At 49.2% G+C, this 71073-nt stretch overlaps 1 protein-coding gene across 6 annotated transcripts; it reads right to left on the reverse strand.

The window, feature by feature from the left end:
- Window positions 1–1551: 1551 nt before the first annotated feature.
- On the reverse strand, window positions 1552–60580 carry TSC22D3 (TSC22 domain family member 3). Of its 6 annotated transcripts, none has more exons than XM_058536474.1 (4): window positions 60521–60580; window positions 59119–59544; window positions 4227–4278; window positions 1552–3072 (listed from the first exon to the last, which is right to left on the reverse strand). In XM_058536474.1, the coding sequence occupies exons 2-4, from the start codon at window positions 59436–59438 to the stop codon at window positions 2842–2844; spliced, it is 603 nt and encodes a 200-aa protein (XP_058392457.1). In that variant the 5' UTR covers window positions 59439–59544; window positions 60521–60580; the 3' UTR covers window positions 1552–2841. The 6 variants fall into 6 exon arrangements, with proteins under 6 accessions (XP_058392457.1, XP_058392456.1, XP_058392458.1 ...); XM_058536473.1 differs by lacking the exon at window positions 60521–60580 and adding an exon at window positions 60152–60172; XM_058536475.1 differs by lacking the exon at window positions 60521–60580 and adding an exon at window positions 59788–59873.
- Window positions 60581–71073: the final 10493 nt, after the last annotated feature.

The raw sequence follows: 71073 nt of genomic DNA on the forward strand, positions 1-71073 counted from the left end.
CAGTGCGTCAGTGCGCACCCGGGATCCGAACCCGGGCCGCCAGTAGCGGAGTGCGCACACTCAACCGCTAAGCCACGGGGCCGGCCCCAAGAAGAGTTTTGATGATTAGAAAAGAACGGGCTGGGCCCGACCCCGTGACTTAGTGGTTAAGTGCGCGGGCTCTGCCACTGGCGGCCTGGCTTTGCATCCCGGGTGTGCACCGACGCACCAGTTTATCAGGCCATGCTGAGGCAGCGTCCCACATACAGCAACTAGAAGGATGTGCAACTATGACACACAACTATCTACTGGGGCTTTGGGGAGAAAAAGGGAAAAGAAGGAGGTGGATTGGCAATAGATGTTAGCTCAGGGCCGGTCTTGCTCAGCAAAAAGAGGAGGATTGGCATGGATGTTAGCTCAGGGCTGATCTTCCTCACAAAAAAAAAAAAAAGAAAGAAAGAAAAGAACGGGCCAACATGTATGACCTTTATAATGAAGGAAGCATGACATTTTGAATATATTTGGGCAGTGATTGGAGCAAGGGTGGGGGGCAAGACTTCTCGGTCCTTGAGGTTTGTGGTTCAGGAAAATCAAGCAGTTCTGTTAAATTTCAAATGCCACAGGGATAGGTATATATCTATAGGAAGCTGAGATTGTATGGAGTCACTCACATAGGGGTGATAACCTCCCCTGGGAGCTCGGGGGGCTGGGAACACAGTTCAGGGTCCAGGTTAGGGTGTAGTGGAGGAGACACTGAATGCTCATTGACAGAGAATCAGAAAAAAGGGCAGGACTTCAGATGCCAGCGACATGGGGCCAGGGACGGAGTGGTGGGTGAGGATGAACCGCAAAGACAGGTGAAGGGAAGTGGAGTCAGGATCCTTGGACTTGGCCCTGCTCACACGGCTGGTGGGTTTGGTGAGAGAATGTTCGACAGTGACAAGTGGAAGAGCAGGGAGTGAGGGCATCTTTCCTCGGGGGAGAGGGATGGGGCTTTGGCCACCACATGCATTCTGTGTCCTTTTCTCACTAAGGCCCTCTTAGCTACTTTGCTAAGGGCAAGGGTCTCACGTGGATTTGTATTAAGGAGAATACACTAAGTGATTGGGATGATGTTTTCAGAAGACGGAAGAGGCCCACTCGTGTTTATTTGGTTCCTCTTTTCTTGCTCCCTCACATGTATACCTGCCCTTTTCTTTTGGGCCTTCTTGGGGTATCCTTCCTCCCAAATCACCCCCTCCAGCTGAGCTTGTATGTTAGTAGTCACCTCACCACTCGCTCTACAGCTGTCATATGAAAGGAGGAGCAGGACAGAGAGGGATGGATGTAGGGTTGAGTCCCAATTCTCCCTAATAGCCATGCGACTTCGGGTAAGTCACTTAAACTGGCTGAGTCTCAACTTCCTCACCCGTACAATGGGGGTATTGTGATCGTTACACAAGATCATGGATGTAGCAGAGGCCTGCCACTTAGAGGGTGCTCATGCACGCTCAGTGAGTCAGAAATACAGTGCCCCCAACCACGCAAGGGGTCCCTACCACTCACTCGATTTACGCTCAGACACCAGGTTTATTTAAAAAAAAAAGAGCCAAGTTTATTGAAATTTCAAGCTACATTTGAAAAATCAAAATCCAAATCCTGGAAACATACATCAGGATCAGGTGTCAGAAAGTGGAAAGTGTTCACTGCCACAGAACCCCCTAGACACAAGCTCCCTGAGCACATCACCCAGGCACCGTCAGGTTAAAGCCATTCCCTCGTCCATCCCTTGTCCACAAGAGGACACCAGCAAGCCAATCATTCTGTTCACTTGAAAGTTTTCCACAAACATAAAAAAAAAGTTTTTGAATGGCAACGTGAAGTCCCAGCTGATCTTCTCTCAACCCCATTCTATGTAGTCAGCACCAGTGAATGGTGGGTTTGGCATTCAAAAGAGGACCTCACAGGCTTCAGGGGACAGATGAGGCAAGGGTTGCAGCAGCAAGGCATCCATGGCCACATTCAGAGGCTGGCCCCCTCCCTGCCTTTACTCTTTAGTCTAACTTAGCCTAAAGGACAAACTGGATCAACTTGGTAAATGAACACAGTCAAAGAATTTGCCTTAAGAGATAAGGGACCAGTCAATACTCCCAAAGCTGGTTAGGCTCTCCGACACGTAGGTGTATGTGTATATGTATACATCGCTACACTAAGATATAGATCTAGCCCTATGGGTATATATACGCACGTATGGCTATATAGAAAAACTATGCCAACACTAACCAAACAGAACTTTGTAAGCGGTCATCCCAAAGCCGTGATCCCACACTGGGCTGTGCACAAAGCCATGCATTATACCATATTAACCAACAGAAGGCTGACTTGGCTCAATCTCTCCCATCTGTGACCCTGTCTTGGCGAGGCAAGGGAAAAGAGAGAGGTTGCCTCTGCTTAAAACACAAGTGGCTTCTTCATAGAACTGTCATTGTCAGGTGAAGCTGTTGAAGATGTCCATGGAAATGAAAAACAGACCCTTATACTTTCTGGAACTAACTGGCGTCACCTCTCAAACTACCTTTCTCCTTTGCCAGTCGCAGCTAAGTTGCCCAGGCTCTGGGAGCCCCTAGAGCGCGGTGGCATTAGAGGCTCACTGGCTTGGGGTGACGAGACCCCATGCAACTCAGCCTCCAGGGACTTGCTCTATGTCAGGGGTCTGTCACTGGAGTGGACCCAGGTGGCCATGTCCTTGGGACATCTCTTGGCACCAGCTATGCTAGGTGTAAAGTTCTCCACGTGAGATGACGCTTGGGGAGCCAAAAACAAACTGGAAAGAACTAGGTAGAACAAGTTTAGTGGCTCTGCCCACCCTGAGGACAGAGCCACTTACACCGCAGAGCCACCAGGGGCTTCGGGCGCTTGTGGGGTTTCAGGAGCTGGCTCTTCAGGGCTCAGACGGGACTGGAACTTCTCCAGCTGCTCCGGGCTCGCCAGGGTCTTCAAGAGGGTGTTCTCACGCTCCAGCTGGGAGTTCTTCTCCACCAGCTCTCGGATCTGCTCCTTCAGGATCTCTACCTCCTCTCTTACGGCATACATCAGATGATTCTTCACCAGATCCTGTCACAGAGGAAATCACAATGAAGCCATTCATTAGCCACCATGGCCCCTCCGCAGCGCGTTCACCTTGCCATTGAGGTGCTGGCGCTGTCTCTCATGCCACCGACTTTCAGCCTTCCCTCAGCAGCCCATCAGCACGCTGGCCTGCAGCCCTATTCCTCCTGCGCCTTTCTCTCAAGCACCTAAGCCCTCTCTCAGGAGAGCTGCGTGATCGGCCACACCTGCGCCTGTGCTGGGAGCCCAGCTTTGAACTACAGAGGATCCCCCTGCAAGTTTCTAATGACTTTCAAAGCTGGCCACTTAGGACCTTTTGGGAGAGGCTTCTGCTGGTTGCCGGTGGTTCGCTATATCCCCGTTTCCACAGAAGGTCCTGCGGCTGGCCCAGATCCCACGGAGCACCTGCAATGCACCCCACACTGTCTGTCTGCTTTAAACATCTTCCCCAAGTGAATAAAATTGGCCATTTTGGAGTCCCCTCCTTTCAACACGACCCAGCACACTGAACTGCAGCTGTCCTGCAGCCTGGCCCGGCAGGACACTGGCCCTGGGGGAAGGTACTGGGATTGCTGCATCCTCTCTGAATTCGATGACTGCACCTGGGGCAGCGAACTGTGTCATTAGGCTCCAGGGCACAAGTAAGTGGTTGCTAACTGCTGGGTGCCCTAACCCCATGCAGCCATTTTGGCTGCTGGTGGAGTATGACCTCTACCTGGTGAGCAGAGGGAGAAGGGGTGGGGTGCTTTGCTTCCTGTTTCCTCCCAACTCCTGACCCCAGCCCAGGCTCTGCAGAGGCACTGCAGTGCAGTTGCATCCAATGAGCTCTGGCCCCTGCCAAAGGCGAGATGCAGACAAATGGAAGTGTCTGAGCTCCCTGCCTGCAACGGGCCCAGGAGGGAGCCAGAGGCTGCTGCAAAGCCCTGGGATGGGAGAGGGAGGAGGAAAGAAGCGGGCCCAGCAACGGTAGACTGGAGATGCCCTAAAAGGTGCCACTCTGATGGGACTCTACTTAAGGCCTCCAAGGAGATAGGAAGCAGGCTGTCGGCTTCCTCAGGCTCTCGGCTAACGGCTTTTGCACCCACCCCCGCAGTCCTGCCCCGAGTTACATAAGCAGCAGCTCGCTCTGGGGATGGGAATGACGCAGTGATGCCACTCACCATGGCCTGCTCGATCTTGTTGTCTATGGCCACCACGCTGGCTCCGGAGGCACTGCCAAAACAAAAAGCAAAGCCACCGCGTTACCTACTTGGTTTCACTCTGAGGACCCGGCAGCTGTGCCCCAAGTCCTCCATCTGCCCCAGATCTTCCTCTCTCCCGCCTCCTTGGACCGGAGCTCCGGGGACTTTGTCCCCAGGTCCCTCCCTGGCCCCTGCAGGAAGCTGCACCTCCCCACCCAGGCTGGCTCCCCACCGCCGCCACCCAGAGCCCCGTGTGGAGCACCGCGCGGGTCCCGGACGCACCGGCCAGCGTGGCCTGCTCGGCCCGCCCAGGCGACCTGCAAACAATAGGGGCGCGCGACCCAGGGAGTCCCCCGCCACCGGCCCAGAAGGTCCCGGCCAAACCTACCGGGCTCCGAACCTATCTAGGAATTCCTTCCTGGCTCGGAAGCTTCCGGCCTGCTCCCCAGTGGCGCACGGCGCGCGGCCAGCCCTGCCCAGCCCGGCCCCGCCGCCCCTCTGCCTTCAACTGCCTCTGCCTCGGGCTGCAGCAGCTCGTTCTCACGGCGTAGCGGCCGTAGGGACGCTCCGACGGCGGATCCCAGCGCGGCGGTGATCCCCCCCTTCCTGCGTCCCCTACCCCCTCCCCTTCCCAGGATGCTGCACCGCGGAGAAAGGGGACCGGCGGTGCGCCGCTCGCTCGGAGATTCCCGCTCGCAGCCCAGCCCCCGCGGGCGCCCCGGCTCTGGAGCTGGGGCCAGTGGTTACCTGTTATCCAGCTTAACGGAAACCACATCCCCTCCAAGCAGGGAAGAGAAGAAGGAGATGTTGAAATTGTGCAGCTGATAGACCGCCACCTCCATGGGGGTCTGATACATTTCGGTGTTCATGGCTGGGCTGCCGGGGAGCTCTGGCCGGGCTTCGGGCCGGGCCGGGCTGGGCGGGCTGGGCGGGTTGGGCGGCCGCCGGCTGCTGGCGCGCTGCACGGGGCTGGGCTCTGCGCGTCCGGCCCTGGGGCTAGGAGGGGGGCGAAGGCTGCCGAGCGGACCCAAAGCCAGGCAGGCACTCCAGAGTTGAAGGGAAGTGACTCGAGGGGTGTCACCTAATGTGTCACAAACTCCACAACCGCCAGTCCAACCCAGACTCGGAGATATTTCGGCTCCTGCTTCTTTATATAGGAGGAGCCGACTGCGTCACATGGCGTCAGGGGCCATGCAAATAAGTCCTGTACCGCTTTGTGGCTCAGTTAAACCACATCCCCTCCCTGAACCTTAGGCTGGGACTGTAAACAGTTCAGCACTTTCTTGTGCCAACTGGCATCTCCAAAGAGGGCTCTGGAGATTGGTAAAAACCAAACTGGAGCTGATTTCTTAGAGAAATAAGTACAAATGCCATAACAGGAGGTAGAAAGCGTTCAGTAGAGGGCGGAGCTGGGTTTTAAAGCTCTTCTTCGGGTGTCAGCCAGCATACCCCTATGGCTTTGCAATGCTGTCGCATACCACACTCCCTGGACACTCACCCTCCCCATCAGGAGCCTCACCTTCTTCCTGCCGCCTGCTTTCTCATCCTCTCTGCTGCACACACCTGCACATCCCCTCGCTTAGACAGCTGGCCCGCTGGCCTGCCCCCCACCCCAGCACCCATCCACTCACCTCCTCCTTTGGATGTATCTGTCTGTGTACTGACACATGCACAGATCTGTAACATGCACAGGGTGCATGCACAGGTCTGAGTTAAACTGCATGCCAATGTGCATGTATGGAGGAGAGGGGTCCAGGAACTCAGATGAGTAGGGGAACATGTACAAGGGAGCAGCTGGGGGCCAAATGGGTGACAGAGGAGGTGGGGAGGAGACAGTAGGGGAGTGGGCACTGCAGTGACCACAACAAGGCAGCCCTTTTCTCTTTGGTCTCCACATCCCACTCTGCAAAGAAAATACGGTCAACATTATCCAGGATCTCATGTCCCTATTTTTTTTTTATTCTTTTTTTGGTGAGGAAGATTGCCCCTGAGCTAACATCTGTGCCAATATTCCTCTGTTTTGTATGTGGGACGCTGCAACAGCATGGCTTGATGAGCAGTGTGTACGTCCATGCCCAGGATCCGAACCTGTGAACCCCGGGCCGCTGAAGTGGAGCACATGAACCTAACCACCACACCACCAGGCCGGCCCCTCATGTCCCTATTTTTAAAAACAAGATTTTGTTACTTTCCTAGAAACAGCAAATGGCAACAAAACTACCAACGGAGGCTATATGTAAACCATCCAGGAAAACACCTGCCCGTGATGGGTCCAGCCATACATAGGGTTTCAGGAACAAAAAGATTCCACGTTACAAGGAAAATGAGGTGATTGTTGCCTACTAGGAGTTACATATGCTTCCATCAAAATATATTTTCATTTTTTTCAGCCTCAAGCTTAAAAAAAGAAAAGGCATCAGAGGCTTGAGGGTCCTTTTCTCTTGCTGTTTCTTAAGCGAGGCCACCTGGTGGACAGGAGCAGAATTGCAGCCAGAAGGAGCAGTCTAGACAGAACAAGGGACAGGTGATGCAACTCGGAGTATTATTTACACCAACTCAGGGCCATAAGGAGAACATTGGGTTCCACCACATAACAATAGTTTGGATGAAGCTGGGGCCAGTACCCATGAATCAGTCTGTGATTCAGGCTGTGGTCCAAAGAAATACCCTAATGCAATCATGCTGTTGGAAAAGTACTAGGACCTCTTATCAGCAAAGAAGGTAATTATTATTTGCTTCAGGATATATCTCCTAACCAGGTGCCTGGCACTAACACCCTGGCCAAGGCCCCAGTTAAGCCCAGTCTGAAGGCCTTGATTTTCTCCAGGCTGCCAGTTCAGTTATGCCACTGAACAGCCAACATTTTTCACTATGATGTGGGGCTCCCATGGGATCCCACCAGTGGTAATAGGTGCATAAAGGCCATTCTATTTGCAAAGGGCTGACAAATCCAAGCAAATTTACTGCACTAGCCCAGGATGGTGTTTTTCTTCATCCCAGTTTAGGTGGGAGGCAATCCCAATCTCAAGATATTATGTTACCTTTAGGTTACAAGCTCTCTCAACACAGTGTTGGTGTTTGCACTAAGCCGTATGTAGCAGACAGAGCAAAGTACAGACTGTATTTGTAGGTCATCAAGGATATTAGCCGAGAAAAAAAAAAAAACAGACCTTCTTAAATCAGGAGCATAATCAATATTGGAATTCCCTGCTATATTAACCTACGCTCTGTGCCACATGGAGCGTTCTTGGTCCAGGAAGAGTCTCTGAGTTGATCTTTCATTGGCTTGTAAATTTTTCCTAAACTAACTATTGCTACCCACCCCAAGATTCTAAGGGAGATGATGAAGAAAAAAAGGGAGAGATAAATAAGCTGAGTTAGCAGGGAAAAAACACCACCAAGAAAACAGGCCTGGGACAGAAGAAAAAATGGCTCCTCCAATAGAAATTCCCTTATATGGAGACAGTGACAGAGAAATCCAGGTAGTTTGGGGAGGGAAAGGCAAAGAGGTTGAGTTTGCCAGCAAGTCTGCATTTGAATTGTACATTAATTATACTTCAATTAAAAATAAGCTGAGTTTGAGACCCACTGACAATAACAGCTACCATTAACTGAGCATCAGCTATGGGCCAGACACTGTGCTGGCTGTGCCACTAACCCTGTGGTACAGGCACTGTCACCATCATTTTACAGATGAAGAAACTGAGGATCTGAGAGGCTACCTTGCCCAAGGTGGCACAGCTAATAAATTGGAGAGCTGGGACTCCAGCCCAGGTCTTCCTGACCTGGAGACCAGGTTTATTCCTACTACACTTACTAGTGGGGCAGGGAGTAGGTTGGTTGAATGAGTGAGTCAAGGCAGTTGGGGGTTGGGTTGGAGGTGCCAGAAGGGTGCTGAGGAGGAAAAAAGGGTAAGGGGCAGGAGACGTGCTCCCAGGACTCCAGCAGCGCTACTACTGGAGAGTGTCCAGAAGCCGACTTTGAGTTCTGTGAGCGCAGCCAGCTCTTCTGACACTCACGGCAGGGGAGAGCAGCGTCGGGGGACCGGAAGAATATCCAGAGTGTCCCAGTGAGCTTTATAAGAGGGCTGTGCTCACCCACATCATTTCAAAAGGCAGCCACGCAGTCCTCAAAGAAAGCTCTCTCTGTCTAGGAAATAGAAATATTAATCCAATCGGGCGGCTCCCAGAATGGAATATGTAGTCCTGGGGTATACAATATCCCATATAAGGTATGGAGTCTTCGAATAATAATCAGAGTCAGTCCAGTCAAACCTCCAGTTCCTAAGGCCCCACTAACTGGCATCCTTAATTAACTCTTTTTTTCCCCCTATTCCTGATGTGCTCAGCTTTTAGGATAATGAAGCCAACAACAAGAAAACAAGCTCATATCAGGGATTTAGTTTAAAAAAACAACTTGGAAAGGATGTCCCAGGTTCAGCCCACACTCAGCCAATCTCTCTTCTCCTCTACACCTCTAGTTCGCCAGCTGCAGCTGCCAGCCAAGTGTGAAATGATCACCCTACAGCCTTGTGATCCTCCTGGAGCAAACAATGGCTGGATCTCTGGGCTCACTAAGGAAAGACAGTGAATGTAAATGTCCCTGTAGAAAGATTTTCAAACAAGGGCAGGTAGGAGGAGGAGAGGGGAGAAGTAGGAGGAACCCAAAAGATTTTCTGCCTAACCCTCGGCACAGCAGAAAATTTCTCAGCCCAGAATAGCTGCGGTGAACCTTGCAGCGAGTGAAGCTTGTGCCTTACAAGATATATATGACCCGATCTAACTGTTCTGAGTCAAGTGCTGATCCATGAGGCTCTGAGTCCTCGTGTTCTGTGGAGGTGGGCCCCAGGCAGGAAACAGTGACCTAGGGATTCAGCAGCCCAGAAACCCCAACATGTGTAAATGTTTCCAGACTCCCTTTCTCCCATCCTACGATGCAGCTGGACCCAGAATCAGCGCGGCCACAGGACCAGCTGATGAGCCAGGTCCTCTGCCGGCGCTCAGCCCTAGCCTACAGCCATGGGATTCTGCAATTAAACAGACACAGCTGACCCTCCCTCTCTCAGGGGCAACCTTCTAGATGGAGGATGGCATAATGAGGATGAGGCCAACTCCCTCCATTTCAGGAGGCCCTGGAAGCCAACTTGTTCCCTTTGAGCTGGGAGAAGCGTCTCAGCATTCCCACCAGTCTGTTCCACTTCAAAAGCCAGACTCTCTAGGACAAGAGCCCTTCCTACTTCCAGTTCCCACGAGGCAGTCTGGGCCGGAGAACCCCACCCAGGGCAGGATCTCAGCACGCTGATGAGGGTTGGGGAGCAGACTCAGGGTGGGTGCAGTAGGTTGGGGGTGGTGATGAGGGGGAACATCTCACTTCCCTTTTTGTCACACTTGAAGCACTGTGTACCACGCAGCCCAAAGGAAACTATTTATAGGCAGGTCTTCCTTATTTTCTACAAGGAATGTTCCACCCAAGGATTCGGCAATGTTGCCAGCAAAACACAGGGTCGTGTGTCAGAAGAAGTGGAAAAAGACACGATGCGAGAGGTGCAGGACAAGCCACAAAGCAAACACTGGGTTAGGAGCTAGAAAAGGAAATCCAAAAGGATATTGAGCACTAAAGCATTAGCACAGTTAACAGGATGGCTGAAAAGCAGCCCTCCCCACTTACTCCTCCACCTCGGCCCCCCTCTGGCCGAAGCTCTGTCTACTTCTAATTACTTACTTGTCCCTTTTGCTGATGAGGCTGGGGGAATAAGGAGGCTGAAATGCCATCGCTTAATTTGTCCTTGCTTCTCTCTTATCTTCTCTCTTCCCCCTCTGGTTCCACTCCAGTGTGGAAAACTATAGACAGGAAGGCCACTGCCACTTACATCGTTCCTTTGGCTTCATGGAAAATCCCCAAAGTCCAGAAAGAGGAAAGCAAGAGGGAAAGAGAGTGACATAGAAAGTGTCTTGTCCTCTGTGGGTCATGTGAACTGCCCTGCGTGGCCAAGGCCCAGAACCTCAACTTCAAGGAGCAGGAAAATGGGGAGCAGGATGCGGACGCAGATGCAGAGGGCGATGGTGGGAGGGAACTCAAGGAGAATGCTGGCCGAGATGGACACTTTCTTGGAAAAGCAGCTCTAGCAACTGATTTGGGCCAAACTCTGGCACCAAATGATGACATGAACAATGAATTGTGCCTTTTAGCTCCCTCCCGGACAGGGTCCCATGTGAGCTTCACAAATAGTCTCTGAGTGACACTAGGGACGACAGGCAGTATCAAACCCCATTTTGACAAGGCATTACACCCTACTCACCCTCATTCATGGAAGTCAAAAAGTGCTCTTGTCAAATCACCTTCATCACCCTGACTTTGGTGGCTAACTATGGGGGATGGCAGTTTGTCCTGGCATCTCAGCATGACTGGAGGTATTGGCAACATTATCCAGGAATGCAGTTTAGCTCAGTGGATCTTAAATTTCACGAACCTTGTGTCAATATTTATGCCTGTCTCCCTTCCCCTCATGCCTTGCAGCTGGGAAAATTTACCTCCATAATTTTTTCAAGCCCTCTTCTCATTTTCCACCCTCCTCATCACCCATCTACAAGTTTGAAATAGATATTCCTGAAAAAGAGACTGTAAAATTAACCTTGGTAAATGGAATCACCTCCTCCTCCCCCCTCCCCACACTAATTGCCATTATCATTCAATTCATTTCAACTCGTCTCAATTCAACTCAAAGTTGACTGAATGCCTATTCAAAGCACAAGGCACATTTCAGAGAAATTTTAAAACAAACAAACCGGTAGTACAAGTCAAAAATTGTGCTTACTTCCTTCCTGGGCCTATGGCAAATTCAGAAGTCTCCCTACTGGTTAGATCTCAGTGAAATGTTTGCTTCAGGAAAAAGTCTAGGGCTTGGGGTGCTCAGGAGGGTAGCCTGGGGTCTGGGAGGGCCACACCACTGCCATCTGTAGGCATCACTTCATTCCTCAGAATTGAGCGTCCTTTTTTTCCCCACCCTGCCCTTTGGCCAGTGCCCATCTAAGTGGGGAAAACACAGCAGCCATGAAGCTTGGAGTTTCTGTGGGACCTAAGGCTCCTCTCACATCCTGGCTGACAGTGCCAAGGTCCCTCACTCCGATTCCCTTCCTTAACCCCTGGGGTTTGTAAACCAAGGGAATAAGGCACAGGTCTTTACTCTCTGGGTTGCCAGTCCTTTCCTTCTGAGAAGGGTTCTATGTTTAGCACAGGGGTCACTTCTGCCTGCCAATCTCTTGGCCCTCCTTCTTTGGCCAGCTCCTTTTGGTCTCATCCTTTTTACATCTTGCCCTCCCAGACCATCGAGCATCTTCAGGCAGGCAAACAGCCCCCCTCGTCATGGCCCACCTTCTGGGAATCCTGGCTCACTGCAGCCTTCCCAAGGGCTGGGAAAGAAAGCAGCAAGAACATGGCCACTCTCCATGTTTATCTGCACCAGCCCTCCACCAGCCTATCCGAGCCAGGGAGACACTGGCAGGGACGCTTCCCCATCCCTTCTGCTCTGTGGAGCAGACCCAAGAGCTGAAATTCCAAGCCATTTTTTCTGGCAGTTGCCAGGGTTACCTTGAGTGGTATGTGAAGGACTTGGGGCTATTGGCAAGGCTTGGAAGATGAGAACCAGGATCTTGTTGGGGATGCAGAGCCAGCAGACAACGGGCCTGTGAAGAGGCCAGGGGCTCTGAGGTGGAGCACCTGGCTCTACTGTGGGCCCCACTATAGAATGGGTGACCTTGAAGTGCTACAGGTTCCCTGAGGAACAAAACAACGGTAATAATGCTGGCCTCTTCAGGCGCTTGGGCTCCTGGACCGTGATCGGTAAGGATTATGAGCCTACCGGGGCCCTCACATTGTACACTCAAGACCCTCGCTTACCTCACAGCAGAGCTATTCACCATAGGCTCACGTGAGGTAGCTCCTTGATCCTCTTGTGGGACTCTGTGACTTGTGAAGAGGAGCTCTGCAAATTGTAAAGGGCCTCCGGCTCTCCAGCCACCCCCCCCAACTCAGGCTTCCTGGATGGAAAGAAAGCAGCCCAGCTGGGATAGGGGCAGTGGTGGGAGGGGGCAGCAGACACACTACTCCCAGAACAGAAAGAAAGGAGAGAAACAAGGCAAGTTCCTCCCTGGGCAGGGCCCCCAGCCATGGGAACAGCGCCAGGGAATTCAAAGGAGGGCTGGGAGGGGTTAAGGCCCAGCCCGATTTGAGAATTGCTGACAAGGAATACACACACCTTATCAGGAAGAAAGAGAAGCATAGAAGCACACACACATTTATGCAAATACTCTCTCAGCCTTTCATGAAGTCTAATTCAGAGATAGGCAGGCAGAAGGGCATCATTCTCTTTCTCTAGGCTGTTGCCAGCTTCCCCATGACCCCAAAGGGTAGTAAGGCAACAGGACATGGAAAGATGGCAAGGCGAGACTCTCTAGACCAGGCCAGAGTGTCAAAAGCCATGGCCTCTGCTCTCTCTGACGTCCAGAGCTGGCTGTGTGCTGTGCAGGGGTCATAGGTGACAGGATCTTAGGGGAAGCCGGGAGTGGCTACAGGGTGAAGCAGCTTGCAGCCTCACACTGTACACGAGGTCCACAGTTTTCAAAGATGTCAACCACACATGAAAATGAAAGAGAAATAAAAACGAGCACTATTTGCGTACAATCAATCATCTGAACGCCTAAGAAATGATTCCCGCAGGCTCCTCATGAGGACAGTTCTAACTCAAGCCTGTCTTGGCATAGATGCTATATGTGACTGGCTACCTGAAGGGCACTGAGAAAAAAGTTCCTCAGTCCAAGCTGTTTGCCCGACCTGACTATTGCAGTGCCTACAAACGTCACCATCTGAGTCATACCGCTGGGTTCCTATGATCACTCCTGGGGTTCTTTACACTTTGAGGAATTAGGAAAGTTTTTTTTCCAATGCAAAATGTCCTGGGAAAGTGCCACATTCTGCCACTATCAAGTACAAGTTACAAGTACTTAAGTGTGAACTAAATTTTCGTATTACTTGCAACAGAGTAGTCAGTGGCTGACCAACATTGGAAGGCGACTGGATACGCAGCAGGTAAACCTTGACGGTGGGCTGTGGAGGGACAAAAATGGGTCCAGATGAGGTTCTTTTTTTTTCTTGATGAGGAAGATTGGCCCTGAGCTAACATCTGTTGCCAATCTTCCTCTTTTTTGCTGAGGAAGATTATCGCTGAGCTAACATCCGTGCCCATCTTCCTCTATTTTGTATGTGGGACACCACCACAGCATGGCTTGATGAGCGGTGTGTAGGGCCATGCCTGGGATCCCAACCTGCGAACCCTGGGCCGCTGAAGCGGAATGCGCAAACTTAACCACTACGCCACCAGGCCAGCACCCAGATGAGGTTCGTAACATCAGGATCGCCTAGGGGAGCTCATGGAGCATATAGATGACCTGGGCTCCAGCCCTAGAGAATCTAGTGGAATAGGTCTGTGGCTCGGTAAGGGTCTTTTCAGATGATTGGATGCAGCTCTACTGGCCCTAGCTCCTGGAACTTCTTTTGGGAACTCCTGGCCTAAAGGTAAGACCCAATACAGGGTCTACCTGAAGAGCCCCCATAGTGCCAGGGTCACCAAGACCCACTCTACGTGACATACTCTCATGGGGGTCAGCATATTCCGGCCTGCTGACTGTTCAGCCACCTCTTTTCCTCTCACTCCTGAAAGCTTGGTCAGAATGTGAATGAGAGCTGCTATTAGAAGGATAACCCGAACCTGCTCTGATTTATAAATCAATCTGTGGCAAAGTTTGCCTCTCTGTTATGAGGAACAGATTGCTTCTAAGACATGTCACAGCTGTCAGTGGGAACTCTTGGCCTGGGAGGTTGGGGCCTTGGGAGGGAGGGCGGGCATCACAGGGTGGGAAGGGAGGAGAACCTGGGAGAGGGCGAGAACAGGGAGGAGCTGTTTTTTCTCCATCAGCACGGTTTGGTCAATTAACCAGTCCTACCTCCCTTCTACAGAAGCCAGCTCTCCTCTAGCCCTGTGGCGGTCACTGCCCGGTCAAACGTGGGTCCATTTCGAGGTTGGCTGGAGGAGTGTGACTCATTCCCCTCTCAGGAGCCTGCTGGGGCTGACTACAAAGACTTGCCAGGATCTCTGCAAACATGCCCATCCCCACCCTGACCCAAGCCTCGCGCTCCCCTGCCCCTACCATTCTCACCGTGTCCCATCGCTTGTCAGCCCCTCCCGGGCAAGGAGGCTGCCCCCGAGGCTGACCTGCTGACCGACTCCCCTCTCCCAAGGGAGAGCAGAAGGGGAATTCACTGCTCTCTGTGGTACACATCCGGCCTATGTTTTCGTATTTTATTTTATTTTTATGTTTAATTTACACTGCCTGCTAGGTTTGGGGCTTAAATAAACAAAGGCTATGTTTCCCCCAAGGCCTGGACTTCCTGGTTGCCTGTCAGCAACAGAGTGACCCGTTTAACCTCTTCTCTTGCTCCTTGAGACAGGCAGCGTTGGAGGTGGGGTGGGAAGAGAAAGATATTTCGGGTCAAAAGCCTGGAAACTCTTAGTGCCAGCCTAAAATACCACCCCAGACCCTTCTTGACAACATGAATGTTAAGTTCCAAAGCCACCTTACCAAGTACAGATTTCTTTTAAAGGCCACAGCAAGACTGTAAGCGTAAAGCAAAAAAATGGAAAATTCAAAGTATTTGCATTGATTTTTTGAAAAACCTACTTACAGACAAGACAGAGGGGCCAGGTCTTTGTGGACGGAGCCACCTTAAGGCCTATAGACTGAGCAGAGCGCAGTGGGCCTGCCTGGGAAAGGCTTCCTGCCAGAGCTCATACACTTTAAAAAATAAGAGGAACACTGGCCCCTATGTCCTGGGATAGAGCTCTGACAGCAAAGTAACGAATCCTGGTCAACAATTCTGACATCCTGTTATTTGCTAAAACTAATAATACCGTGGAGCTTGTTGACAGAGTTGCAGAAGAGCTAAAGTAAATATGGAAACTGAGGAATGGCCAAGTATAGATAGTTGCTAGCTCAGCACTTGAGAAGAAGGGAGTTTCACAGATACTCCTTGGACATCTTAGGGCACCAGGGCCTGAGCATGGTTGGGAGATAATCCAGAAGCATCTGTCACATCACTGGGCAATTTCTCTCCAACAATAAGCTGCTGCAACAATGAGCTTGGCCTACAGAGCTGGTCTTGAGCTCTCAGACATAGAGTAACGGTAAGAAGAATAGAGAGGGACTCCCCTAGTGCACATACCAGGGCAGGTGATCCCTGAGAAATGCAGCTCTTGCACCCATTCCATTGGTCAAGTGGGAAGAAAGTATGTCAGAAGGCCAGAGTTCTTTTTCCACTTTGGCCACTAGTAAGCTGGGGGACTGCTTAAAAGGCTTCTAAATCCCCTATGCTGCCAGCTCCTCATTCATGAAATGGGACTGATGCTTCCCTCCCCAACATACACACCACACAAGTATATATGTTTAAGGACACCCTACAGTCTGGAAACAGAGACATCAGTGTATTTTTTTTTGCAGACTGATGATGTCCTTGACAACAATGTATACATTGGCCTATGTTTCTAGACTTGGTGGACATCCTGTAGGCAGCATAGCCGAGTTCTTTGGAGAGTAAGAAGGGCCACATGAATGTGATATGCTCTATGACGAATAAGGCCCTGGTCCCCAAACACTGCTGGAAAAATGGCTCGCCAAATGAACAGCCCTTTCAATGATGTTTTAAAGTCTAGAGTTTCTAACTTTCTGTCCAGTTCCAATTTTTGTTTCCATGGTTTCAAAAGTTATTGATACTGCTTATGGGGAGGGGATAGTTTGAGGGATCGATGTTAAAGTGGACTCTGCATTTAAATTTAGTCTCTTGAAAGTCTTAGCAATCCTTCCCTGTACATAAGACTTGTAACTTACATAACATTTTGGCCTCAAGAGCCTCTCCAATGGCAGAAGCAGTGAGTAATCAGCAGGACCTCTAGTCTTTTAAGCAGGACCGAAGGCACAGCCAGATAAGACCATGACCAGAAGTGGGGAGTGCACAAGGTTTCAAGTGAACATCGATTGGCTTCCTAGACTAGAATGCAAGCTATGCAAGGGCAGGGGCTGATCTGATTCACGACTGAACCCCCAGGGTCTGGACCAGTGCCTGGCACACAGTCTTGAGGTGGTAAATATGTGCTCAGCAAGTAAATACAAGGTTCGGGTAAGTGTTCAACTTGGCTAAGAGTGCCAGTGGGGAAAAACTACAGGCAAATTCATGAATTTGCCTTCCATTAAGACTTTAATTTGGGGACAATCATTGTCTGAGAGCAACTCGGCAGTTAAAAACACGACAAACTGGTGAAAATCAAACATACTTGGGAAACCCAACCCAAACACAATTTAATTAAGTGGCCACTAATGACCTGGAACCAAGGACCGACCTCTTCAATAAAAGGGATAATTCACCCATGTGTGTGCTCCTGGTTCTCCAGTAACGCTGGGATTTTGGGCAGTTGCCATCTTTAGCTGGAGGGGCTAGGTCAGTTGGGAACAGGGCACCCACAGGGAGCAGAGGAGGGTGATGAAGCCCGGGAGTAGGGCAGCCAAGTCTCAGCTGGCAGCAACATCAAAGATGGATTTCGGGCTAGTAGGCCTGATTCTGTGCAAGTGACAGCCATATAACTGGAACGATGTGGGGGTGGGGGGCAAAAAAACCGTCCTGACTAAAAATACCCTTATGCCTGCCAAAATAAAGGAAATTCTCACCATTAATGTCACCCTTGGGCTTGAAGTCTTGAGGATCCTTGTTAAAATGAAGAGTCTTTCTCGGAAGGGAAACTTTAGTTTTTCTCAGGGAAGGAACATGATGACCTGCTCAGCATGGTCCAAATAGTGGGGGGCTTCTGGGAGAAGTGACCAAGGCTGACTAAGTAAAGACTGGTAGGGTGCTGCCTAGGATGGGACCTCACTATGGATCCTAGCTAACTGGCAGCCTTGGGCTTTCAGGGGACAGGCAAATGTGCCCGAAATTCCTGGACTCACTGTCAAGAAACCAAACTGCCTGAGTGGGTAGCTCAAAGAGTAGTAGAGTTTATGACCAAGGAGATTGTTTTCTCCTGCTCTTCTTGGTAAATACAAGCAAACTGTTCTGAAGACCCTATGAGGAGCAGCAAACTGTCCAAGCCTTATTGGAGACATTTATCTTCAGTGCTCCCTGTCCAGGGGGATCTTGTTTGCTTGCTCATGAAAGCGTCTTCCCTGGACATGTCCTCCTCAAGTTCTACTTACTCATTTATAAGTTGGCAGAGGTGAGAAATTGACCCCCTGGAAGGCTCTGTGACTGATAAGGGGTTGATGAGTTCTCCTTTCCCGGCGTAATTTCTTTTTACCAAGAGCCTCCTGCTAACCCAAAGGAATGAGTCTAGTGGGGGAAATGCCAGGCAGAAGGGCAGGTTGCTGGGAGAGCTTTCTTTGGCCATTTTCCACCACTCTCTGTTGGCAGTTGCCTTCTCTGCCTGTGCACCAGGAGGCCCTGGCATCAGACACAATACTCACACCAGAGCTGGCCAGGGCAGCCCTTGCCCCTCGGCACTCCTCCTTCTTGCCCTTGTAAAACTCTGGCAAAACCTCGTCCCTGGAGCCCCACTCTAGCTTGACCAGGTGAAAGCCAACTGCCTGACACCAGGCAGAGCTGGGCCAACGGAGGCAGGCAGGGGAGTAGGGCTGGGCAGCCCCCTAGCACCCCCGTGGCCCTGTTGTGAGGCGCTAACAGCTGGGAGAGGACCTGAAACCAGTTAGCCTGGGGCTCCCAGCCAGCAGCGTATTTTCATCTTGTTTTGACTGGGACTGTCCTCCCCTGTGTAAACACGTCCGTGTCAGGGGGAAAAAAATGTAGAACAGCTTAAAATAGGTGGGTGGAATGCATCCCATCCATGAATCACCAGCGCAGGGAATGCCTTGCAGGTGGGCCTTGCTTCAAGCAAACCTGACATATGAAAATCTCAATTCAACAAGAGGGCAGGGATGGACAGCTGTCAGGTCTTCACCTATCACTGGGAGAACTCAAATCCACATCTGGTCCAAATAATAACATCAGCAGCTCCCACGTACTGATTGCTTAGTGGGCACTGTGCTAAGAGCATTATATACATTAGCCTTTTGAACTATGTCAACAGTTGGATAGTTGAAAGTAGTAGTTGGGTATCATATTATCATTAGGACCATTTTGCAGATGAGGAAACTGAGGCACAGATGTTAAGTGACTTGCCTACGGTCACCCAGCTAGTAAGTGGCAGAGGCCAGATGTGAATCCCTGGTGTGTAATTCTAAAGCTCCAGGCTGTCTCTAGCTGGACATTTCACTTTGTTTTGAGGGGATTTCCGTGCAAGGCTGCATTCTAGGCACAAATGTCCCTTCCCACTGAACCCCCTTTATCACAGCTGCGGGGGAATTGGAAACAGGCCCTTATCAGGGTTAGGGTTGGGAAGCCCTCCGGTGGGGGCTGGTTCTTTCCATTGACTAAAGGATTCCTATTCCAATTCCCTGGAAGAGGGGAGCCCTCTGCATGCCAGGATTAGACGGATCAGCATTTCAATTCAGGGACTGGCAGATTGATGAAGGACAACTGCTTGACCAGGCTCAGGGAAGGTCCCTCAGTAATCACAAATAACTACAAACGACTCAGACGGCAGGCTGGGGAAGGGACAAAAGACTTAGTATAATCCAGTATAAGGAAAGACCGAATGTAAACATGTATTTTGAAACAAAATGTCACCGATTACAGTGCTGGTGCAGGGTTGGCCTCAGGCTAAACTGTGAAGTAGGAGTCTGTCTTCAGAACCTTCCTGCTTCCTTTTCAGGTGCCTTCCTCTCGCCTGTCCCCTCAGGCGACCTGTGCCCTCCTGCTGCCTGGCGTTTCATGGAGCCCTTCACTACCGAAAGGGGGGGTACCCTGCCCTCCCTAGCAATGCCCCCTTTACGGGAGACGCCCAGTCTCCCTCCCCCAAATCAAAGGCACCTAGCCTTTGGGCCAATCCCAAAGGACAAATCGGAGATGTGTTTGTGTAAACAGCAGGTAATTGCCTAAAAGGTTTTCCTCAGGCAGATCACAGGGTCTTTAACCCACAGATGTCAGTCAGTGGTATAATTTTAGGCATGGGTGAGGGGAGGGGGTGGGGAGAGAACAAGCTGGGGGGGGCAAAAGTGGGAGGGGGGAGATTGCTTATCAGTGATCTTAAAATCTTGTCAAGTAGGCCACGTGCTGTGCTGCCTATACTATAGGTTAAGTCTGGCACTGCGTGGAGGGATAAATACTACACCCTCACACTCGTGCTATGTTCATGGCTGCAAGTCCACTGGAATAGTAGTCAGGAGATCTAGGTTCTGGACTGATTTTGCCCTTGGCTTCCAGAACAACCTTGGGAAAGTCCCGTAACCAATCTGGGCCCCAGTTTCCCCTAAATGTAAAATGAAAGGATTGAGGCTGCAAATTTATATTTATTTGGGTGCTTATTTGATGAATGATACTTCTATGTAGCATAGGAGCTCCATGAAGGCATATACCAAGGGCCTATAACAGTGTCTGGAACACAGTAAGTGCTTAATAAATGGAACAATTGAATGAATGAATGAATGGCAAAAGTGACTTCTAACATTGCTGCCAGTTCTAATAGCCCCAAGTCTTGATCTCCTGCAATGCAGCTATGTGCCTCTGAGTGGAGAGGCCCAGGCCAAGGGCTGGGTGAGGCTTCAGGCCCTTGCCCTCAGGACCCTCGGTTGCAAGGGCAGCCTGCACTGCTGAGGGGCAGCCTCTAGGACCAAAGGCGGCAGGCAAGAGCTTCCAGGAGGCCCAGGAGACTTGCAGGATGCTGGAGGGGGGGTGGCGAGGGTTGTAGGAAGGGCAGGGCCGGTCAGGAGAGTAACTTTTACACAGTTTTCTGTAAAACGGGAAGCCAAGATAACAGACCTGATGGATGTCTGGGCTGAGGTAGGAAAAGTGCCGGAGTTGCATGGTGACTCAAGGTCAGGAGCTGGAATGAGGCCCAGAGCTCTCAAGCCTCAGTTCACCCCCTTGGGACTGGCCCTTGGCTCCAGGCCAGCTCCCTGAATAGCTCTCCCACCCCCACACGCCCCTCCACAATTCCAGCTTCTTAGGCCAACCTGCTTCCTTGTCCAGTCGCGGCCCCCCTGACACCCCCCACGGCTACATGGAAGTCCACCCCCACCTCCCTCCAAGGACTCTGGTGCAGTCACCCATTAGAGCTCTCTGAGGCCCGCTTCTGGACAGACTTGCCCCCCTCTCCATGTAGCCCACCCGCATTATGCAAAAGGAAGAAGCTTGCCAGTGCTGCCTCCCCTCCCCTCCCCCACCTCACTCCATGGCCAGGGCCCTCTCCTAGGAACACTCTCAGGCATTATATATACTGATGTGCTGAGATAGTCTCCCGTGCCCCCATTCTTTCCTCCAGCAACCATTCACGTTTTAACAGGGGCGACAGTTTCAATCCAAAAGAATGGATCTTTAAGAGCGAAATTTCAGGTATTAGTGAGCAAATAGAGAGAGATTTGTGTGACAGGGGTGCTTCTCAGAATTCCTGAGGTAACACTATGGAGGTGGTTGCCTCCATACTCTGGACGTTCATTAGGCCAGTTCTGACCTTTGCTGCCCTGGGAGTCAGGAGACCAAAGTTCTGGTCACATCTTTGCCATTAAAACTGCCTGTGTGACTTTGGGCAAGTCACTTAATCTCTCTGAGTCTCAGTTTCTTCATCTGTCAAATGGGAGTAATTACGCCACGTGCACCTTGGCAGGGCTGTTATGAAAATTAAAGGAGACCACGTGTGTGTGTGTGTGTGTGTGTGTGTGTGTGTGTGTGTGAGAGACAGACAGACAGACAGACAGAAAGTGTTTTCTAAATGGCAAGGTCCTAGACAAATATCAGAGATTATTGTGTCTCCCACCTGCTGTGCTTGAAGGGCTCATTCAGGTTACACGGTAGAGCCCTCTTTATAAAAAATGCCAGTGTGCCTTGGGCCTGCCCCTTTCCTCTCTCCCATCCTCTGTCTCTCCTCCAGGGCTTGGCCCTCAGCCAGATTTGGTCTCCTGTGCACCTCCACTCAGCTTTAAGAACATCTCCTGTCCCCCATCTCGTCCCCCACCGCCATCTTGTTGCCCTCAGGCCGTCCTTCACCATCCAAGGGCCTTTTGCCATGCTCTCTCCCTCTCCAGCTGCCCAGGGCCATCGGTGTGCCAAATGACTCCATTCTCCCAGCCATGATTTCAGCCCGTCCCTGTCAGAGCTTTTAAGAGGAAGGACTAAGGGGGTGGGTAGTAATGATGGAACTTCACAATTTGCTACAGAGGCTGAACACAATACAGAATACCCAACATGTGCTCAAGAAACACACCATTGTTTGGTTACATATGCTGGGGGAGATTTGGGGGTGGAGTCTGCTTTGGGCCCCCTGAAATCATGCCAGATAGGCAATTGCCTGCTCTACTTGTAGATTTGCCAGGCCCTGTCTGCCTGCTCTTCCCACCCATCTTCCCCTTCACCTCTCAACCCAGAGAATGGGCCGGGCTCTTTCATCTCCAGGATCTGCACGCTAGAATGTTATGTCAGGCCTCCCTGGCCTAGTGCCACCAAGTTTCTCTGGTGACCCAACCTTTCTCCCAGGGACATGAGGCTGGGAGAAGTTTGGGGCGCCCTCTGAATTTCCCAGCATAAGCAATCAGCTCCCTCTGAAGGGCCACACCCTCGAGTCTTTTCATCTGAGGAAACTTGGGTTTCCCTTCCCAGAATTAGGGGCCCCTGAGCTTTTCCTAGGGGCTAGACATCTACCACAGTTCAGTTCGGATCTAATAGCTCTGCTCCTATACTAGGTGATGGCAGTCTCCTCGGTTGGAATGTCTCTTGGTCTGGCAAATATTGGAGAGAGAGTTTCTCCCAAATTGTGGGGGCAAAGCCCTTGATTTAATCTGAACGCTACCTCAGGGCCTTCATTTCAACCCTCCTCTCCCCAAAGGAGGAAATTAGAAGCAAAAGGTGACCTTTCTAAGCCTTGCCAAGGAACTGGTGACAGGGTAGCAACTCATCGCCTCATTTTGTTGGCCCCTGCCACCTGTCTCCCTCCCTCTGCCTGCTGCTGGGGCCCCATGTTGGCAGGCAGGTCAGGAGGAGGTGGGACTCTCTGGAGAGGCCACCTGGGAAAGCTGGTCCTGTAATGGAGGTGACAAAGGTGGTTTCAGAGGCCCAAGGCTCAGTAGCTGAATTGGTCGCAAGATTCTGTACCAGGCACTGTGCCACGTGCTTTTTGTGTGTTATTTCATGTATTCCTCACGACAATCCTATGTAAAGAAAAAAAAATTTTTTTGCGGGCGACAGATGAGGAAACAGAAGCTCAGGGAGGTTGTGACCAGCCCAAGGTCACACAGTGAGAGTTGGGATCTGAAGACCTAGTTGACTCTGGAACCCACTCTTCACCTCTCCCCAGCCTTCACTGCCCCTGCTTCAAGCATGGGCCCTGCAACCGAAGGGTCCACCAGGCACCCTCCAGCATGGTTCAGCCTCCCAAGGTCCTGAGAGTCTCAATTACCTGGAATTGATTTTTTTCACTCCATTTTTTATCTCTAAGAGGCCAACAATTCCAATCAGGGATTTGTTTAAGAGCATCCAACAGATGGGGCAGGGGTCACAGAAGAGTACTGGGTTCTGAATCAGGAGAGAGACCAGCTTTTGCTCCTGGCCCTGCCATGAAATTGTCATGTGACCCCAAGCAAGTTGAATCCCCTCTCGGGGCCTCAGTTTCCACATCTGCCCAGACTATCTCTGTTCCTGTGCAGGTATTAGTGATGTATATAATCCAAAAGAATCAAATACTTAGTGATGGGCCCCTGACCACCTTCTCCTCCGTGGAAAAAGGCCTGCCAATTTGAAAGTGTTCCAGCTCCCCATCCTCCACTCGGGGCTTACTTTTTGGTGAGTCTGCTGTAGTATTTACCACCACCCTCAAAATCTGGTCCGGGACCCACTCGAGACCTCCATGCCAGGAGGTGTCTCCTTACCAGCATGCCCTCCAACCAAGCCCTCTCTCACCAAACATGCATCGATGTCCCTTCCAATCACTCCTTTGAGAGCACCTCGCCTTGCCTTTTCCTTCCCCTTCTCCTTCCTCTCCTCTCCCTTCAGCCCACTATGGCTCTGGGAACGCCATCTTTCTTTTCTCCTGGCAAACGTGTCTGACCCACACTGCCTGGCTTCCTCCTTGAACACACAATTCTCCCCTTTGGCCTACTTGGCATCTTCTGGCCTCTTTTTGTTGTGTTTTGTTTTCCCATATATTCTGAGACATAGAAGGAACCTTGAGGATCAACTAGTTCAATTCTCTCCTTTTATGGATGAGGAAACTGAAATTTGGATAGAGCAAATGAGTTGTCCAGGGTCACACAGCCAAGCAGGGGCAGTGCCAATATTCCATCCAGGTCTGTCTGATTCTGGGGCTGCTGCTCATTTACTTTGCTCCCTTGCCCTTTAGGTAAGGCCTTTAGGTAGCCCACCAGCCACCATCACCCTCTCCTTCTCCAAATGCCACCTATTGTCCATGTCACACCACTGAGCATTGATTCTATTCCCTAATTGTTTCCCATGTGTATATCTAGGTTTCCCAACAAGAAAGTAGTCCAGGGGGCAGGGAGCTAACTCATTCTTCCCGTATGAATGAAGTACAAAGAGAGAAGTGACCTGCCTAAGGTCATATAGCTCATTAGTGGTAGAATTGGGAACAGGATCTAGGCCTTGGGGTCGCCATTTCTGGGGCCACTTCCACTATATCACAATGCAGCACACCTCTCCTTCTCTCCCATTTTTCCCCTTCTGTACTGTACTGGACTGTTTCATTCTTTCTCCTCCTCCTCTTATTTATGTTCTTCTCCCCCTTCCTAACTTCTGCATTTTTGGCAAACCTGATGGATTTTAGAGCTGGAAGGGACCTCAGGGATCATTTAGTTCTACCTATCTCTTAACAGATGAGAAAACTGAGACTAGGAAAGGGAAGTCATTTGCTTGAAATCAGGCAGCTAATTAGTGGCCCAGTTGGGACGTAAGCCCAAGTCACCAACTCCTAGTTCAGTGCTCTTTCAACCACCCTCTTCCTGTCTGAGATTTATGCCTAGAGTCCTTCTTGCTTGAAAATGCCCCCTTCCCTGACCTCCAGGTCCAGCAAGGTCTGAGAGTGCTTGGGCCCAGCGTCACAGCGTCCCTGGGGAAAGGTGGAAGGAGCAGAGAGGCCTGTAACCACCCCCACCCTCCCACATCCTACCCCGGGAGGCCCCAGCCTGGCCTTGCCTAGAGTGGTAACTATCAAGCATGTGTTGAGATAAAGCCATAGCCTCTTGGATTCTCGGTTCATGGCCTAGACAGTGGCGTCAAAGCCCCAGCCGGCTGCAAAAGGAGGTCAGTTCTCTGTCCTCCCAATGGAAAAATCTTGTAAAATCAATAGCACTTATAACGTCAACAGACCCGGAGACCTTTCCTCTGTTTGTTTTTTCCTCCTGGGCTGCTCTTTCTCACCCACCCTGCTGTGAAGGCATAGACAACACGGGAATCTGGCAAGAGAAGCTGCAAAGGCCAGACCAGAGCTCCCAGAGAAGGAACCAAAGTGGGAGAGGGGGCACGTTGAGGTATGAGTGACTTGTGAAGAGCCTGGCCAAGGCCCTCCAGGCTCCCTCAGGCAATGCTAATGAGATCCAAGGTCCTCCCTAGCAACTAGCACCTAGCTGGGAATAACTAGAAGCTGCCCAGAGCTCCAGCAGAGATTCTGGAAGCTCAGCCCTACCCCAGCTTGCCACACTGGGCCTTCACTAAGGAAGAGAACTAGAAAGCCAATTTGACAACACCATGGAGCTTTCCTGCACTGAAAAGTGTCTGAGGCCCACAGACTGGAGTAGATGTTGGCCCTTTTCCAAGACAACCTTCTCCCACCCACAGTGGGTGTAACCTACCTTCCCTCCATGCACACAGAGGGTGGCTGCCCCCATGCTGTTATTTGCTCCGTCACAAACAAGCTTCTTCCTCCTTTCCTCAAACTGCTCCTACCGCAGAGCCTGAAATTTCTAGCCTTAAATGCAGTCCTTTATATGAAAATATTGTGAATTTATTCCAGCCTGGATTCATTTGACAAATGTTTGTTGAGTACCTACTTTGTGTCAGTCACTGATAGCTTCTATCAATTGTGTTTTGTGCCATGGAAGACTTCTGCACCTCGTGAGTCCTCGCTGAACATGTAGGGCCAGATGAAACAGCAGATTTGCTGCTACCAGGCAGCAAATATCTCATCTCTGAGCTTCCTAAATATGAAGGTAGGTTTGGAGGATAAGGGTGTGTCATGGTGTGGGTCTATTGGGGATATTGAGGCATGGGTACCCAGGGTGGTGAGCTGGGGGGCGCCTCTTCCATACAAACTCCTAGGACCAGAGACAAACATCACATCCTAGACAAGTGGTTCTGGGTGGCCGCAAGAGGCGCAAGTGAGGACAATCCCAGAACCTTCCACAGCTAAGGGACAACTGTGCCCTCTGCCCTCAGTCTTCACAGCAGGGATCCTTGCCTGTTAGCCTCTGAAGCAAGGCAAAAAAGGACATGACATTCTGGAAGAAGCAGTTCTCTGTTTCCTGATATGTCCCCTGGGCACCTGAGTTTGGGTCCTTTGCTGGTCAAGGTGTATCTAAGGCATTTGAAGGCACTAAGTTAGCTCTCCAGTGGAAAGATTCTCTGGTTCAACACCCCACCCCCATCTCCTGAATGCGTGAACTAGATTTTGCAGCTCATCTTCTCCTAGGCAAGGTCTTGGCCCTGTACCTGCTCCCCCAACCCTGCCCTCTGGGTAATCTTGCTCAAGGACGCCAAGGGAGCTGGTGGCAGGGGCTGGGAGCAGAGCCCAGGTTTCCTGGATCCTGGCCTGGCACTCTTGCCACCAGACCCTGCTGCCTCTCCCTCTCCTCTCTTGCCCTTTGTGCCCTGTCTGCACCCTCTGGAGGCGTGTGCCCCGCACCCCACTAGCTTTCACTGGGCGAGATGTTTCTGTCCAACACCAGTCAGTGCTTCAGCCATATGGGGCATAGGGAGTCTGGCTGTCTGCTGCCCATGAGGCCAGGCCCGGATCAAGGAGAAGAAGGGCAGACCACTTTGCTTGTCTGAGACCTGAAGAGCTGGCTCCCTAAGGATGTCTATTTTTTTTTTACCAGGGGCCCTAAATGTGGCCCCTAAGCTTGGCATCCCAGAGCTAGGGCCAGGTCATCGTGGGGCCCCTACTCCCAGGCTTGTTGCTATGACACATGGTTCTACAAGTGCTGAGCGGCATTGTCAGGGCCGGATGCAAACAGCACGCAGCAGGGTCTAGCTGTGAGCCAGTTGGCCAGCTGACATTTCAGGGTCCAAAGAGCTTGTGTGTACTGGACAAGCTGTTTATTGTGGTCTTGGCACTGCCCGGCCCTTCAGACAGCAACAAATGCTCCCAAACTGGGAGAGGAGAGGAAATAAGGAATCAGCCGTAGCCAAAGAAGACCTGGAGTCTCTTCCCTCACACCATTTGCTCCCTGCAGCTGACGTGCTGCTGGTGCCAACCATCGGAAGTGCCCCTGTGAGGGAAGTGGAGGGGGCAAGCCCCACAAACCTCTATTCGTGAAGACCTAGATCACAAGTCGTGTACATGCCCACATCAGCATCCTCCTGACTGTCCAGCTCTCAGAGGCCGCTGCTGATGGAAGGTCAAGCAGTCAGTATTTGGCTTAGAAATGAGAAATCTTGATGTCACAAGGTTTAAATATGTAGAGGAACTGGTACCCCAAGGCTGCAGGCTCTAGACACAGATACACAGAGACACACACACACACACACATCCTTAGGGAGATGGTGATCAATAGGCCATGATAGAAATGGTCCTTTCGAGTCCTGGCCTGGTCCTTTCAGATACACTCAGGGTTGACAACATGCTGGAGAAAACGTGGCAAGGGCATGTGTATTAGAGCATAGAGTAGGGTGGCCAGGACGAAGAAGACCCCAAACGAGGGAAGCCAGGAAGCCAGAGTCCGGAGAAGTTGTGGGGAAGGTGGAGCTTCCCAGAAGACATTTGGCCCCATACATGCCCAGGAGCCAGTCTAGTCTGGCCTGTGGCATGAGGGGAAGCCCTGCTTGGGAGGGACAGAATCAGGGATAAGAGGTTGAACTCTGCCTCAGGCTCTTGACTTCCACACCTTCCTCCACTCAGGACTGTGGCTGCCAGGGCTGGACAAATGGAACTGCCAAAGTGCCTTCTGAGTGTCCTGGTCAGGGCCTCCAGATTGTCTACGGTTTAGCATGTAATCAGTCCTATCAGCCTAGCTGTGTGTGAAAGACACTCTCAATCCACACACACATGCACGCGCACACACACACAGCAACAGTAATGAACACCAGCAGTTAACATTCGTTGAGTGGCTACTTTGCACCAAACATAGTTCAAAGCACTTCATATACAGCATATATATATTATCTCAATGAACCCTCCTACAGGGTCGATATTATTTGTACCATTCTCAGTTTACAGCGGGGGAATCTGAGGCTCAGAGAGGTGAAATAACTTACTCAAAGTCCCACCGGGTATAGCGAGTGGCTGAACAGGGATTCAAATCGACATCTGTCTGGCTCCAAAGCCTGTGCTCATTACACTACAGAGTCCTTGTGACTAAGCGTATGAATGTACCCATTTGCACAAAAAGCCTCAGGCAAGGAAGGAAGAGAGGAGTAAGGGGGAAGATCTAAGAGCTTAGCCTTGGAAGAAGAACCACAGTGATGGGAGAGACAGTGGGCAATGGTGTGAAAGAGGGAGGATGGGCAGCAGAATGCCCACCAGATGCCAGAAGCTAAGATTATCTAAGTTTGTCGCCTCACGTCTCTTGGTAACTCCCATAGCCTCCAGCGTGGTGTCTGCCATCACACTGGTGCTCACTCAGTAAAACTGCTAAAGAACAAATAAGTCCAACATGGCAACCTTGGTGAATACACACAGACCAAGTTGCTGCCTCCTACTTGGTGAGACCCAAGCTTTAAAGTGATTTCCCCAGAGGCCAGGTCACCAGACATTACTTAAACTCCCAGCACGTGGCAGGCATTGGGGGTATAGAGACAAACCCAACAGGGACCCTGCCCTTGAGATGTGGCCAGGCTGGCAGGGGAGATGTTAGATTTGCCTTGAGCCATCCCCAGGGGTCAACTGGGGTGAGAGGTGCAGGCTGTGCACAGTCAGGGAACAGAACGAAGCCCCTAAGCCTCCCCAGGAACAGGGCTGCTGCCTTAAGCTCCACTCACAGAGCTAGGCAGCCCCACTGACATCGTTCTCTATTGGGTTGCTTCTACAAAACAGCTCGGAGCAGCCTTTCAGGGCTGTGCTGGCCACTTTAGCTGGCAAACCAGGAGCCTGAAATGGGTGAAGGCTGGGAGAAGGGGTGAAGCCACAGGAAGCCTTGCTCTCTCTCTCCTTAGAGTCTGCCAGTGGGCACCCCCCCGCCCCACCCCCCCACCCAGGAAGGGGAGAACATCCTTCTTCAGAGATCTCTCCCACCCGCACATCATCTCCTCCCTTCCTGGGAAGCCCAAGGCTTAGAGAAATGATTCCAAGTAATTAACTAATTAATGAATATGGATGGCAAAGTTGCTGAGGTTGCTGGAAAATACCCTGTTGCCGCCAACACACACAGCCCAGCCAAGCACCCGCCTCCCACCGTGAGCGAAAAGGAGGCTACTGAGAGAGTACTCGACTGTATCTCCCCAAGGCTCCAGCTGCAGCAGAAGCGCCTGCCACCCAGCAGCCCATTGCCTGATGCCCAGAGACCTGCTTCTGGGCAGCACATCCCTGTACAGGGACAGTCTCCCCCACTCCAGCTGGGGCTTCGATCTGCTCAGTGACTCAGCGTCCAGGGTACTCTCTGAGGTCCAAGGAAGTCCGTCTGCGAGCTCGCCCAATGCAAAGTGGAGGCTGCAGGAGATGAATGGATGAAGATAGGAGAAGGGGAGAGAAAGGGAGAAGGAGAGACCGAGAGGCACACACAGCTGGCAGGAGCCCATCTCCAGCTGTTGGGCGGGCTGTTTCCTTTGATAAAGCACTTGGCAGTACTCCCAGTTCTGTAGTTTCTGGCCTACAAAAGCACACCCGGAGCACGAGCCTGCCTGTGGGAGGACTTCAGCCTTGCTTTGTTTTCTTTCTTTCTTTCTTTTTTTATGATTTAGAAAATGCCCCTCCCCTTCCAAGGACCCTCCTCCCTCCCCCACACCTGGGCAAAGTGAAGTTATACTAACAAGTGATGTGGGCTAGGCCACCAGGGCGTCTTCACAGAAAGTCAGAGCCACAGAGCTACACTTGAGGGCCTGGAAAGAGTGTGCAGTGAGGCCTCAGCATACGTGTGTGTGCGTGTGTGTGCGACAAAGAGAGAGAGAGAGAGAGAAAGAGAGAGACTGTGTGTTTGTGTTTGTCTGCGAGGCTGTGCTTGTTTGTTGTGGTTGACGCTGCCTTCTGTGTGGCACAGCATCACTGTTCTCCCCGCCTAGGCTCCTTCCAGCTCACCAATGTTTCCCTGGAAAGGGCTGAGAAACAGGGGGAGTCCCAGGGTCACGTGATCACAGAGAAAAACAAGCCCTCCCTCCAACCCCTGTCCCTCCATGGCTCCGTGGAGGCCTGTTTCCTCCCTCCCTCGTAAACTGAGGAGTCAGGCTTGAAGGCCTCCAAGGTCCCTTGGAGGAAGCAGAGCGTGTAGCATCACAGAGGCCCCTGCCTCCTCTTTCCCCCAGGCTCATTACAGCCTAATGGCAAAACGTCCTCAGGCCCGCAGTTTGACCAGCCCCCACAGGGCCTCCATCATCCCGAGTTTCCTAGATTCCTGAGGGGAACTTGATCTGACCCAGGGACCTGCACAGCTCTTCACATCGTCCCCGGAAGTCCCCGCTCCTTGGGAGCCCCGAGCACAGTGCCCACTCCCACCTTCAGCAGCCCCCGCGGCGCCCAGCAGCTGAGGTCTCCGAGGAGGCCTTTTGGGGTCAGTTCCCAAGGCCGCCACTGAGGGGAGGGGGCCCTGCCCAGCCCTTCCAGGCAAGGGACGGCAGCTCCAGCAGAAGCCACTAAATGTCCTCTTCAGCCCAAGGGGGAGGCGGCCACCCCGTGTAGAGCAGCTCAGGGGGGCCATGAGCCACTGACCCCCACCCCACCGCCTTCACGGCCCAAACCAGAGTGGCCGTTGGCCTTTAGCGATGGGAGAAACCAGTTGGGAAGCAGCAAACACAACACAAAAACAAACACAGCCTGGGAACTTTGGACCAGCTTCCAAACTCAAAGTCCTCAAATGTCCCTTGTTCCCCCCGCCCCCAAAAAAGGATTTACCTTGTGAGAAAATGGAGGACACTTAGACTCCAGGGTGGCAGAGCCAGAAGGCACCTGAGGGATCATCTAGTCCAACCGTTTCATCTTACAAATGGGAACACTGAGGCCTAGAGTAGGGAAGTGGTTAGTAGAAGAGCTAGCACTAGAAGTCAGGGCACTATCCCAAAGACTTCTGGGTCCTGGCCATGGTTGAAAGAAGACATACCAACCTGAGGCCCAAGCAGGAACTTTGGGACTCAGAAGCTGTAGACCAGCTCTGAGCTGAAGTGGGCAGTGCAGCCTGATGAGCTGTAGAGTGGTCCTGAGGGTGGTGTGGTGCTGTGAGCACTCTAGACCCCTTTTGCCTATCATCAGACATGCCTGTTGACACTGCTGGGCCAGGGGGGCATCATACCTGGGGCTCAGTGTCAAGCCTGAGTTGGGCTGGAGACCTCTGCTCTTCCTTGCCTTCACCCTTTCTAGAGTATTCTTCCTACTGAGGGCTCAAGCTCTGGAAGGGGGTAGAAGCCCAGACCTAGTTTTTCCACTGGTTGGGGGAGCAGTATGAGGGCAAAGTCAGGTATGTGGCCTTTACCACTCCTTTGGGATTCAGAGCCCACCTTGTTTCTTCCAAGCCCAGATGCAATACTCCAGTGTTGAACATGAAAGAAGAATTGGGTGGGTGGGAATGTCTACCAGCTTTGAGAAGGTGATAAGCCATGGATAGCTTTCTTAACTTTGAGCAAGCTCTGGGGTCAGACTGAAGGTGGATGGCAAGGTCCACAAGGCTTACCCTGACGTGTTCAGGCCAAAATTAAATCGATCGGGTCTGTGCTCAAGCCATGGGCTGGGGCTGAAGCTGAGTCGATGCCGCCCTCTCTAACATGGCCAACCCTCCACTACTAGAAGTCGCCAACACTTCACTAGCACCAGTGTAGAAATAGCACATGCTGTTTGCTGAGACAGGGTGACCTGGATATCTGGGATAAACTCCACTCAAATAAAGAGCTCAGCATGGAAGTCAGTCATGCCCACTACTTTCAATACTTAAACACATGCTTTGGAACCTACTCTGACTACTTCCATTCCCCTTGTTCTTGCTGAGGGCGAGACAGTTAGAACAAGGTCCTTCTTGACCTTCCACTCATGAAGTTCTGCACCAAGATTCCAGACAGTTGCAACTGCCACTTAATTCCACCTATCGTTTTATAGAGCCCATCATTTTATAGGACATTTTGGTGTGTGTTATTTTGTATCTGTGAACATATATCTGTGTAATTGTTCTTGAGCAATTTCTCTGCATGTACTCCATCTCCCCAACTTGACCCAAAGCTCCTGAAGGGTGGGAAGCACTCCTCTGGTGGTTTTTTCTCCGCTCCTCCCTCCCCCTATGGCACTCAGGACAGTGGTGTGGTCAAGAGGATGGTCTCAATAGTGCTTGTTCAACTCAATAACAACAACTGGGGAGGCTAGTATAATTTCTGAATTCATCTGCAACTGTATCCAGCGATGACAGAAATCTGCAGCTGGATGTATTCGCTGCAGCAAAGAAAGAGCTATTCTTGAAGGGAGGTTCACCCAAAGCCAGCATGTCAGTTGATTTAACCACCCCTTCCCTGTCCCATCTTGAAATAACAAATAAGCACTTGGGACAAGGGTGGGGTGCCTCATACCAAGCAGCCATTAAGCCCAAGAGCTGGACATTCCATTTCCCAGCATCCTCTACTCTGTTTCATCCATCTCTTTGGCAACAGGAGGTTAGGCTGCTTTCTAGGTTCGTTTCCAAGAAGTGGCAGTCTCCTTGAATCTAGCCGTCTGACTACGTCGGATCCAGAGTGAGTTATTGGTAGAAAATTATTTGAAATTAGAGATCATGTTTGTTCATTAATAGGTATTAACATATACCTTGTTTATGGGCTTACCTAGGAGAAGATACAAGGGGACTGGTTTTGATGGTGGACACACATTTATGGATGGGAATCCTGAGTATTTAGAAATATTTTTCCTAAAACGCTCATTCTAATCAGAATTGTATCTAGGTTTTCCTTCTCTCCAATTTCACAGATGGTCTCACAGACTGAGTAGCTAGAACTCTTTCATTTCTAACAAGAAGAATTCAAAGGTAGCCTGGAGACTCACAGCTGAAACTGAGACTTTAGCTAATATCTCTGAAGAATGAACTACTTACTACTAAGCAAGTCATTAATTAGGGTCATGTTTGCATTTCAATTGTCAGCCCCAAACATCTGTTTGTTTAAACCAAGGTCACTTTAGTTTATTACAGTTATAGCCACTGGTGAGATAATCTGCTTAGATTTCACAAGTATGTGTGAATTGCCTACCTCAGCCCTTATTTTCACAGAATAGTTCTCTTGAAGGCACAGTGTCAGACTAAAGATAATAAATGATTTTCCATCTCAATAGAACTAAAAACAAAGCTTTAATTAATTCACCAAAATTCTAGGATTGAATATCTCTATTACATTTCTTAATGATGTTAATCTGTCCAAGGGTGACCCACAGGATTCCCATTGATCCAAGAACAATCTTTAGGCAGACATTTCATTGGCTTGGAGATTGCTTCCCAATCATTGAGTGCTGCCCTTCTCGACAGTGGAGTCACCCCCACTTTGTTGGTAGAGACTGCAGGTGGCCTGGGAGAAGGGACAGTGTGTGGGGGGGATGATAGAGATCATGAAACAGAGACAGGGCGGGGTGGAGGGGAACACAGTAGGAAATATCTCCCTAAGGAGGAGGAAGCAGAGGCAGAGAACTTAAGGGGGTCTGCAAGTGGAGAAAAGGGAATAGGGGCTAAAATAGTTCTCCCAGGCAAGCCTAAGACTTGAGGAGAGTCCAGACATATACACCCTCACAAACTCTCATGAGACACAGACACACACACACAGAGGCACACACACCTCTTTCACATATACCATCCCCGCCCTGACTCGCAAACCCCACATACAGAGATAGACTCAGATGGAGTTACACACATATGTCACACACACAAGAACACCAACCCTCCCAGATGCCATCCTTCCAGTTGTCCCTTCACAAACACATGTATCCCCCCCCACACACATAAATACATTTACCATACATTTTTCCATACCTTTTTTGCATATGATTTAAACATATTTTTTATGTACACCCACATAGTAACCAAACCCCCTCCACACACCCAGGTCCTGACACATGTACACAGCTACACACACACACAAATTCATACACATCCTCCTTCCCAACAAAGGCAAAACGAGTCTGTGCTCAATAACTTCTAGTGCTTTCTTCTTTGGTGGATGGGATCTGAAGGAGTGACTGGAGAGCTAGGTGAATTGGAGAAGTGCTTTTTCTAATGGTTCTTAGCATGGTGGAAAAGTCCATCAAGGACATTTGAAATCCCTCACAGAGTTCACTCCCTTGGCCTATAGACAAGACACCAGTGGTAACCTTTAGTGACTGCCAAAAGCTTCTAAGACTCTCTTAGTCCTGCTATGCTAACTGACCTTTGCAAGGAATCCTGGGTATTTTGAACTAAGAACATTTAGTATAAGAAACAAAACAAAAACAAAAATCTTTCCCTGACATTTAAGAACAATACTAAAGTGTCTGTCTAAATTCACCTGGCATGCCTGACGTGCGGCAAGATGGTGACAAAGGAAAAGTTGATTTTAAAGTCTCCCAGCCCTGGATGTCTTCTTGGAGCTTTCTCCCTTCCCCCTTCCCACATATGCCCTGGAACCTCATCTTGTCCCCCACCAGGCTGACTCTGTTCTGGCCAAAGAAGACCAGAACTGGGAAAAGGCTTTTGGATTCAACTAGAAGGGAGTCCTGGGCAATCTTAGAGGGAGCAGTGAGTCTATTAGAGCTAAGATCCAAGTGGGGGGCTCTGTGATCTACACAGTGCTGTCTGCATAGGAAATCTAGGGTCCAGCGAGTTTTTATCCAAGTCCCGCCAGACTGCCCATTAAAAAGTTCAAATGTGGCTTGGCTGAAAAGCAATCAGATCTGTTATTGACACTGTTTCATTCTGAATAGCACAGAGGACTAAAGGCTTTCTTTACTTAGTTCATTAGTTAGCTAACAAGCATTTTCCAAGCACCTACTGTGCATGGAGCACTGTCCCAGACACTCGGCTCTTGCCGTTGCTGCTCCTGCTATTGAATTTCTGAATACAGGCTGTTGCCAGACATCCAATTTTCTGAGTGCTTGCTCTGACAGGGAACAATGACTAATGAACCAAACATCAGGGAGGGCCCTCTGATCTCCAGCACAGAACATGCCCATAAAGGCAGAGTCTAATTTGTTCAGCAAGCAGCTGCCAATTCTTCTGGGATCTTAATTACCTGGAGCAGTTTATATGGGTGAATCCCCTTGGGAGAGAAACCCTGCCTGAACCCTGTCTTTCTCACACCCTATCACACCCCAGGCCCTACAAATGGCTTTAACCCCCAGCCATTGCACATGGGTACAAAGTCCAGGCCACAGCAGTTCACCAGACAGGCATTTGGGCACTGCACACTGCCCTCCTTCACACCTACACACACACGCACACGCGCGCACACACACACACACACACACACACTCCTACACACACACACACACACACAGAGGCAGCAGTGGGTTATAGCGGAAAGTGCTCTGGACTGTAAGTTGAGAGATCTTTGTATCAACCCAGCTCCGCCTCTGCTTCTCTGTGTGACCTTGGGCAAGACTTTTTCGGACTCTGGGCTTCTGTTTCCTCTTCTATAAAATGAGGGATGGGACTAGATGATCTCTATGGGCCTTTCCAGTTCTAGAACTTGACATTCTGTTTTTTGAGCCTCAAGAGAACTGTGTGACCAGGTCAGGTTTGTAAAATGGGAATGAGACAAGGTGGGGGCAGTAGCTGGCTCAGGAGCCCGAGCAGTCACCATCATGGAGAAGGGGAAATCTCTCTGCCTCCTTGGGTCGGCCTTTCCCAAAGTTTCATACTACTTCCGAAAAGTTTCACAAACGAGGCTGGTGGATCCGGCGGCACTGTGGGCTCTGCTGTTCCCTTCTGCCTCATCTCCCTCCCCCATCATTCCTTTTATAACCCTTGTTCTAACTCTCTGTTCCTTTTAACCAGCCCTTCAGCTCATACTGACTAGTTCCCTTTAGTAAGCGCTTAAGGGAGGCAAGAGATTAAATGGTCTGGAGAGTCTGTAAAACGTAAATAACAGCCCCTGCCCTGGGGCCTTCACAGGCTTTCCAAAGGATCAAATAAGATAAAGTCTGAGAAAGTGCTTTGGAAATTGTCAAGTGCTATGCAAATGCGAGGGATTATTATTAATGACGGGTGGGGAAGCAGCCACATGATGTGAGGAGCAGAGTGCCAACTTGCCTGCTCTCCTCACCATCTTCTCTAGGTGAAGGCATTGGCATTGCCAGCTGCCTGTAGCCAGCTAACACATCAGTAGGGATGGTTATCTGATTAGCGTTACCCCCCACTGTCCCCTAGCAGAGTTCAGAACCACAGGACAAACGACAACCATCAGGTTAATTTGGGTATGGAGAGAGGAAAGGCCTAGAGTAGTATTAAAAAAAAAAGTGGACCCTTTCTTTCAAACAGAGTCTCACATGGAAAACCCAATTTATGAAACAGATGAAAGGAGAGCTACTCTAGTTGAAGTTGGGGTGAGGAGCATGGAGCCCCACTGACCGGGCCCTCCGCTTGCCCTTGAGATCACTCTGGTGGGACCCTAGGCTCCAAAGGAGCCCACTGGAAAACCACAAATGTAGAGTGGGAGCTCCTTCTGGCACCCGGTGTTCCGGGCATCCAGGGGGCAGCCACATCCAGGGCACTGGAGGGGTTGGGGTACAGGGTACCGAGAAGAGGCGTGAGAGAATGCTACAGAAAGGCAGATAGATTCGGGTGCAACACGTTTTGTCTACTCAGCAGCTTTGTCGAGGGTCCCAGGTCTGCATTCTCAGGTTACCCTAGAATGGGATTGCAGCTTGGGCAATCAGTGCTGGAAGGCCTATGAAAAACATGGTTCTAGAAATGGGTAAAAGACAGGCCTGGAACAAATGAATGTGAGCAGTGCTCCTGCTTTCTTATTTGGCTTTGAGAGGGAAGGAGTTGCTCCCCAGGGTGAGTCTGCTGAAGCAGCTCCTTCCAACCTGCACCTCCACCACGAATTAGCTTCCCTGGCATGGTGAGGAGAAAAAGGCCAGAAGAAATTGCCCAGACATCTTTAGGTGGGCTCAGTGGCCAGGCAGACAGAAACCTGCCACCAGCCGAGGGGCCGAGCAGAGCAGGAGCCACGGAAGTGTGGGCAAGCACAATTGCGGACCCAGCATTCCAGCAAGGGGTATTGGGCCTGGCCAGGATTGGAGACCAGAAGCAGGAGACCCAGAACAAGGAGAAAGAGCTGGGGAGTCAGGAGGCAGGGAAACTGAGAACAGCTCCTTCCTGGAGCACTTGCTCCATTTTCCTACCCTCCCCACCCAAACAGGCTCAGCAACAGGGCACAGCTGACTGACTAGGCAGAAACCAATCAGATACCGCAGGTACAAGCTGAAGGATCCAACCTGGATAGGGGTACGTGTCTCCCAGACTTTCACACAGCCAGGACATGGGTGGTGGCTGACTCCCTGAGGCAGATGGAACAGCATCAGGGATCTTGTTAGAGTCCCCGCAACTGGGAAGACATAATAATAATTTTAAAAAATCACCTTAGAGTAAAGGATGCTGGCATCCTAGAAATATCCGGTGCTGGTATTTCTATATTATTCAGGCTCTTTGCAAAAGCCCAGCGTCTTTCTCTAGGAGATTCTTATTCCACATGTGTCTTCCTCTGATTCCTTTTCCACATGTGGTCGCCTAGAGCTCCTTCTCAAATTACCCTGAGGTAGCTGCTACGGAGACACGTTCGCTGTGCCAGGGCTGAGCAGGAAATGGGTAACCCATAGCAGAGGATCAGCAGCAAAAGCCATTTGTGTTCGAAGGAAACGAGAGCATTTGGAATTCCGGTGTGCTTGGGCGGAGGGGAAGAGGTCGTTACATTGGCCCAGACAGTCTTTGTCCCTGCTTTTCTGGAAGGGAGCAGTGGGACCATCTCGGAAAATGTGTTGGATGAGAGAATCACTTGGCTAGGAGTTACTTCCCCTGCATAAGCCTGTGTGTGCACAGACATGGGGAAGGAGGTGGAGAGGGGGGCTCCTGAGGGGCCTGGAGAGGAACAGAACTCAAGGAGGAAAGAAGAGCAAATAAGCCAAAAATAGCTTTGCAACAGACCCCTCAGAAGGACTGTAACCCTTGCTCTTAAGTGGTTAGAGCTCCTCCCTTCAAATGAGAATGGTTTTGCTGTTGCAAGTAATTGCCTCACCCTTGCTTTATCTGATATTTAAAAAGTCAATTGAGTCAGGTAGACACAAGGGAAGATTTCTAGTTTCTTCCCTGCATCTTCCAAAAGTGCCTGCCTGGCTGGCAGGCGCAGGGCACAGAGGCCTAGGCCGAATTCAGCTACCTGCTCTGCAGGCTAAACTGGAGCCTTCACCCTGACACCCACTCCATTATGTCTTGGCTTCTATGTGGGTGGCGAGAGGGAACAACCAGGACTTTCCCAGTCCCCTCTGCTAAAGTCAACCACATCCCCAGGGATGGCCTTACATATAGATAGAGAGGGTGGCTGCCTGCTTGCTATGATTTGAAGGGCTGAAGGTCCGAGGAACCTTGCCCAAAAAGGTCAGCTCCACTAGCCCACAGCTGAGCCTGCAGGTCTCACTTTGCTCACTCCTTTCAAAGGTCCAGGTTTAAACAGAATTGTGACTTGGGAGGGGGAAGCACATTCAGCTACTACCAGCTGTTTACACCTTAGCTGGATTCACTGTATCACATTAGCAGTGGCAGAAAGCAAGCCTCCCCCAAGGGGATGGTTAAGAGGCCAGGAGCTCAGGAAAGTTCTGGAACATGAGCTATCACGCTGTAGTTTAGAGCCCTGAGCCGCTAGAGGTAGTTTGAGGGAGTTTATGCTAGAAGGGAAAATTGGTGGAGAAAAGAGAGTGTCAAAAACAAATCCTGGGGCTGGCCCCATGGCCTAGTGGTTAATTTTGGTGCGCTCTGCTTCGGTAGCCCAGGTTCGGTTCCTGGGCATAGACATACACCACTCACCAGTGGCCACGCTGTGGAGGCGACCCACATACAAAATAGGGGAAGATTGGCACAGATGTTAGCTCAAGGCAAATCTTCCTCAGCAAAAAACAAAACAAAAAAACAAATCCTACCCAGTTCACCATCTTCCAAGGGATGTGTCTGCTTCCTCTACCCCAGATGAAAATGCTTTGGATTTGGCAACTAGGTTTACAACAAGAGAGATACAGTCTCCTCTCCAGACTGAGGCATTTCCTCAGAATTCATACTCATCTCCTCCCACTTAATGCAGGGACCATGTGTTGGTGAAGAGGGACGAGGTCTGGAGCTGGGGTACCATTCACCTTCCCTACTGGGTTTCATGGCCTGGCATGGCCCACCCCTTGCTTCCTGAGAAGAGGAGCATGAAGTTCTTTGTCATGGGGGGTGGGGGGGGGATTTTCCTCCTTGGCCAAGCCTCTGCTCTGGAGACAAAAATAGGAAAGGAACACACAGAGCAGTACCTGGAAGCCAGGAGTCTGTCTCCACCAGTGCCAGGCACAGACCCGCAGAGTGGGTGCTCCCAAAGACGGCTGGATTCGACTTTGAGCTGGGGTCCTTTTGCATTGGAGAGATTAGAAGCCATCTGGACAACTACAGCCCTAAAGATGGAGCACTGCTGCCTAGCTTAGATTCACCAGAGACACCACAGGAGCCTAAGAGGTTGCCAAGGGAGCGGGTCTGGCAGCCTCAAAGCAGGGGAAGGGACGTGGAGCAAAGATGCAGTCCCAGGCTCAGCAGAGGGCCCACAGCCAACATAAACACATGGCAGGCAAAAATGCAAAAATCAATTCACAAAGACAGCAAGAATGAAGTCTAGATAGAGCCCAACTGAGCGAGCCCCCTGGCCTCAGTGGGCTGCAGGGACTGGAGGAACCCCATCCACCCAGGTTGCCACAGTGCCAACCATGGCGACATGGCATCAGCTGCAAGCTGCTGTGGCTGGCTCAAGGGCCTGGGGCCCATCCCCTTGGCCTCCAACTGCCAGGCAAAAAGCAGCACAAGCCTCTGCTCTTCTTCCTTCACCTACAGCTTGGCCCCTGGTGGTGTGCACCTGGCCAGCTCTGCTCGGTTTTTTGAAGTGTGTGCTGAGCCAGAGAGGAGCAAATGAGGGAGGGAGAAAGGGAGCAAGGAGGGCGGATGGACTCGAGGAAGGGAGGAAGGGCCAGGATGCTGGCCTCCTGAGGTAGCCTAGATTCCGAATGAATACACTACTGACTGTGAAAGGCAGCAGTGCTGCCTCTTCCAATTCTAGCACTTCTGGGAGTCATTTCTCAGCTCACACTTCCCTCCTGTGACAGATACATAAATCCTCGGCTGAAGAGGCTGCCGTGCCCCTTCCTGTCTCAGACGTGATTTTCCTCAGATGAATTGCACCACCTCCTTCAGACTTGCATAGGTTAGACGACCAGACCAGACACAGTGATACAGCCCTCAGGTTACGGTGCAGAGGGAGAAGGGAACTATGATTTCCTGTCAACTCCCTGGCCCTGCGTCTCCCCAAGTCAAACCAGGTACCAGTGGACAGGCCCCTTAGGCCTTGCCGGACAAATCCATGGCATAAACAACCATACGACACATGCCAAAGACACACAGAAAAGACTTCTGCATGTCTGACAGCCAACTCCCAAGTATTTCTGGGTGGCTTTTCCACTTTGTGAAATGTCTGTGGCAGTGCTTGGTCTCAGCTTAGCTTCTCTCAGTTTCTCCTCCTAGTTTCTGTATACTCCAGGGATGCAAGGTCATTTTCAGATCAGCCCAAATAATTAGGAAGGCAGAACTACTGGAAAAAAAAATATTAGACCCATAGTGCAATTCAAAAGCTAGCTATACAAGATTTTTTTTATATTATCTTTTATTTTGGATTATCCATGGCACACATCCAGTGTTACCCCAGCCACATGAAATTCAACCATGCTTGTATTTGAAATCCGTGTGTGAGTGGATAATTTATTTTTGAAGAATCTTCTTTATTTATGCTCAACTTGAGCAGGTGTCAAAGTGATCTTGCATGCCTAAGTACCCAGAGACTAGTTAGAAGGAGTGGGGGCAACCTGGGATTTAGTGACTGCTATGGATAATCCACTAAGTGGATAATGAATATAGAAATCATCAAAATATGACTCTACCCAGATACAAGAACGGTGCTATGTGGGTAGAGCAACTAAAGACAGAGGCTGCAATGAATTGTCAGCACACAGTTTAGTATCATTAAGGGAGAAGCATGGTCCTGGATGCTCTAAATAGGAAAAAAAGCGTGTAGGAACCATGAGGTCATCTTCCTTCTCTACTCCATGGCCACCGACCACTAACGAAACCCTACACTGCTCCAGTCTCCTGGGGGACAGCTAGCTCAGGGGGGTTAGGGGAGGCAAGTGGGTCCTCCGAGGTCCAGTTAATTTTGCTCCTTTTTTAACCTGCCATCTTGCAAATGTGTGTCGCTGGTCAGAGGAGAGATTGAGATGATTGGCTAAAGGCAAAGGTGAGCCTGCTACACTCCCAGCTGTCACAGAGGACAGAATGAAATCTCTGGGAGAGAATTTGGAGATTGTCTAAAGGATGGAGAAATACAAGCTGGTTCAAAGTCTTTGTTTTTAAATAGATTTAGCTAATTTGGAAAAGAAGGCTAACAAGGGACATAATAAGACCATTCTAGCATATTAAGTGGTGTCTAAGATAGCTGGAGGACAGAATTGAGAAGGAACAGTCTTGGAGAGCAGAGGTTGTTAAACATTGGAACGTGCAACCAAAGGACATTGTGATATTTCCTTTCTTAGAGTTGTTTGAAGCTCAGCTGTCTCTGCGTGAGCCCTTTGCTAAAGACAGTTCCAGACATTGGACAACATAGGAAGACACACAAGGTTCCTGAGGTACAACCCAGCCAGAAGGCAGGAGACCAGACCCACAACCTTTATCATCTTTCTGCTTCCTTCTGGTGCTCACCCTATAATCTGCAAGGTGAGCCCTGAGAGGAAGCAGGACCGATAGTCATGTTCCCTATCTCAGGGCAATGGAAGGAGGAAGTGGAGCAAGCTTCTTTACGCAGAGCTCACCATAAACTCCTGGCAGAAGTGAGAACCCTCTTGTACAGTTCGATTTTGTACAAATTTCCCACCAAATCCTGTCTGAATCTGTCCGGAAATCGGCACAAGTCCATGTGAAATTGCTGCAGTGACATATTTCCTGTCCTTCTATTTGGGCTTTGTGCACTCAGAGAAAGATTGTAACCTCTTAGACTTGCTTCCGGGAAATGCCTCCTCACATTTGAGTTGAATATGCCCATGAACAATGCTGAGAAGAAATCAGTGGAAGCTGATGAGGACAGCCCCACCAATTTTCCAGCGGCTGTTTCCAGAGCACGGTAGAGACAGCACCCTGGAGCAAGGGAAAGGCCTGCTGTTAATCTGGAGTGTTGAGTGTCGCGGGGCAGAGCAGGACACCAGGGATATAAAAATAGCAGGGTGTTCTTACACTTGGACTAGGCCTGTCAGAGGGGGCCTTCGAGCTAGGTGTACATAGATAAGACAATCTCAGACCATACTGTACGGCTCCTAGTATCCTCCAACTCCTCTCGCTTGCCTCGGCTAACATAGTGTGGTAGTCTGGCCCTGAATCCAGGGATTCGCCTACCACTGGCAAGATTTTGGCCATATCTGAGTACTGCCAGTATTGTTATTTATTTAATATTTTCTCTAAAATAACTTTAGGCAGATTCACTTTAAAAGAAATGCCTCCACCTGAGAAATATTTTTGAAATCATAGCGTGTATTTCCCCCTCTAATACATGTTAAATAAATAAATAGCTATAAAATTAGAAAAAACAAAGTTAATCCACGTACCACCTAAAATCATCTTGCACACCACCAGCGTATGTTTACCACGCTTGGGGAAACAGTGCTCTCTGTATAGTGCACGCAGATGGTCCCCACCGCCAACAAGCACGGCTTTATTTCCTCCTCCAATGTAAAGCCGGCAGGGCTTTAGAGCGGCCGAATGGCTGGGATACCGTCCTGAGCCTGCCTCCCTCACGCCTTCCTCTCAGGGCCAGAGCCCAGGCCCTTATTATTTTCCTCCTTTCAGGTGCCAGCCCCAGCCAAGGCTGGAGTTTGCAACAGAACACAGGGCCCTTATTCTTAGTCAAGTGCTCCTTCCCTCCAGCTATTTCCCCTGCTGAGAATTCCACACTAGACCTCACTTAACTCGGACAGTGCCCTCTGTGGAGTGGACTTCCTCAGACTTGGCCCCAGGGGCTGCATCGGCTGGAGTGCCCCAAGCCCACATCAGTAGCCTGCCTGTCCGCCCTGCTTACACAGGCCCCAGCAACCTCCCGCTGGGGAGTGGGGAGCACGTGGTGCCCCTAGCTGGGAACATCATCTTCCCTGGGAAGCCAGTGATCCCCCCCTCTCCCGGAGCCTGCTCCCCGGGTGGTCGGGAGACAAAGGAGGCCCGCAGCAAGAGTACAAGAGAAGGGGCCAAAGCACTCTGCAGGCCAGAAAGATGTGCACTGATATTGGCTAAACTCAAGGACTGTTGAACAATCAGGGCTGACCAACAAGGTAATGGGCTTATGCGTAGATGCCTTTGGGATGCTTTAGAAGAGATTCTTGTTTCGGGTGAAGAGTTAAGGTCCTTCGGTGTCTTACAAATTTTTTTTGTTGTTAAACAGATAATTATCCCCCATCCCCACCCCCCAACTCCCAATCTAACCTGGCCGTTCTCAGCGTCTCTGGATACAAAGTCCTTAGAAGAGGAGAACTGCTCTGAAAGAGGCGAGGCTGAGGCTGGGAGCTCCACCTACTCAGCTCCCAGGGCTCCCAGAGCCCCCTAACTTCCACCACCCACAGAGAGATGCCTTCTAGTTCAGGGGAGCCCAGCTTGAAAACTCTCTGGTGAGGAAAAGCAAGCCAGGTGAGGATCCAGACTCTACCAATTTTAAAAGACACATGTAGATTCTTATTTGTGACCTTGTTTGTTTGGAGGTAGGACCTCTATTTAGTGAGGGCAGTGGCACAATCTACCTCCCCTCTTTCTTTTTGTCCTCTGAACTCCCTCCTCCACTGCTTCCCTCCCTCAAATTCACCTTCTCCCTGGCCTCTCCTCTCCTCCCCTCAACTCTCTCCTCCCTTTCTCCCTTCTTCTCTCCTTCTGGCAGCCCCTAAGGTGCCCACGAGGACCATAAAGGCTCTATATAGTGTAGCACTATTACCTGCGGGAATTCTAAGATCCCTTCCAACCTTAGGAATCTATGATTGATTAACCAAGTGGCAAGAAATGGTTGTTGAATGAGCTGAGCCAAGAAGGAGGGCTAGCAGGGAGAAAGCAGAGGGTGTGGTGGTGAGCGTGAGGTCACTAGGGCAGTGGGCAGGTGTCTGGACAGGTGGGAGTGGTTTCTCTTCTACTCACTCTCCCCACCGCAGTTCCCAGCACTGGAGACACTGGTGGGTACACGGTTGGCAGAGGACATTGGAGATGGTCTGCCATACAGGGAGCTACAAGCTCTCATGCTTGGCCCGGCAAGGAGCTCTCTGGTTAGTGAAATGTCACCTACTATGAGTTGTAGACTCTCATCATGTAACCCAGGGAGAGATGACCAACTTTGAAGGAATCTGAATGCAGTGAAATGTACCAAACACCAACACTCACCAAGCAGATTGGTTTCTGGTAGCTCATCTGTGCATTAGAGGGGGCACAGTAGCTATATACAGTGGCCTTCAAATTCTCAAAGGGCCTCGCATTGAGTCATGCAGTGGTGGGTTTGGGGAAAGTTGGGGTTTACCAAGAAAACAGGTTTCTAAGACAGGAGGCCAGTCTAGTCTCTCTTCTAGATCTGGATGTGAACATCCAAGACCTGAAAATCATCCCTAATTCAATTGAGAATTTCTGCAAAGACACACATGAAGAACTCAAGAAAAGCATTCTGGGTTGAGCACCTGAGTTTTGGGGCTGAAGGGGCCACTGGGAGACATTTGATGGAAGGTCTCATTAGCAACTGTGCTTTAATCACACCCCAAAATACCCTGGTTCTTGTTACGTACTCATTCCAAGCCCATCATCTTTGAGTTTGGAAAATCGATCCTAATGTTCTGTTCAGCTTGGACCCCCTCTTGGGGTCACGACTCTTTACACAATTACCACCTTCTCCTTGCCTTTTCTTGCTCATGTGAACCCCTCACCCCTCCTCAACATTCTAACATTCTGGGGTTCAATGACTTATTCAAGTGTCCATGCATCCCATCCACACACAGCAAGATTTTAAAGGTGTAGTCTTCCAGAATATCTAAGTTGGAAAAGACCCTAGAGACCACCTTGTCTCTCCCCTCCCCCATTTTGTAAGTAGGGAAAGCAGCCCGCAGAAGGGTAGGGAGTTACTTACTCAAGCTCAAGCATCAGATTGGTGGCAAAGTCGGGATTCGAATCCAGATCTTCCGGATCCAAATCTGACCCACTTTCCACCACCTCAAGCTGTAGCTCCTCCAGGAACTGTGCCTCTTCCACAAGTTCAGGGTCCTCTCCAAGCTGGGGCTCCTCCACGAGCTGGGGCTCCTCCAGCCTTTCCCCTTTCATCTCACTGCTGCCTAGGGAAGCCTTGATTCTTGATTGCCTGGCTGGGGTTGGTTCTCTCTTCTCCCTCTCTCTCTCCCTCCCTCTCTCTCTCTCTCTCTGTGTCTCTCTCTAGCTCTCTCTCTCTCTGTAGCTGCCAGGCTAGGGTGGGAGCAACTGGAAACTCTTTCCGAGGCTCAGAAGAAAAAGTGCTCAGGGAGCCTCTGGGCCAGCCTGGGCTGGCTCCGCTGTGGAGGTGGGAGGAAGTTCCCGGCCCTGAGTGCCTTGGGGGCTCCCAGGCTCTGAGGGAAGGCTAGAGCTCCTGGGGCAAGCGCTGCCCTCTGGATCTTCTGCCCAGGGCAGGCCAGCTTCCTAAACTAACTCCCAGACTGAAGGGGAGGGCCAGATCCTCCGGGGCAGCCCAGACGGCGGCTCTGCCAGCCAGCCCCTGTGGTTGGAACTTTCAAAAAGACCAATGTTTCAGCAACTGATTTCTTTTCCAACCCGAACAGCAGGCCTTTCTGTCCCTGTTGCATGCAGCCCCAGCCTGAGCAGAAGCAGGATTCCAGGGCTGGGGCTCCATAACACCCAAACCACTGGTCAATTCCATTAAATAAAATCAAATTAAAAAAACACCATTTTTGGCATCTGGTGGACCCAAAGCTGGTCTCCTGGCATGGAGATGTTGTGTACCTACTGGGATGGGATGTGTACAGCCGTCTAGAGACGAGAAGTTGGAAGACCATTGGATCAGAGAATCAGGAGACATGGTTTCTCTTTTCAGCTGGTCAGTAATTGGCTGTTTGGTTTTGGGCAAATACCCACCCACTTTGGGCCTCAGTTTCCTCATCTGTAATGGGAGGGGGTTAGATCAAATGGCTGCAAAAGCCCTACCAGATCTAGCCTCCGTGTTTCCATCTAAGATGCATGTGGAGGCAGAAGGTGCCAGCCACCAACCCTGAGAAGGGGGAAGTTCAGGGTCTTGAAGAGGCAGTCCCTGCCTCCACTGCCCTCTGAAATCCTTCTTCATTTACTAGCAACAGCAGTAGGGCAAACCTCATGCCTGTAGGTTTTGATTTCTGGTAAAAATTTCAAAGCTCCCGGCACTTTGCATCCCCCCCTCCCTGCCCCTGCCCCAAGCAGGAGGAAAACCAGAGCCTGCTGAGTCATTTACACCTGAGTGTGAATGAAGACGGTTCAGAGAGCAAGCCTTAATAGGGAGATAGCTTGCGAGACTGGGTTGCAGGTGTTAGCTGGCTCTGACCAGGAGAGGGTGTGTGACTGATGGAGAAAGGGGAGAGGTCAGTGAGGGAACTGGTGAGAGAAGGAGGTGAGGCAAGTCAGAGAAGGTTTTGTTCTTGTTCTACATATGACTTGCCTAATGATAACGAAGGCTTCCCTATACTGAGTCCTTCCTGAGAGTGTCCTCTCGCTTAACCTTCCAAACCACATTTCTTCCCCCATTTTCTAGATGAGGAAACTGAGGTCCAGAGAAGTCACTTGCCAAGGTTACGGAGTCTGTCAATGGTAATCTATGAGATGTGAAGCCCCTGTGCTTCATGAGCACACCACGGCTAATGTCCTTCTCTGCTCCTCGGTGACCCCTCCACGGTCTTTCGAGGGTAGAGAAGCCCATCCCAGCTTCCCACATGGCCAGCACCTCCCACTCCTCTGGAAGAGGGACAGGGAAAAGCAGAGTGGGGCCCTGCCTCTCTAGGATCCTGGCTTCTGCTCAACAGCCTTGGGCACACCTTTCAGCGAATAATATAATATACTGCAGAAGCCTCCTCGACTTGAATAGGAGACTGAAGACACAGCATTTTGGAGATATGGTCATTTCTGGGTGTCAGTTTCAAGTATAATTTTCAGCACTTTGGTTCTTTAGTCTCTTCACTGGCCCTCATCCTGTTCATCTGGCAGGTGATGAGCTCTTCAAAGTCTTTCTGATCCTGACTTTCTAGCTGATAGGCCATTATAGCCCTTAGAGAATCACTCGCCTAAATCAAGCCTGCTTGATCTTGGCAATGAGAAAATTTCCTTGGGGGTTTGCTATTATCCGAGGGCCTCAGTGAGCTGGAGGAGCTTCAAAATCCACATCTTGGGGCATTAGCAGTGACTGGGTTCCTTTTGCCTTTCTTCACTACTGATTTGGGGCAAGAATCCCTCACAGACGGGCACACGTAGTGCCCAGGGTTTTACAAGGTGACTTTTCTTTTTGTGGATTTTTTAATCCTGGGGAAGCCCCCTTAGTCTGTGTTCTCGTGGCTTCCTGCACCTTTCCTTCATTATGATCAATTGTAATGATACAGCTGTTTGTGTAATTATCATTTGATGTCTGTCTCCACCACTAGATTGTAAGTTTCCTGCCGCAAGGATCCTGACTGGTTTATTGGTTGCCACTGTATCCTCTGTGCCTAATCTTCATCGTGTGCACAGAAGGAGAAAACGTCCTCCACAAGTACCTGGGGTGGGCAGTCTTATTGCACTGCCCCCAGCACAGGGGTGCTCCCCAAAATTATTAGACTGTGGGGAATAGGTGTTCCAATGAGGCTAATTTGGCCAAGAGATGAGACGGCTGAAGGACGCAGGCAGGGACTCTAACAGCCCCTTAGTCCACTCCCCACACCACTCCAGTCCCAGGAGAGTATATGCCAGTTTTAATGACTGATCTCCAATGGAAATTTTATAGACATTTGTATTATGAAAGTGTTTTCATGAAAACACTTTCATCTCTCACACATGCACTTTCCTTTTCCTTATACGCACTTGCTTCTGACTCCTTTGTTTTCCCCACCTGTCTGTCCCCTTCTGTCCATGGTCCTTATAACCAGCCCTCTCACACTTTTATTCAGTTCTTTATTGCTACTGTCACTACCTTACCTATATTTATAAATTAATATAATATCCCCTGGTAATTTCTTCTAGCTTCTCTGAATGCTTGTAGTCAGGAAGTTCTTTCTTCTATCTAATCTCAATTCTTCATGCTACAGTAGAGGCCTGTTTCCTCTTGTTCTGTTCCTAGTGTGGTTTGGAAACGGCTAGTCACCATCTCTGAGTTGCGACTTTTCTTATATTTGAAGATCAACTGCTCTTCTCTCTCTTTACCACTCTCTGCCCCTCCCTCAAACTCTTTTAGATCAATCATCTTAGTTCCTTTAGCCTTGCCCCACAGCTCCCACAAGTCCCAGGGTTTACCTCCTGCTGGCTAAGCAAATCTTGTTGGCTTTATCTGGACCCTTCACCATCAGATTCCCTTGGATCATGCTGAGCTCTCAGCTGTCACCTGCCTTGCCATTGTGGTGGGGCCACCTCTCTCAAGTGAAAGCTCCTTGGAGCCCCTTGATCAATTTCTTTGCCCTTCTTGGAGGTGTAGCCTTCCTTCTCTTTTGCATCCAGGCTGTTTTTCAGCTTAGACAAATATCTGACATTTGCAGCCCAGAACATTTACACCTCAGGCCCCAGAAAGGAGTGTAGCCTGAAGCTCTGTGCCCCACTGCCTCTATACAATGAGAAGCATTCATTACTCAGAAGGAGGCCCACAAAGGGAAAACAAAACCCAGACGACCCTCCCCTTTCTTTTTTCTTTACAGTAAATAATTTACAAAAACAAATTTTCCTCCCCACAGGCTATACCCGCTTTATCACCGATCCCCAGGGCCAGCCTTTACACATTTCCATACTGTCATGGACTATTTTTAGCAAAGGATGACATTAAGTACTAGTTGCCCCGTGGGCTTCAAACTCATCTCTTCCTCTTGTCAGAATGGTGTCAGTCTTCCCTTTTTGGACCTGCTGGCCACTCATGGCCTAGAGATATTTCCAGAGGTAGGAGCAGCTACCTACATGGTATGACTTCAGGGGTTCCTTAGAAAGTCCTCTGTCTAAAAATGTCTTTTTTGGCCTGGATCTGATGATGAGAATTTCAGTATTAGAGATTCATTTCTTTAGCTCAAGTAGCACTTCCTCAGGAAGCCTTGTCTGATCTTTCGTTATACTCTCTGACAGAAGCTTATTCCTTTTCCCACCTGGCACTTACTCAGTTTGTAATTATACATTCATTAGTGCGACTATTTGGTTAATGTCCATCTCCCCTACTCCACTGACTATTCCGTGATAGCTGTGTCCATGCCTTTTGTGAGTTTCCCATTCTATTCCCAGTGACTAACACTGAGCCTGGCACATGGAAAGTGTACAAGAAATATTTGTTGTTGACTGAATCTGTTCATGAACTTAAATGTGAATTCTCCAGAGCACTGGTGGGAAAGGGTGTGGGCACAGGTGCCCAGGACACTAGCTGGGGGAGAGGGCCCCAGAAAGGCAGAGTGGAGTGCTGACCATAAGCAGCAGTCCTTCCCTAGGTGACCTGAGGCTAGTTCCTTGTGCTTCGATAGCTCCCTCTCCTTTCCTGTCAGCTTGAGGCTTCCCTCCTTCCTCAGCTCTACCCCGGGGTCTTCGTTTATAGGGCATTTAGGAAATAAGGGATTGACCAAGGTGCAAACAAGGCTAAAATGACACCCTAAGGGGCCACGAGCAACTTTTTTCCAGAGACTTGGGCGAATGGTATATATATCCTCATGGCAGCACCTTGACAACCCCCTAGTTCTGTTACCCACCTCAGAAGGGACCTGGTGGAGACCAAGGCCAGAGGTGCACAGATAGGAAGACACACACCCCCCCCCGGCTTCTCTGGTGCCCACCCTTGACTGTACTCTGAAGCTCAACTCGCCTGGTTCCAAAGAGCTTTCTCCAGGCATCAAGAGAGGTGCCTTCCTGCTCCCAGGACCTGAAGGCCTCCACCTACCCAGGGGTAGCCCAGGTCCCTGAGGAGAGGGTACTAGGGGCCAGCTTGCCTTGAGTCAGAGAGGGGCAATGAGAGGAGAGCCGGAGTGAGCCTTTCTCTCATTCCCGAAGCTTGGGGACTCTGGGTTCCAGCCCTTGAAGAATGGAAAGTGTTCCTCGTTATCTCTACCCCAGGCCAGCCCCTTCCTACCCATGAGCCCCGCTGGACTGGCACGGTTCCCCTCCCCTCTCCCAACTAAAGAGCCCCGCAGCCACTTCCCACTATGGCAGAGCCAACCTATTCTTTAAGGCTCTTCTGGAAGCCATGGCCATAACATAACGAGACTCTCCCTTCCTAGTTTGCTTTGGCATTGCCCAAGCTCCGGACCTACAGCCCCAGGGCGCAGTAAGCTTGAGGCCTTTCCCTCAAGGAGCAAGCGCTCCAGCTCAGTCCGTCGTGGCTCTGGTGGAACTGATTTGTTCTCCACCTGCCTTGGGTGTGGCTGCCCCACTCCCCCAGCTACACTCTCAGCTCCCCACTGCCCTTTCCTAGCCTCTGCCGCCTCCCATGTCCTCTACAGTGCTTAGCGGGGTAGGCTTTCAATAAATCCACAGTAGGCGCTGGATAAATAGCAGGCCCTTGGTCAATAAATGATGGATTGATTAAATGAAGTGTTTGGTTGCTCAGTACAAGGCCAAATGAGGTGCTGCCATCATTCATTCTCTGTGCACCTGGGCAAGCAGAGTACATTGCCTTCAAACTGAGCAGGGTTTTTTTCTTATTCTTTCTTTGTTTCTTTTTTTACTACAACTATGAACTGAAAGGGCAGGAGGATAGGGAGAAGCGAGGGAGGAGTCTCAAGAAAGGGAATTCTGCACCTCCACCTCAGGCTCTCCTGAGACGGCGGTCTTGAGCTTATCTGAGAGTTCGTGAGTCTGAGCTTCGGATACAACCATGGCTGCTGGCAATTCCCACTCCAACTTTTTTATTGTATTTTCCTGTTTCTTTCTCTTTTTCTCCAACTGGAGAGCAGTGTGCCCAACCAGCCTCAGCCTGTGAGCCATTTACCTGCTGGCAACACAGTGGGACAGGCTGGGATAAAGAGGAGGGAAGAGAAGAAGAGGACCTACTGGTTTAGTCATAACCGTTGAGCCAATGGAATATTAGATCGATGGGGTTATTCTATGTTGTAAATAGTCAAATGAGCTTACTAGAGAAATATGTCTTAGAACCCAAGCAGCCCAACTTCACTGAGGACTCAGTTGCACCAAGCCAGTAACGTAATTTGCTGAATAGGCCAGGAAGGGAGCTAAGAACCACTGTGAATTCAGGCCAGCCTCAAGCCACCATGAGACTTCATAAAGAACGGATTGGGAATTGGCTCTTTTAGAGCCTTCCTTTAGACAGCTTCTCCAGCTTCCAGTAAACATTTCTGCTTGGGGTCCCCAGAACAGTCCCTGAACCAACAAGCAGATACAAAAGGAAGATGGACTTCTAAGACCTGTTCTGGGGCTCCTCCAGACACAGCAGGCTGTCTCCTTAGCAGTGTATTACCAGGTGATAGCAGGAGCCTCCCATCCCACATAAAATGTCCTAAACCACATGAGCCCACAGCAGCTCACCTGCCCGCTTGCATCTGCTTCTGAGTGTGAGGGCTCAGGTGGGGATCACCTTTGCAGCCTGGCACTTGCCTCTGAGAAGACTGCTTGCCTGACACTAGGGGAGGCAGGCTTTTCCTTTGGAAGTATGATGAGCTTACTTAGACCCTCAGTAGGCTTCTGAATGCCTGGCCCCAGGGAAGCCTGCCACTGAGCAAGTAAAAGCTTGATGCCTCAGTAAGCTGGCTCTGTTACATAAGGCACTATGCAAGATATGAGTCAAGGCCCTCAGGCCAAGGGGTGTGTGTGTGGTGGGGGAGTAATCCAGGAAGGAGCCACTGGAACCACTTCCCTTCCTCTCACTTCTCACCCCCTTCTTCCTCAGGGATAGCCATAGCCAATCACCAGCCTAGATAGCTCGGGAATCCCGGCCAGACCCCCGGCAGCTGCTCTCCGTCTCCCCTGAAGAGAAGACAAGAGGAAGTGGGTTGAATACCCAAGGCTATTTTGTGAGTAAATTCTTCCTTCGAGGAAGGATGGGGAAGGTCCCTGTGGGGCTTTGTCCACAGGCGGGGCCTAATTTCAGGCTGGGCCTATTTGAGGAAAGTGTCTCCCAGGGGAGGAAGGCCGATAGCGTGCCTGGGGCATCATTGCCCAAACATGCTTCCAGCTCTTGTTTCCCCTTAGGCTGGTGTCTGCACAATTGGAAGCTTCCCTTCAGTCTCCATGCTGGCTGGGATCTCACACCTCTTATACTATTTCCAAAAGAGCAATAGCTACTTTGGGGCAGGGCTTTCCAGCTACAAGGTACAAGTGAATTTGATTTACCCGCTGACCGGATTCCCTCCTGCCTGGATTAGCATTTGGAAAAACTTGCTTTCTACTCACACAGACTCCCATCTTATCCCCACTCTGACTCCTTAGCTAAGCTGAATTTTGGCATGATAGACAGTGGCCTCCATAAGCCATTTTCCCTGCCCTGACTCCTCATCTAACCTGCTTTCAGGCTGGGATCTAGCCTTCTGGCCTTCACGGGGCTCCCATTAGCCCACGGGGTTCTATGGAGGGCCTACTCTGCCAAAGCTAAGGCCCCGTGGCAAAGCCCTATCCCCTGCCCCATTATGGCAGGCATTGGGACAGCACAACATGTCCTGGGCCATTATTGCTCTTTTCATCTAAAAGGGAAAATTTGTCTTTTTGACCCCTGTGGTCATGGAATGCTCTCCCTTGAGTGCAATGTGCACACAGAGTATCCCACCAAATGGGCCCAAGCTTCAGTCCCACTCAGCACGGTGCTTCTCCAGGGCTTGAGAGGCTATTGCACGACACCAACCAATTTGTTACGTAAAGCCTGCCAGCCATGGCAGATTATGGTTTGTAGTTATCTTGAGGAATGCCTTACATAAGAGGAGAAAGTTCAGGTAGGAGCAGAACCACAGTGAGCAAACATAGTGCAATGGCCACCACCAGGTGCAGACACAGCCGACCTCATTCCTCCCAACCAGCCTAGAAGGTGGGTACAAGCGCTCTGCTGGGCTCTATCACTCAAGGGACCAGAGACCTGGCAGCATTGGCCAGACACATCCGTCTCCATTTACCCAGCCTCCCTGGCCTTCAGGACCTGGACTGGAAAGGAGCCAACACTACCTGGAATTGAGAGCTTGTTAGTTTATCTGGAAGTGCAAATATAAGCAGGAGTGTTAACCTTCTCTTCAAGCAGAGAGGGAAAATAAGGTCACCCTGGAAAGAGTTATTTTCTGAGGTGTAGGTTCACATGGGTCCTCTCCTGGCAAACTTGCAGAGTGCATGAAATTCGTGCTCTGTTCTTCCCATCTTGCTTTAGGAGCACGAACCTTCCATCCAGACCTCTCGAGCTCTCATGCTGCCCAGAGCCCCATGCTGCAGCAGGCTTTCCACAGACTCCAGCCTCATCTTTCCACCTCTCTTTGGCTTTCCCATGTCCCATTCCCATAGAACCCTACTCCCAGTGAACTGTCACCCTGAAAGAAGTTCTGATAAACAAATCCACACAAAGTAGTCATTGACAAGTAATGATGTCACATGTTACTCTTTTAAAACGTACGGTAGACCCTGGCCCTTCATGAGAGAGACACAGTGAAACTTTTGCCAGTCCTTAATTCATAAGCATCCTGGAAGCATATCATTTCCCCCATAAACGTTCTATTTCCATCACTTTGTTGAACTTCTTAGCTATCTTTTCATTGCAATTACTGGCACTAGCAGCTGACTCTGGGAGGGGTATTCTCCTCCAAGAAACAGACGTTTGCTCATTTCATGAGAGTTACTACATTTGTATGGACTGACTATGAGTAGAGGACCACAAAATTGGGTTGAAAAGTGCATGCTGGGCAACTCCACTCCTAGATATATACCCAAAAGAATTGAAAGCAGGGACTCAAAAAGATACTTGTACACCACTGTTCATAGCAGCATTTTTCACCACAGCCAACAGGTAGAAACAACCCACGTGTCCACAGATGGTTGAATGGATAAACAAAATGTGGTATACATATACAACGGAATATTAATCAGTAATAAAAAGGAATGAAGTCCTTTAAATGCGACAATATGGATGAACCTTGAAAACATTATGCTAAGCGAAAGAAGTCAGACACAAAAGGCCACATATTGTATGATTCCACTTGTATGAAATATCTAGAGTAGGCAAATTCATAGAGACAGAAAGTAGATTAGACGTTACCAGGGGCCGAGGGTAGAGAAGAATGGAGAGTTATTCTTTAATAGGGACAGAGTTTCTGTTTGGGATGATGACAAAGTTCTGGAAATGGATAGTGGTGATGGTTGCACAACACTGTGAATGTACCTAATGCCAATAAATTGTACACTTAAAAATGGTTAAAATGGCAAATTTTATGTTATATACATTTTACTTCTATATATGTAAATGTGTAATATATACATATAAACATATACATATATTTTATATACATACATAAAACACACACATATATCATATATATGATATATATATAGTACGTGCTGGTAGAGCACTAGAGTCACTCACCAGCAAAAACCTCTTGGCACATAGAATTTATATCTGTGCCTCAGCAAAAAGACAATTTCTTACATGTCGAGGTTCTCATGAGGTATCCAAACCATGAATGTTCAATTTGCAAATGCGCTTGTGTTTTTAACAGGGAATGTGCCTTAATCCAAGAGTGCCTATTCTTTGTCAGACCACTAGGCACTCAAGAAATAGTTATTTTCAATTACCTTGAGCTAGGGAAGAACTTTCAAAGCTTGATACCAAAAGCAAAAATCACAAAGGCAAAGAATGACAGGCTTAACCACACAGAAACCCAAAACCTCTCTACAGCAAAAAACTCCATCCTCAAAATCAAATGGCAAATTAGTTGACAAAGGATTGCAATCCCTAGTTCAGGATTTCTCACGGTGTGGTCTGCATACCACTGGTGCTATGGGAGAAGAGTTTTAGATGGTATACGGACAGAGAACTGAATCTTAGAGTATGAATTTAGGCACTACAGCAGGCAGGCAGGAGACTAGTTTTGCCCCTCAAATCGCACCGTGTAAGTGGCTATGTCCTCAGAAGTCAAGCCCAGGAATATACATTTATGAAATCGTTAGTTCTAAGACTCAGAGAAGCACAAATAATTTTTTATGCACATTTTCTTGGAAACCTGATCTCTGAATCTATATCTTTCCCCTTACTCTATATATCAACTCAATGGGAAAGGTTAAATGAATTAGCACACATAAAGCAATTAGAAATCTTTGCTGTTATTTTCTGAGTATCTAAGTGTGGGAACCAGTTGCTGTCAGCTCAGAAGCTTAAATTTTTTCATAGGCTACATTTAAATTGGAAATTTTAGCTGTTTGCCCAGCCTATTCTATCTGCCTCCTTAGTTTTCCAGTTTTAGAAGCATATTCAAATGATAAGATGGAGTCCCCTAATAATAGGGTGACCAACCACCCCAGTTTCTCTGGGACTGTCCCAGTTTGAGCATTGAAGGTACTATGGCCCTGAATGAGAGGGTTGGTGACCCTACCTAATAAAGACATTTTAACCATTTGCTTAGTTTCTGGGCTAATATTTACCTCTGCTTAACAATTCTTTCTTCATAGACAATTCTTTAGTCTCTGACTGATGTTAGATGGAGTTTTGGCTCTGCTCTTCACTGTAAGGCATTGGGCAAGTTACGTAATTTTCCCAAGTCTCAATTTCCTTCATTATAAAATCAAGAAGGGTGATAACAGTAGCCATTTAATTGGGTTGGTGTAAATATTAAATTAGATTATGAAGATATAATGCTTAGTACATATTGTAAATGCTCAAGAAATATTAGCTATAAAATCTATTATAGTTATTAGTTACCTAACACAAGATTGAAGGGATGGTATTTAAAACACAGCCCCCCCCTCAGTAGTTTAGAGGCACCATTTACATACCAACAACCTGCATGACCATTACCACTGATTCGTATGTATATACACAGCACTGTCTATCAGGACTTCTACCAGGCTATTAGTTACTGCATGTGGTTCAAACCGAAAAAAAATCACATTTAAACTTTAATAACGATTTTCCAAGACTAATTTAAAGTCATAAAATCTTTACATATGACCACACCAACAATTAGGCAGGCATCTAACCAAAAAACCTTTATTGAGTGCTGGTTGTATAACCAGAAGCCAAGGAAAAACCAAGCAAGTGTAAAACACAGCCCTGCCCTCAAATTGCTTACACTCTTGTGTTCCAAGGAAACCAAAAGCTAAGCTGAGAGCCAGGGACAAGTCAAAGCAGACAAACCAGATAGAAATCAAGAATGTGCCCGCTCTTAGTCCCAAGAACATAGGAGCCCTTGCAGCAGGGGAGTGAGCTGCAGGAGGAGGAGCAGGGAGAGTCGCTTCTCCAGAAGAGGCCACCTTGAAAGTAAACAAATTAAAGGAAAAAGACATCCAAGCAGGAATTTGAAATATCAAATCATTAAATTCAATAGAAGTAAGAATGATGGCATTTGAAATATCAAATCATTAAAGGGAATAGAAGTAAAAATGATGGCTGAGTTATGAAGATAAAATCCCAGGGAATAAATGAAGTAAGAAAGAGGAAATTTTCACTTTGGAGAAGGCTGTCCAGCTCAGATATTGGAGAAGTCGCACGACTAGCAATAATGGTCTCCTACTTGCTAATGAGCATGTCATACTGGGCAAAACCCAAACGAAATTCAGAATCCACAATCTCTAAGGTCCCAGTTGTCCAGGAAAATGAGAGAATGCTTTGTCCTGCTAGAACTATAAGGCTGTTACCATGGGACCCTGTCACTCCCCAGCCTCACTTGAAGTCTGAGGGCTTGGTGGTTCACTGCTCAGCTGTTTGGGACACTGACTTGCTCTAATCCCAGGAGGCAGGGTGCTCAGGTACACAATTCCGACAATCCCAACAATTCGCCCTGCTCCCTCCACCAGTACCCTCAGCACCCCACACCCCACCGTGTAGCATTTCCAGGCTTTGTCAATAGACCAGTGTCAATGGAGTAGGTGACAAAGGAGGTTTTTCCATTTAAGAAACCCAGACAACCAGAAAGCCTCCCAAGGTGTGGCACAAGCGAACACTTTGATCTCAGGCTCTCAGCCTCACACCTCACTCCCCTAGGTCCAACCCTCCTAGGCCCGGAACCTAGGAATCAGAGCTGAGGAAGCATCCTCTCTTACACTTCACCAAAGCCATTTTGGGGCAGTTTCTCTCCCAGTTGAAAGAGTGCAAACGGTACAGGCACTCTTTCCAGGTGTCTCTGCTACCCCTCCCCTCCCCCTCCCCCGACGCCACTCTCCTACCGAGTGGAGCTGGATTGTTAAGAGCCTGTTAGGGTTTTAGCTCCGCAGGGTTACAGCGCCTGGGGTCTGAATACACTCGCAGTCATCTTTCACCAGAAATGAAGATTCCCTCGAAATCTGTTCCCTATGTGGCCTGGTTTCTTTGAGCTAATGAGATAAATTGTTGCCTAAAGTGAAATAATAGATGAGAAAAGGCTTCGATGGCATGGAAAATGCCTGAGAAATACAACTTGTTATAATAATACTAAACGAGGTTGGCAGCCCTGATTGTCCCCTCCAGGAACTTCTGGGGCTGAGAAGGCAAACCTGGTCTTAGCACTAAGTGAGGGTAGTTCTTGCCTATCTCAATTGCTTTTAAAATTTCTTATTTGTGCCTCACCAAAAAGCCATCTAATTATTAGAATATTCTCTGGATGCTCAAATTTTCTTATCACCTTATCTGAGCACAGCATCTGCCCACGACCTGGAATCTCGGAACTAGAAGGAAGCTTAAAGACCAGAAGAGGTCAGGTGACTTGCTTAGGTTCACTCAGTGAGGTAGAGCCATAACTTGTACTACAACTGAGGTCTCCCACAACGGGGTTCTCTTTCTTTTCCATAACCGTCGTCAGTGAGAAAGAATAAAATCCACCCCCATACACAGACACACACACACACACCCCAATGCCCTGTCCTGATGGCTCTAAGAACACCAAACCCGCGGCTGGATTTCCTGAAGTTGCCACCCATGCCTTGAAATTGCCTCAGTTGACCCTCCAAGACGGGCTCTCACCAGAGTTTCTCAGACTAGAGGACAGCAGCAACCTTGGGTCTTCCCATTGTGTTCCACCCCTCCCCTCTCCCTTCCTTGCCCTTCAGCAGGATTTCTAGAAAGTCAGACCCGCATTCGAACACACACCTGTGCAACACAGATTCATCCACTCTCCTGTCCTAGGATGCTCTCTGGGGCTGCTTTTAGCGGTCATTCGAAATTGAAGGCTGTGATCCATGGAGGAGGTAGGGGTCCCCCCATTTAGAGTCTCAAGAAATTCTCAGGGGTCTCCTACTTTTCTTATTCCCACCCTCCTCTACACCAGCAACAGCTTAATTTGTCTGGACGTTTTGCGCACCCTCACTGTCAGTCAGGGCCACTCAGTGATTTAAAAGCCCTTGCAGTTTCAATACCAGTTTGCACATTTAAAAATAGGCTTTGGAGGAGGGTGGAACTCAGATCCCAAGAGTACCCCAGGGCAGAATCTCCCAAGTGGCTGTGGAAATGTATGCATTTGAGAAGGGGGTGCGGCCAGCTACCCCCAAACCATCTAGAGCTCTGTCCACCTTCTGAACTCCAGCATCTTCCTAGAAAAGCCTCTGCAGGCACCCTTCAAAATAGAGCTCCCACCTGCCAAGCCTCCCCTCAGCCCCACAGGACTCCAGGTAGCCTCAGGGTCCACTCATGGCAGCGTGGGAGCCTGACGTCCCCAGGAACTTCTTGGTTGCCCCTTTTGTCAGAGACGAGGGTCCAGCAGAGGCTGGTGCGAGCCGGGAGGGCGAGCATCCCCCCGCCACCCCCCGTGTGCCCAGCCACCCACCTGTGGAAAAAGAGCAGGATGGAGAGCATGGTCTGATCGATGTTGCGGTTGCAGATGCCCTCGTTGATCAGGTAGCAGGGGTCCCGCAGCACGGGCTCGAGCGAATCCTGCCGCATTATGCTGTTGAGCTTGTCAGTGTTGAGGTTCTCGAAGATTAGCTTCTCCTGCAGCTGCCGAAAGTTGTTCACGGTAGGGCTGCCCGGGTTGTTGTTCTCCCCGCCGCTGTCTCCCTGGAGGCCGCTCCGGTGGGCCAGGTCCAGACAGCAGTTGCAGCAGTCGAGGCCGACAGGTGAGCGGCAGTCGGTCTTGGGCTGGGCCATCTTCCCAGGCTCGGGGGACGCCTGGCCTGCGAGGTCAGGGGCAGCTGGCAGGTGCGCGCCCTCTGGGCTGATCTGAGGGGACTCCAGGGTGTCTGGAAAAGACAAGCTGTGCGGAGAAGAGTTGGAAATTAGCGCCTAAAGCTAGCCACCCTCGGCTCGGTCCTCTTCTGGCTGTGCTGCTCGGGGTGCGAATACAAACAGCTGGACAAACAGCTCCGAGCGGATCCTTTGGGCTCACTTCCTCCTCCTCCTCCTCCTCCTCTAGAGGCTGGGGCCGCCCCCTGAGGTGCCACACGAGGCCCCAGCGCAGTCCCAAGTTTCCCAAGTGTGAGCGGGGCTCGGGGCGGACCTGTGGCAGCAGGAAGGGCGGGCAGCAGGGCAGAAGGAGAACCGGGGCGCGCCCTCGCTCCTTCCCTCCTTTGCTCCCTCCCTCCCCGGCTCGCTGGCTCTACCGCTCTCGGGCTCCCCTGGGCTGTGCCGGCGGAGCGGTGGCAGGAGCCGAGAGCGAGTGAGCGAGTAAGCTAGCCGCACGCCCAGGAGTCAGCACTAGGCTGTGACAGCATGTAAATTACCCCGGAGGGGCCGGCGGAGAACGCTCGGCCGCCGCTTCCCCGGCGAGCGTCGGCCCCGGAGCCGGCTCGGTCCTGCCCCCAATCCTCCGCCCCTGCCCCGCCCTCACCCTCGCGCCCTTGCACCCACACGGCCGCTCGCACCCTGGCCCGTGCTCCCGGGAGCCCGGCCCGGCTCTCCCTCCCTCCGCGAGCCCGGCGCCTCGGCTCGGGCTCTCTCGCTGCTCAGGGCGCATCCTCGGCCAGAAATCTATGAGCAGCCGCCCGGGGCCGCCGCACCACCCTGGTCTCGCGCTCGGCGGGAGGGCAAATGTCTCTCGTCCCACCGCGGACGGGTCCCCCTACAGGAGAGACGCCGCTCTCGAGAGCCCGTCTTGTCAGCCTTACACCGCGGCCCTCCACAAGCCTGTTTTCGGGGGGCGGGTTGCAAAGAGAGCGGTTGCCCCCGCAGAGAGCCTGAGAGTGTCAGGCACACATCAGGAGGACCCACTAAACGCCTTGAACAAAACTCACAGAAGCACGCTCAAACTCTCCTCGGTTTTTGTCCCTTCCTCCTCACTTCACTTATCTCCCCCTTTTCCCCACTTGCTCTCTCCTCTCTTCCTGAACACCATCTGAGGCGATCTCTGTCCCGGCTTCCGCGAATGCCGGCTCCCCAGCAGGCTTCCCGCTGCCCGCCCCTCTCCCTCTCTTTTCCCTCTTCTCGATTTGTGCCCCCTCACTCCGAAATCCCCCTCCCCCACCTTCCTTCTCTCAGCGTTTATTCTCCCACTCTTTTCCTTCTCTCTTGTTTTCTTTTCCTTTTTTCTCTTTCTTTACCATTCCTGCTCTCTTCCCATTCTTTCTTGCCCCGTTTCTTTCCTTATGTCTTTTTCTCTCTTACAGTATTTCCTCATTTACCCCTTTCCTCCCCCATTCGTCTTTTTGTCTCCCCGGGTTCTTTCCTCCCACTTCATTTCCCTCGTTTTATTTTCCCCTCGCTCCCCTCACTTCAGCACCGCGTCTTTCTCCTCAGTTTTTCCCCTTTCTCCTCACCTCACTTATCTTCCCCTCCTCTATTTGTCCAAACTTGCTCTCCCCCCTCTTTTCGAATCCCCACCTGCCACCTTCTCTGATCTCTGTCCTTACTCTTTAAGAGATGTGGTGAGCAGATATTCACGGGCACAGGAGTGTCGTAAAACTGCGGGCTGAGGGGTTCTCGGCTCTGAGGAGAAGACAACTCGGGAGCTGAGGAAAGGTGAAAGGGCAGATTTGCGGAGAGCAAGGCGGGCTGGTGCCCTGGGTCGTACCCCAGCTTTGTGAGATGTAGGGATGTGATGAGTGGGCAAGTGGAAGACTTGCCGGGTGTCTCAGGACTTGGAGACTTGGAATACTCTGGATGTATAGGATTCAATAATTATTGGTGCCTGAAAAAAATTCAAAATACTCATGATGTTCAGTTTTCACATAAAACTCAAATGGATTTCAGTTTGTCAGTACTCCCCACCCTCCCTTCAGTTCCCTTCATTCACAAGCCCATGGCCATGCAATAGAGCAGTATATACCGCCATCTTGTGTTTAAGACGTGAATATGCCCTGCCTGGGTCACGGAGTTAGATCTTTGCGAGACGCCAGAGGTGCCTCCTAGTGGAATCCACACTGCATTGGTTCTGAGAGTAGGAAGAAAGGGGAGGCAGATCCTTTACACGAAGAGGGCGCATGGCCAAAATTTTTGGCTGAACACCAGTCAGAGCAGAGCCACCGTCTTTCTAGTGGAGCTCTACTTGCCTGGGTCCCTGTGTGTTGGGCTTCCATATATTTGAATTCCCTCCAGATGCCACAAGCATCAGCCCTGTGATTAGGAGCAAAGTGCAACCAACAAACCCCTGTTCCCAAGGCTCTGTGGGTCTTACACCGGGCCAGGCAATTTTCAGAAATGGGGGGAAGACAGTACTCTCTCGGCTGTAGGGGCCCGAAAACCAAAAACAAGCTGTATCCCTGGCTCCTGACAGGATCCCAAGATCAGAGATGAGGGAGGTGTTTGGAGGTCACTAACCAGACCAGCAGGGCTGAGAATATGGTCCCTGTATTCTCACAAACTTCTGAGAATTCGGTTTGCTCTCTCAAAAGCCAATCCTTTAGATGCATTAATTTTCCCTTTTCTTCTTCTTCATTGTCTTTTTTTTTTAATGTTCTTGGGTAAAAGCCAGAGGAGGTAGTAGAATATGAAATTTCATATGCATTGTGTAGACTTATAGCCTACTGAATTGTTTTTTAATTACAGTGTTTATGATTTTCCCTCTTGTTTATAATTATTTTATGTTAAATGTTATAACAAAATATATTAGTTCCATAAATATTTATTTAAGTGGTATTTTGAGAACTGCTGGGGCCTTTTGCTTCTTTGCTTGCCTGAGTTCTCTTATCTTTGCACATAACCTTGGGACAAGGCCCTGGTGGAAGTAGGCATTTGGCACCATTAAACTCAAGATTTTGTCCCCTTGACATTTCCCTTGTTGTAGTCCTTGCTCTCAAGCAGTATTGTTAATAATTCAACACAGCTTTGCATACTATATCCAGGCTGATCAAGAGCAAATAGAACTTAGATATAGAAACATCTAGATAGTTTGGAGATAGAGTTCAGAAAGCTGCCGTGTGTTTGCATACAAGGCCAGCTTGTATTGACATATAGCACGCCTCCGTGGGAAGGCTGACTGGGCAGGGCCGCCTTGGCTCTTCTCTGTAAGGCCTTGCTTTGCTCACATATATTGTGTTAGATGGAGGCTCCAGGCAGCAAAACATTCTTGTATAAACCCAGCCAGCAGAGGGGTGCCCCACTTCCTGACAGAGCTGGTAGCTTTCTGGGTGGAGCAGAAAGGAAATATAAGAGGTGCCTCCTTCTCAGATGGAGTCATTCAACAGTCACTTACTCTGCACTTGCCTTGTGCCAGGTACAGTGTTACTGGGAATAAGAAGTAAATAAGACATAGCCCAAGTGCCAAAAGAATTCATGATTTAGCTGGCAAACAGATATGTAAACAAACAAAAACAGTACAAATGGGAAGTGAGGATGGAGGCCTGGTGTGTGTGGGGGGGAGCAAGTGTTGTGGGAGTGTAGAGGAGGGGTCAGCTCTGGAAGGAGGGAACGGCAATCTAGGTGGAGAGAGTAGAGAACAGAGGCCTGGAGGTGAGAACAGGTGTATGCTGGGGGCCAGGTGTGGATTATGAAACGGGTCAGTGTTACTGGAGAATAAGAGGTGAGAGATGGAACAGTGAGAGTCGAGGCTGGAAAGGGATTCGGGAACCATGTTTCAGGGGACATCGTGTGAAACATTAAGGAAATCCTCCCACTTCACAAGTTTGCCGTGCATTTAGCAATTATTATTATTATTTTATTTTTGGTGAGGAAGATCGGCCCTGAGCTAACATCTGCCAATCCTCCTCTTTTTGCTGAGGAAGACTGTCTCTGGGCTAACATCCATGCCCATCTTCTTCCACTTTATATGGGACACGGCCACAGCATGGCTTGCCAAGCGGTGCGTTGGTGCGCGCCCGGGATCCGAACCGTCGAACCCCGGGCCGCCACAGCAGAGAGCGCGCACTTAACCGCTTGTGCCACCGGGCCAGCCTCTACATTTAACAATTATTAAGAAAAAGAATAGGGCCGGCCCGGTGGTGTAGCGGTTAAGTGCATGCACTCCACTTCAGCGGCCCAGGGTTCTCAGGTTCGGATCCCAGGCACGCACTGAGGCACTGCTTGTCAAGCCATGCTGTGGTGGCGTCCCATATAAGGTGGAGGAAGATGGGCACGGATGTTAGCTCAGGGCCAATCTTTCTCAGTAAAAAAAAAAAAAAAAAGGAGAGGATTGGCATCAGATGTTAGCTCAGGGCTTATCTTCCTCACACATAAAAAAATTAAAAAAATGGAAAAAATATGTTAAAAAAAGAATAGATATAATTTATTGAGTCCCTGCTATGTGCCGGGCACTTTACATATATTATATCATTTAATTCTCACAACAACCTTATGAAGTAGATATTATGATTCCAGTGATGTGATGGGCTTGGGAAAGTTAAAGAAGCTCTCAGGTCACATAAGTAGTAAGTAGTGGCGTTTGGATTTGAACCCACAACTTTCTGACTTCAAAACTTGTGCCTTTAACCATTAGGTGATTTTTTTAATGACGGGTTTATCAAACATTGCAAAGCATAACATCTGTTTTAAGAAGACTGCATACTCAAAATAAAAGTGCAATTGATGATTTAATGACTAATATATTTAAAGACATTTATTTGTACTGTGGAAAGCCGAGAAGGAAATTGACAAATCTGGTATAATAACTGGTATTATAATAGCTGACTTTTTGATTACCTACCATGTACCAAGTGCTTTACATGGCGTCATCCAATTCAATTATCACAACAATCCTGTGAGTTAGATACTACCATCATCCCCAATTAAGAGACAAGGAAACTGAGGAACAGAGAGGTTATATAGCAGATAGGTGGCTACCCTCTAAGCACTTACAGTCTAGTTAGGTTCAAGTTAAGGCACACAGCAGCGATTTTTAGGCAAGCCCATTTCCCTAACATCGATATTCAATTTTGTTAACTTTTCTTAACTGGAGAAAGCAGATTATCTTTCCTGAAACTTTTCACAATTGTTCATCATAGATTTGTAGACTGTTATAGCTGGTAAGCGTTTAAAACCTTCTAGATCAGGCATTCTTAACCTTTTTTGTGCCAAGGACACTTTTAACAATATAATGAAGCCTAAGGACCCCTTCTCAGACCAAGGTTTTTAGATACATAAAATAAAATACATAGGATTACAAAGGAAATAAATTATACTGAAATGTAGTTATGAAAATATTAAAAATAGAAGATTGTGATATAGTTATATAAGTGTTTGTTATTAATGTAGTAAATAAGAAGATCTAGATGCAGCTCTGATAACCATGGTGACTTCAAAGTAACAATGAGTGTAAAAATATTTAAAGACCCCTCTAATAACAGTAATGTAGCATAAAACTGTTTGCAATCTCTACCAGTGACAAAGTCACAGGTACTGCTAATACCACTGTGATCTGTTCTCTGCATTTATAGTTGAAGGAAATCTAAATTTCAGTTAGAGGTTGGTGAAAATAAAGATGTAATATTTTCCCATTGAAGATTTTTTATCCTCTGAATTTTTTGAAATCCTTGTTATAGACCAAACACCTTATAATATTAATAACAATAGCTAACATGAAGGAGCCTTTACTATATGCAAGGCACTATGCTGGGGGCTTTACAACCATTTTCCATTTATTCCTCATAGCAAGCCTATGAGGTAGCCTTGTTTTACAGCTCTCAGAGAGGTGCAATTAATTTTCCAAGGTTACACAGCTGGCAAGTGGAAGAGAACGACAGAAATTTATTGTCTCACACTTCTGGAGGCTAGAAGTCCAAGATCAAGGTGTCAGCAGAGTTGGTTTCTACTGAGGCCTCTCTCCTTGCCTTGTAGATGGCTGTCTTCTCCCTGTGTCTTCACATGATCTTCCCTCTGTACGTATCTATGTCCAAATTTCCTCCTCTTATAAGGACGCCAGACAATGGAATATTATTCAATGCTAAAAAGAAATGAGATAGCAAGCCATGAAAAGACATGGAGGAACCTTCAATGTATAGTAATAAGTGAAAGGAGCCAATCATATTGGATTAGGGCTCACCATAATGACTTCATTTTAACTTAATTGCCCCTTTAAAAATCCCGTTTTCAAATATAGTCACATTCTGAGGTACTGGGGGTTAGAACTTCAACATATAGATTTTGGAGGGGGACATAATATAGCCCATAACAGATCCCAACCACAAGGATTCAGATTCAGTAGGTCTGGGGTGGGGACCAGGGATCTATAATTTTAAATGTCCCCAGGTGATTCTTATAGACGGACACGTTTGGGAGCTATTATGTTCTCTCAATCACAAACTTTCTTAGCACAGTGCTTGGGCATGGTAGATGCTCAATAAATATTTGTTGATTGATTGAGGAGATGGAGATGAGCAACTGGGGGAAATTTTAAAATGTCCTTGGGGATCATCACATAGAAGTTAGACAGTTAGAGGTCTCAAATAGTATAGACAACTCTGTTTGCAGATAGGGAGCTGGACCACATGATCTCAATGGCCACCTCTTCTTACTTTCAGTTTTTTATATGCAAAAATAACAAGGTGCAAATTTATATGCAAGCATTAAGAGAACATTAACTAAGAACTGATTTGAATGTGATAGAGTTAATAAGAAAACAAAGTAGATCCTATATATGTAGGATATTTGAGTCTTTGTGATTATGTATATATTTCTACATGGAGCTTCGCCTATGTGTGGATATTGTGTGTGTATATGTTGGGGGGATGTTTGAATATGGTTGTGTATGAGTGAGAGGGATATGTATAGAAGGGTGTGTGAATGGGCACTTGTATCAAGTTTCTTAATCCCAGTTGAGGGCCACTTTACTCTCCCCTCACAGAGCTCAATAAATGGTTACCATTATAATAGTTTAAAAAATAGTAATAGTAGGGGCCTGCCCAGTGGCTCAAGCGGTTAAGTGCGCACGCTCCGCTGTGGTGGCCCAGGGTTCGCCGGTTCGGATCCCGGGCGCACACCGACGCACCGCCTGTCAAGCCATGCTGTGGCAGCGTCCCATATAAAGTGGAGGAAGATGGGCACGGATGTTAGCCCAGGGCCGGTCTTCCTCAGCAAAAACAGGAGGATTGGCAGATGTTAGCTCAGGGCTGATCTTCCTCACAAAAAATAAAAATTAAAAATTAAAAATAGTAATAGTAGTAGTAGTAATAAAAGGCTCCAGTACTCAAGAATCTCTAGTTTTTCTAGGTCTTCTTTAAATATTGATTTATTTTGCTATGGTTTGGTTTTCCATCCTTCTATTAGAACTGGGACTTACTCTATTCAGAATTGACACATTGTTCTCTTGCTTAATATATATCTTCCTGTGGAAGGATTCCAACTAAATTGTTGACAGTGGTTACCTCTAAGGAGGGCTCGAGATTAGGCACTGGGGGAAAGGAATGAAGGAAAGGGACTTTCTAGTTTTATCATTTGCCCAAAAGTTAGTATGTTTTACTTATATAAATTAAAGATTTTTATTATAAAAGTAATACAAGATTATTTTAGAAAATGGCTGGTACAGGATGTTATGAAGATTCTCCCACAAATCTAACAACCAAGAGCAACTTTTATCTCGGCCCCTCTTTTTTTTTTTTGTGAGGAAGATTAGCCCTGAGCTAACATCCAATGCAAATCCTCCTCTTGTTTTGCTGAGGAAGATTGGCCCTGAGCTAACATCCGTGCCCATCTTCCTCCACTTTATATGGGATGCTGTCACAGCATGGCTTGACAAGCGGTGCGTCTGTTCGCGCCGGGAACCAAACCTGCGAACCCCAGGCCACCGCAGCAGAGCACGTGAACTTAACTGCTATGCCACCAGGCCGGCCCCTCAGCCTCTCTCTTTATAGAACTATTTCATGGAGGTCATATATTATTGCATCCTAATATCTACAGTGTTTTCTTCTGGAGCTCATAGTCTGGTATTTGAGTGAGCGCGTGTGTGTTATGAGATGAAAGTTGTGATAGAAGGAAGCATAGGGTGGTGGTGGAAGGAACACAGAGTGGGTGCACCTAACCCGATTAGAAAGATCAAGGAAGACTTCCTGGAAGAGGTGGTGCCTGAACTGAGCTTTGAAGGATGAATTGGGAAGGCCGAGCCCATTTTCTTGTGCCTAGTAGGCATTCACCTACTGAGATAGTGGATATAAAACACTTAGTGCCTAGCACATAGTAAGAGCTCAATAAATGGTAGATATCATTACTATTACCTGACCCTTTCCAACAAACTTGAATGACAACTTGTGTTTGCTATGAGGACTCAATGAGATAACGCATATAAAGTACTTAAGAGAGTGTCTGCACATAGTAAGTGTACAGTAAATGGTGATAGTTGATAGTGTTGTTAGTGGTGATTTTTTATCTTTAGATTCTACTGGACTGAGATGGACTGTTCTGTGTCTGATTTTCTGGGTTTTCTGATTCTGCACTTTGTCCTCTTACATTATTTCAAATGTAATGTCTCCAAGCATGCTTAGGTTTGGAGCTTTTCCTTACAGCAACAGCTGACCCAACCACCACTCCCACCATCACCAGTCATGTGGTGTGCTCAAGTTGTAGTTTCTAAAAGCATATAGAAAATAGAGGAGCTGATGGTGGAAGAAGTGGAACAGAACCTTGGCTGCCTCAGAAAATATTTTCTGTGTAGTTGAGGGGATAGTCTCTGGTTTTCTGATCAGCAGAGCGCCTGTATTGCTAAGCTGAAGACAGCTGGTAGAAGTGAATCAAAATCTTTCCCCATCTTTCTTGGGCACTTTCATTGTCTGCATCAGAGGGTAGAGTGTCTACAGGCCACAAATATGCTCCTCAGCCCAGCCTCATCTCCTCACAAGAGCCAGCAGAAACTCCTTCCCCACTAGCAATGGGCAGTCACTTTTTTCCCCAGTTTCCCCAGCTAGTGCAGCCCTTAGTGTTTTTTGCAGGGCTTCATGGAGATTTTAATGGGCATTTATAAATGGTGGGTATCAGACATTGCTAGCTTGCTGCCTTATTAACCCAGAGTTCCCCTGGATGTAACTGATCTTCTTGCTAAAGACTTCAGAGAGAAGGCACAAAAGTCCCCTGCTTTTGCATGGTCCTTTGTTTCTAGCTTTCCACCACTCTCCATCCTGGGGACCCTGTTTCCACCAGTCATCTCATATTCCCCAATACAGGAGTCCTCTTCATTTTTGTAAGGGAAAACTGTGTTGTACTTTCCTGAAGCTTTGATCTCCTCTGGAAAGAAGGAGGTTAAGGGCAGAGGGAAGGTGACTGAACCTGGGGGCTGGCTGTCAGGGAGTGAAGAGGATTGGGGGGCAGGGGCGCTGCTTCCTGTCTTGCTCTCCGAGCTGAGAATCCAGGCAAATTGCAGAGAGCAGGGCAGGAGGAGGGTAACCATCTTGCAGAGATAGCTTGTAAGGCCTTGATATTGTTTGTAGATCCCTAGCTACTGATTAGGGGCCCCTGACCTAATATAGTAGAAAAATGTTTTGTGGTGGTGTTGTTGTTGTTGTTGCTGTTTTTTAATATCCTTCCTGAGGGGTATCTCCCTTCCTGTATTAGCTTTCTGAATCTTGATACCATGCACTCAGCTTGATCTATTTGCCCTACTTTCCGCTCCTTGGAGCATTCTTATTTACCTTTCAGCCACCTCTGGAATCCTGGACTTGGTTTATCTAGCCCTTTGTCACCACTCCATATGTAGACATACAGGCAGCCTCCAACTTGTACACAGGCTGAGATCTCAAAGTTCATTCTGAAGTCAATTGTTTGGAAGGTGACATGCATTTTTTCATAGGACAAAAAAATTGTTATAAATGGTAGTTACATTTCCAGGCCAGCCCACAAAAGATATTTTTTTACCTTTAATGTACTAGAACTGTGGGCCATTTGCAATGAAAAAGTAGAAAATCTTACTAATTCAGCAAAAACAGGAGACAGTCCAATGGAATAAGAAATGCTTTAGCTTGACTGCTGGCTGGCGCTGGAATCAAGGAGGTTGAATTGGGTGGATGGGGCTTTCATGAGGCCCTTATGGGGACTTTCGGGGACTTTGGAAGGCTACAGAGGGTTGGTCGTAACACTAGTTCTTTATTATTTCTAACTTCACTTCAAAACTAATGGCTTTTTTTCTCTTTTTGTTGCGTGAGGAAGATTAGCCCTGAGCTAACATCTGTTGTTCATCTTCCTGCTTTTGCTGAGGAAGATTGGCCCTGGACTAACATCCGTGTCCACCCTCCTCCACCTCATACGTGGGACGCCTGCCACAGCATGGCTTAATAAGCAGTGCATAGGTCTGCTCTGGGGATCTGAACCCGCAAACCCCGGGCTGCTGGAGCAGAATGCGTGAACTTAACCACTACGCCACTGGGCCGGCCCCCAAAACTAATAGCTTTTAATAATGACTATTATATACTGAGCATCTACTGTGTGTCAGGTACTGTGCCAGGCAGTTTGCATGCCTCCTCCTCATTTCATCCTCACCACAGCACTAATAGGTAAACACTGTAATCTTTCTTTTACAGATGAGGAGACTGAAGCTCAGAAATGTCAATGAGCTTGGTGAAGATTACTCAGACAGTACAATTGGAAACCAAATCAGTGGTTTCCCACTCCTCAAACCTGTGCTTTACCATATGTACCCAGCCACCCTTTTCTTTTCCCTATCCGGATATATCATGAGCACTACTCCTAGGGCTGTTATCCATGATTAGAGCTATTTGTTAGTGCACAAAGCAAACAAAGATCAGAGAAATCAAGAGAGGTGGAAGCAGAGAGAAAAGGAAGGAGGAAGGGAGAAAGAGTTTTGCTACGCAAAAGTTCAACTAAGAAACCAGGTACAGTCACGCATGGCTTAATAACAGGTATATGTTCTGTGAAATGCATCATTAGGTGATTTCGTGGTTGTGCGAACATCCTAGAGTGTACTTACATAAACCTAGATGGTATAGCCTACTACACACCTAGGCTATGTGGAACTGTTCTTATGGGACCACTGTCGTATATGCGGTCCATTGTTGACCAACATGTTATTATGCAGCGCATGACCGTACATCAGTGCTTCTCAAACTGTACTGTGCATACAAATAACCTGACGCTTGTTAAAATGCAGCTTATTATTCAGCGGGTCTGGGGAGGGACCTGAAATCCTGCATTCCTAACAAACTTCCAGGTGATGTTACTCCTGTTGGTCCATGGGCAACACTTTTAATAGGAAGGCCTTATAGTGCAAATGATAAACAAACCAAAAAATGTAAGCATCCTTAATACATGATTCCTAATTTAATTGGGATCAGCTTCTACACTAAACAGTCACTTTTTATTCTCTTTTCTCCTATAGGCTGTCCCAGGCCATTGTCTCTGCTTTTGGTCTGCCTGTCTGTTTCATCTTACACTCAACTGTTCTTTTTTCTTTTTTTTTTTTGAGGAAGATCAGCCCTCA

Source organism: Diceros bicornis, chromosome X (assembly GCF_020826845.1).
Source record: "Diceros bicornis minor isolate mBicDic1 chromosome X, mDicBic1.mat.cur, whole genome shotgun sequence".
Lineage (NCBI taxonomy): Eukaryota > Metazoa > Chordata > Mammalia > Perissodactyla > Rhinocerotidae > Diceros > Diceros bicornis.

Bases quoted from the DNA above. Each gene is read 5' to 3' on its own strand.
- TSC22D3 (XM_058536474.1), bottom strand. From the start codon at position 59,438: ATGGCCCAGCCCAAGACCGACTGCCGCTCACCTGTCGGCCTCGACTGC. The intron at 4,279-59,118 runs GTGGGTGGCTGG...TTGTTTTGGCAG, and splicing joins ATCCTGCTCTTTTTCCACAG to TGCCTCCGGAGCCAGCGTGG. The intron at 3,073-4,226 runs GTGAGTGGCATC...CCTCTGTGACAG, and splicing joins ACAAGATCGAGCAGGCCATG to GATCTGGTGAAGAATCATCT.